Source organism: Anomaloglossus baeobatrachus, chromosome 2 (assembly GCF_048569485.1).
Source record: "Anomaloglossus baeobatrachus isolate aAnoBae1 chromosome 2, aAnoBae1.hap1, whole genome shotgun sequence".
Lineage (NCBI taxonomy): Eukaryota > Metazoa > Chordata > Amphibia > Anura > Aromobatidae > Anomaloglossus > Anomaloglossus baeobatrachus.
The window spans coordinates 235,944,467-236,009,051 of record NC_134354.1 but is presented as its reverse complement, the minus strand read 5'-3'; the positions used below and the strand labels follow the sequence as shown (position 1 = coordinate 236,009,051).

Below are 64,585 nucleotides of genomic sequence, written 5' to 3'. Positions count from 1 at the left end.
CCCTCCATTCTGGCTCTCTCCTTCCCTCTCTCTCTGCCCTCCATTCTCTCTCTCTCTGCCCTCCATTCTGGCTCTCTCCTTCCCTCTCTCTCTCTGCCCTCCATTCTGGCTCTCTCCTTCCCTTTCTCTCTCTCTGCCCTCCATTCTGGCTCTCTCCTTCCCTCTCTCTCTCTGCCCTCCATTCTGGCTCTCTCTCTCTGCCCTCCATTCTGGCTCTCTCCTCCCCCCCCTCTCTCTGCCCTCCATTCTGGCTCTCTCCTTCCCTCTCTCTCTCTCTGCCCTCCATTCTGGCTCTCTCCTTCCCTCTCTCTCTCTCTGCCCTCCATTCTGGCTCCCTCCTTCCCTCTCTCTCTCTCTCTGCCCCCCATTCTGGCTCTCTCCTTCTCTCTCTCTCTGCCCTCCATTCTGGCTCTCTTCTTCCCTCTCTCTCTCTCTCTGCCCTCCATTCTGGCTCTCTCCTTCCCTCTCTCTCTCTGCCCTCCATTCTGGCTCTCTCCTTCCCTCTCTCTCACTACTGGGTAAGTTCAGGGAATAGACTGGGAAACTGGCTAATGCCCTTCCGTAAGTAACGTTCTGACAGCCAGATGTTGAGAAAATGTTTGCATAGGTGAAAGACTGCTAGTTTGGATACGCTTGTCTCTCAGTAATGTGGCGTCAGTTGCCTTTCCGGAAACACGTAAAAAAAAGTGAGTGTGGTTACGCTCCCGTTCATCGCACCACCCGTTTTTACCCTTATTGGGTGGTTTACGGTGTTAAAACGTAAATTTTATTTTTTTTATGGCGCAAGATTTTGGCGGCGGTCAGACTTTTACGTCCTATCGGGGGGTACCTAGACCGTGGTGCGGGCACGAAAACAGTTCCGGGCGATCAAGTCTGTGTCCGTGATACACTTGCTACAATCAGACAAGTGACCGTGAAACTGGCTAATTTACTTGTCTAGAGCGTACCGTTAGCCAGATTAGGAAATACACTTCGGGAATTTGGACGTCAAAAGGTAAACCCGGCTAACGGCTTTATCTCAGGTATATTTGGATAGCCAGTTTTGGCGATACGCATCCGAATGGCGGAGATGAGACTGGAAAACTGGCTAACGCTCGGACAACTCCTCTTCCGTTAGCCAGAATAGGAGAGCTAGTGGGTAAGTTCAGGGAAAAGACTGGGAAACTGGCTAATGCCCTTCCGTAAGTAACGTTCTGACAGCCAGATGTTGAGAAAATGTTTGTATAGGTGAAAGACTGCTATTTTGGATACGCTTGTCTCTCAGTAATGTGACATCATTTGACTTTCTGGAAACACGTTAAAAAACGTGAGTGCGGTTACGCACCCGTTCATCGCAGCACCCGTTTTTACCCTTATCGGGTGGTTTATGGTGTCAAAACGTAAATTTTATTTTTTTTATGGCGCAAGATTTTGGCGGCGGTCAGACTTTTACGTCCTATCGGGGGGGACCTAGACCGTGGTGCGGGCACGAAAACAGTTCCGGGCGATCAAGTCTGTGTCCGTGATACACTTGCTACAATCAGACAAGTGACCGTGAAACTGGCTAATTTACTTGTCTAGAGCGTACCGTTAGCCAGATTAGGAAATACACTTCGGGAATTTGGACGTCAAAAGGTAAACCCGGCTAACGGCTTTATCTCAGGTATATTTTGATAGCCAGTTTTGGCGATACGCATCCGAATGGCGGAGATGAGACTGGAAAACTGGCTAACGCTCGGACAACTCCTCTTCCGTTAGCCAGAATAGGAGAGCTAGTGGGTAAGTTCAGGGAATAGACTGGGAAACTGGCTAATGCCCTTCCGTAAGTAACGTTCTGACAGCCAGATGTCGAGAAAATGTTTGCATAGGTGAAAGACTGCTAGTTTGGATACGCTTGTCTCTCAGTAATGTGGCGTCAGTTGCCTTTCTGGGAAACACGTAAAAAAAAGTGAGTGTGGTTACGCTCCCGTTCATCGCACCACCCGTTTTTACCCTTATTGGGTGGTTTACGGTGTTAAAACGTAAATTTTATTTTTTTTATGGCGCAAGATTTTGGCGGCGGTAAGACTTTTACGTCCTATCGGGGGGGGGGACCTAGACCGTGGTGGGGGCACGGAAACAGTTCCGGGCGATCAAGTCTGTGTCCGTGATACACTTGCTACAATCAGACAAGTGACCGTGAAACTGGCTAATTTACTTGTCTAGAGCGTACCGTTAGCCAGATTAGGAAATACACTTCGGGAATTTGGACGTCAAAAGGTAAACCCGGCTAACGGCTTTATCTCAGGTATATTTTGATAGCCAGTTTTGGCGATACGCATCCGAATGGCGGAGATGAGACTGGAAAACTGGCTAACGCTCGGACAACTCCTCTTCCGTTAGCCAGAATAGGAGAACTAGTGGGTAAGTTCAGGGAATAGACTGGGAAACTGGCTAATGCCCTTCCGTAAGTAACGTTCTGACAGCCAGATGTTGAGAAAATGTTTGCATAGGTGAAAGACTGCTAGTTTGGATACGCTTGTCTCTCAGTAATGTGGCGTCAGTTGCCTTTCTGGAAACACGTAAAAAACGTGAGTGCGGTTACGCTCCCGTTCATCGCACCACCCGTTTTTACCCTTATTGGGTGGTTTATGGTGTCAAAACGTAAATTTTATTTTTTTTATGGCGCAAGATTTTGGCGGCGGTCAGACTTTTACGTCCTATCGGGGGGGACCTAGACCGTGGTGCGGGCACGAAAACAGTTCCAGGCGATCAAGTCTGTGTCCGTGATACACTTGCTACAATCAGACAAGTGACCGTGAAACTGGCTAATTTACTTGTCTAGAGCGTACCGTTAGCCAGATTAGGAAATACACTTCGGGAATTTGGACGTCAAAAGGTAAACCCGGCTAACGGCTTTATCTCAGGTATATTTTGATAGCCAGTTTTGGCGATACGCATCCGAATGGCGGAGATGAGACTGGAAAACTGGCTAACGCTCGGACAACTACTCTTCCGTTAGCCAGAATAGGAGAGCTAGTGGGTAAGTTCAGGGAATAGACTGGGAAACTGGCTAATGCCCTTCCGTAAGTAACGTTCTGACAGCCAGATGTTGAGAAAATGTTTGCATAGGTGAAAAACTGCTAGTTTGGATACGCTTGTCTCTCAGTAATGTGGCGTCAGTTGCCTTTCTGGAAACACGTTAAAAAACGTGAGTGCGGTTACGCACCCGTTCATCGCAGCACCCGTTTTTACCCTTATCGGGTGGTTTATGGTGTCAAAACGTAAATTTTATTTTTTATATGGCGCAAGATTTTGGCGGCGGTCAGACTTTTACGTCCTATCGGGGGGGACCTAGACCGTGGTGGGGGCACGAAAACAGTTCCGGGCGATCAAGTCTGTGTCCGTGATACACTTGCTACAAACAGACAAGTGACCGTGAAACCGGCTAATGTACTTGTCTAGAGCGTACCGTTAGCCAGATTAGGAAATATACTTCGGGAATTTGGACGTCTAAAGGTAAACCCGGCTAACGGCTTTATCTCAGGTATATTTTGATAGCCAGTTGTGGCGATACGCATCCGAATGGCGGAGATGAGACTGGAAAACTGGCTAACGCTCGGACAACTCCTCTTCCGTTAGCCAGAATAGGAGAGCTAGTGGGTAAGTTCAGGGAATAGACTGGGAAACTGGCTAATGCCCTTCCGTAAGTAACGTTCTGACAGCCAGATGTTGAGAAAATGTTTGCATAGGTGAAAGACTGCTAGTTTGGATACGCTTGTCTCTCAGTAATGTGGCGTCAGTTGCCTTTCTGGAAACACGTAAAAAAAGTGAGTGCGGTTACGCTCCCGTTCATCGCAGCACCCGTTTTTACCCTTATTGGGTGGTTTATGGTGTCAAAACGTAAATTTTATTTTTTTTATGGCGCAAGATTTTGGCGGCGGTCAGACTTTTACGTCCTATCGGGGGGGACCTAGACCGTGGTGCGGGCACGAAAACAGTTCCGGGCGATCAAGTCTGTGTCCGTGATACACTTGCTACAATCAGACAAGTGACCGTGAAACTGGCTAATTTACTTGTCTAGAGCGTACCGTTAGCCAGATTAGGAAATACACTTCGGGAATTTAGACGTCAAAAGGTAAACCCGGCTAACGGCTTTATCTCAGGTATATTTTGATAGCCAGTTTTGGCGATACGCATCAGAATGGCGGAGATGAGACTGGAAAACTGGCTAACGCTCTGACAACTCCTCTTCCGTTAGCCAGAATAGGAGAGCTAGTGGGTAAGTTCAGGGAAAGGACTGGGAAACTGGCTAATGCCCTTCCGTAAGTAACGTTCTGACAGCCAGATGTTGAGAAAATGTTTGTATAGGTGAAAGACTGCTATTTTGGATACGCTTGTCTCTCAGTAATGTGACATCATTTGACTTTCTGGAAACACGTTAAAAAACGTGAGTGCGGTTACGCACCCGTTCATCGCAGCACCCGTTTTTACCCTTATTGGGTGGTTTATGGTGTCAAAACGTAATTTTTTTTTTTTTATGGCGCAAGATTTTGGCGGCGGTAAGACTTTTACGTCCTATCGGGGGGGGGGGACCTAGACCGTGGTGGGGGCACGGAAACAGTTCCGGGCGATCAAGTCTGTGTCCGTGATACACTTGCTACAATCAGACAAGTGACCGTGAAACCGGCTAATGTACTTGTCTAGAGCGTACCGTTAGCCAGATTAGGAAATACACTTCGGGAATTTAGACGTCAAAAGGTAAACCCGGCTAACGGCTTTATCTCAGGTATATTTTGATAGCCAGTTTTGGCGATACGCATCCGAATGGCGGAGATGAGACTGGAAAACTGGCTAACGCTCGGACAACTCCTCTTCCGTTAGCCAGAATAAGAGAACTAGTGGGTAAGTTCAGGGAATAGACTGGGAAACTGGCTAATGCCCTTCCGTAAGTAACGTTCTGACAGCCAGATGTTGAGAAAATGTTTGCATAGGTGAAAGACTGCTAGTTTGGATACGCTTGTCTCTCAGTAATGTGGCGTCAGTTGCCTTTCTGGAAACACGTAAAAAACGTGAGTGCGGTTACGCTCCCGTTCATCGCACCACCCGTTTTTACCCTTATTGGGTGGTTTATGGTGTCAAAACGTAAATTTTATTTTTTTTATGGCGCAAGATTTTGGCGGCGGTCAGACTTTTACGTCCTATCGGGGGGGACCTAGACCGTGGTGCGGGCACGAAAACAGTTCCAGGCGATCAAGTCTGTGTCCGTGATACACTTGCTACAATCAGACAAGTGACCGTGAAACTGGCTAATTTACTTGTCTAGAGCGTACCGTTAGCCAGATTAGGAAATACACTTCGGGAATTTGGACGTCAAAAGGTAAACCCGGCTAACGGCTTTATCTCAGGTATATTTTGATAGCCAGTTTTGGCGATACGCATCCGAATGGCGGAGATGAGACTGGAAAACTGGCTAACGCTCGGACAACTCCTCTTCCGTTAGCCAGAATAGGAGAGCTAGTGGGTAAGTTCAGGGAATAGACTGGGAAACTGGCTAATGCCCTTCCGTAAGTAACGTTCTGACAGCCAGATGTTGAGAAAATGTTTGCATAGGTGAAAGACTGCTAGTTTGGATACGCTTGTCTCTCAGTAATGTGGCGTCAGTTGCCTTTCTGGAAACACGTTAAAAAACGTGAGTGCGGTTACGCACCCGTTCATCGCAGCACCCGTTTTTACCCTTATCGGGTGGTTTATGGTGTCAAAACGTAAATTTTATTTTTTATATGGCGCAAGATTTTGGCGGCGGTCAGACTTTTACGTCCTATCGGGGGGGACCTAGACCGTGGTGGGGGCACGAAAACAGTTCCGGGCGATCAAGTCTGTGTCCGTGATACACTTGCTACAAACAGACAAGTGACCGTGAAACCGGCTAATGTACTTGTCTAGAGCGTACCGTTAGCCAGATTAGGAAATATACTTCGGGAATTTGGACGTCAAAAGGTAAACCTGGCTAACGGCTTTATCTCAGGTATATTTTGATAGCCAGTTGTGGAGATACGCATCGGAATGGCGGAGATGAGACTGGAAAACGGGCTAACGCTTCGGTAAGTCCTCTTCTGTTACCCAGTAGTTCTCCTAATCTGGCTAAGTTCAGGGAAAAGACTGGGAAACCGGCTCATGTCCTTCATTAAGTAACGTTCTGATAGCCAGATTTAGAAAACTACTGTGTGCTTTAAGAGAAGACACTGGAAACTTGCTAATGTAAAGATACACAGGATGTGTTGTACAGGGATGGAGGGATACACGGTCACAGGAGGTGATATACAGGGATAGAAGGAAACACAGTGATAGGAGGTGTTATACAGGGATAGAGGGATGCACGATGACAGGTATTATACAGGGAGAGAGATACATGGTAACAGGAGCTGCACAAGGATAAAAGGATACATGATGACAGGTGTACAGGCATGGAGGGATACATGGTGACAGGAGAAGCGATGGAGGGATGACAGGTGTTATACAGGAATAGAAGGATACATAGTGACAGGAGGAGCTGTACAATGATGGGAAGATACACGACAGGAAGTGCTGTACAGGGATGGAGGGATACACTTTAACAGATGTGACGCAGGGATACATGGTGACGAGGTGTTTTACAGGGATAGAGGGATAAATGGTAACAGGATAAGTGACGCAGGGATACATGGTGACAGGAGGTGTTATACAGGGAAAGAGATACACGGTATCAGGAGGAGCTGTACAAGGATGAACGGAAACACGATGATAGGTGGTGTTATATGGGGATAGAGTTATACACGGTGACAGGTGGTGTTTTACAGGGATAGAGGAATACACATGACAGGTGTTATACAGGAATAGAGTGATACAGTGACAAAATTAGCTGTACAATGATGGAAGGATACACGATGACAGGATTTGTTGGCCAAGGATGGAGGGAAACATGGTGAGAGGAGGGCTGCACAACAGATGGGGAAATCCCAGTAGCTAGAAGGACTTGGTTTGTAGGGGTGACCAACTTCATTGGTGGGCGTGGCGATCTTTTTTCCCATCCCCTGTACCCCCTGAGCATCTTATCCCCAAAATTTTGTGTATGTAGCTTATGGCATGAGTTCTATGCACACGAGAAAACAAAATGGCGGCGTCTAAGGTGATAGTCACAGCAATTGAGAGCAGAGGAGTGATCAAATTCTTCTTTCTGCAAGGAAAATCCGTGGAGGATATTCACGGTGATATGTCGCAGATTTTGGGGCATCAGTGCCCTTCATATTCCACAGTTAAGAACTAGATTGCCAAATATAAAAGGGGTCAATTCAGCAGCAACGGTGAGGAATGTCCTGGACGCCAGAGTGGTTGTTGTTCCGGAGATCATCGATGCTGTGCACAACCTCATACTGGAGAATCCACGAATTTCAGATAAAGCAATAACAGACATTATGAATATTTCATGCGTGCGTGCCATTATCCATGAACATTTGGACATGAGGAAGCCATCTGCAAAGTGGGTCCCCAAATGTTTGACAGAGTAGCATGCGAGTGAAAACTTCCTGGTCCATATGTCAGCGTTTCAGGACTGATAAGAACTTCCATGATCGACTGGTCACTATGGATGAGACCTGGATTTATTTGTATGACCCTGAAAACAAGGAGCAGTCAAAAGAGCAGAGGCACAGTGGTTCTCCTCATCCAAAGAAGTTGAGGGGGGCAAAATTCAGCCACTAAGGTGATGACATATAGAGAAAAAGAAGTAGGCAAGAAGCACTCAGCTCACCAAATAGCTACTAATACATTTTGTGTTATTTTTTGTATTAGTAGCTATTTGGTGAGCTGAGTGCTTCTTGCCTACTTCTTTTTCTCTATATGCAATTGACTTGGTAGGCCTTGCACCCTCACCTTCTGACTTATTCCCTTCATAATCATAGCTGTGCAGCACTGTCTCTTTTTGTACTAAGGTGATGGCGTCTGTGTTCTGGGATAAGGAGGGCGTGCTGCTAGTGGACTACCTTCAAAAAGGTTCCACCGTTAATATAAGGTATTACATTGAACTTTTCAACCAATTGAAAGCAGGACTGAAGGCCAAAAGGCGCGACAAGCTGTCCAAAGGAATCTTGTTCCTGTAAGACAACGCCTCTGCTCACACTGCACAAGCGACCACGGCAAAACTGGCTGAGCTGGGCTTCCAGTTGGTTGACCACCCACCTTATTCACCAAATCTAGCTCCCTCCAACTATCATCTGTTTCTAAAGCTGAAGAAACACATCAAGGTACTAAATTTAACACCATTTCTGATGCTATGGCTGCTACGAATGCCTGGTATGAGGCACAACTGGAATCTTTCTTTTTGCTAGGCTTACAGAACCAGGAATACCGATGTAAGAAGTGTGTTGTCATCAGTGGAGAGTATGTGGAATAAATGTAAAGTTTCATCATCCTATTTCATTTCTTTCTGGGTAAAGCCAAAGACTTATCAGCAGCCCCTCGTACTAAAACTAACAAGACAAAATTTTGAAACAGTTTGACTTTTTTTATTATAGAAAACAAACTTTATATTTCAATAAAATTTTAATGTTTAAAAAAACAAAACAAAAACATTTTAGCATCATCATTCCAGTGGACCGTAACATATGGTACTTGCACCTTGCATTCTGTGGGGAGAAAAAAAAATAAATTAAAAAATATTGCACAATGCTGTATACTATAAAGGCATCTTTACACAAGCCAACTAACTGAAGCTACAAAAGGTCCCACCCCCAATTCACTATTGTTAATGGTCACTGTGTAATTACACAGCCACAATTTGCGACCAACTGCATGGGATGATTTGTCAGGTGGGTGAAAGCCTGACAGATGATCCCATGTAAAATTATTCTTAATGTAGCTTTGTGCATTTACTTACTGTTCCATCATCTTCTCCCGGGCCTCCATGGCATCTTTAAGATATTAAAGCACATAAAAAAAAGTTTATATCCTCAGACCTATAGAAAGATGTGTGATCAGGGTTGCCACTAGAAATTTCAGGGCCCCATACTGGCAAAATTTCAGGGCCCCCTTGAGGCTCCACCCCAGCTCCGCCTTCACCCCTGCTCCGCCTGCACCCCACAAATCTTCCATAGTCTCACTGCCACTCTTGGAAAAAATTCACTTCTGCACTACAACCTCAATCACACATTAACCCTTTACACTGAACACCGTATCACACACGCTGCCATCAGATTTAGTTTTGGCCAAATGATTTTTGTAAGCCTAGCTCCACGACAAGGTAGACTCTTTTGGCAGGGCCCTACTCTATTCTAACTTTTTTTTTTCTTTTTAAAACTAACTTCTTTGGTATATATTTATTTTTGGTATATCTGTTTTTTTTTCTTTAAAAGGAAATGTGTCATACAGGTTTTTAACCTAATTGAAACCAAATTCTGATAATGCAGACTTGTGGATTTAGACCTGACAACCCCTTTAAAGGGAATCTGTCACCAGGTTTTTAACACCTAATCTAAGTGAAGCATAACGTAGGGGAAGAGATCCTGATTCCAGCGATTGTCACTTATTGAGCTGCTCAGTGTAGTTTTGATATCACAGGTTCATCAGCAAAAGATTACTACAGGACTACTTGGCATGCTACAGGTAGTCCAGCATATTCATGAGCTCTGTATAACTGCTAGATCTGCAGCAGTGAAAACATTGATTTTAAATCACAATGACAGCAAACAGCTCAGTAAGTGAAATCGCTGGAATCAGGATCTCTGTCTCTACATTATGCTGCTCTCAGATGGGGGAGAAAAAAAAAACCCGCTGACAGATTCACTTTAAGGCTCATTCAGCAGTCGGTGAAAACTGGTCTACACCTGGACAGTGCATGGTCTGGCCATGGGTCTCCTAACCTCAGCAGCTTCATAGCATATATACGAGGAGCCCACACAGGGCTGCCAGCCCCCAGCGGAGCCCACACAGGGCTGCCAGCCCCCAGCGGAGCCCACACAGGGCTGCCAGCCCCCAGCGGAGCCCACACAGGGCTGCCAGCCCCCAGCGGAGCCCACAGAGGGCTGCCAGCCCCCAGCGGAGCCCACAGAGGGCTGCCAGCCCCCAGCGGAGCCCACAGAGGGCTGCCAGCCCCCAGCGGAGCCCACAGAGGGCTGCCAGCCCCCAGCGGAGCCCACAGAGGGCTGCCAGCCCCCAGCGGAGCCCACAGAGGGCTGCCAGCCCCCAGCGGAGCCCACAGAGGGCTGCCAGCCCCCAGCGGAGCCCACAGAGGGCTGCCAGCCCCCAGCGGAGCCCACAGAGGGCTGCCAGCCCCCAGCGGAGCCCACAGAGGGCTGCCAGCCCCCAGCGGAGCCCACAGAGGGCTGCCAGCCCCCAGCGGAGCCCACAGAGGGTTGCCAGCCCCCACCAGAGCCCACAGAGGGCTGCCAGCCCCCAGCAGAGCCCACAGAGGGCTGCCAGCCCCCAGCAGAGCCCACAGAGGGCTGCCAGCCCCCAGCAGAGCCCACAGAGGGCTGCCAGCCCCCAGCAGAGCCCACAGAGGGCTGCCAGCCCCCAGCAGAGCCCACAGAGGGCTGCCAGCCCCCAGCAGAGCCCACAGAGGGCTGCCAGCCCCCAGCAGAGCCCACAGAGGGCTGCCAGCCCCCAGCAGAGCCCACAGAGGGCTGCCAGCCCCCAGCAGAGCCCACAGAGGGCTGCCAGCCCCCAGCAGAGCCCACAGAGGGCTGCCAGCCCCCAGCAGAGCCCACAGAGGGCTGCCAGCCCCCAGCAGAGCCCACAGAGGGCTGCCAGCCCCCAGCAGAGCCCACAGAGGGCTGCCAGCCCCCAGCAGAGCCCACAGAGGGCTGCCAGCCCCCAGCAGAGCCCACAGAGGGCTGCCAGCCCCCAGCAGAGCCCACAGAGGGCTGCCAGCCCCCAGCAGAGCCCACAGAGGGCTGCCAGCCCCCAGCAGAGCCCACAGAGGGCTGCCAGCCCCCAGCAGAGCCCACAGAGGGCTGCCAGCCCCCAGCAGAGCCCACAGAGGGCTGCCAGCACACTGTATTACAGGACATAGAGTGGACCTGTATTACAGTATGGTGCTGTGTATGAGCTGGATGCAGTTGGAAGACAGACACATACATATATACATAGACAACATACGTACGGGATCTTCAAGATTACTCATCTACACAGTGGTAGATGTGGAAGGGCCAGGGGGGAGCCCACAGAGGGCTGCCAGCCCCCAGTAGAGCCCACAGAGGGCTGCCAGCCCCCACCGGAGCCCACAGAGGGCTGCCAGCCCCCACCGGAGCCCACAGAGGGCTGCCAGCCCCCACCGGAGCCCACACAGGGCTGCCAGCCCCCAGCGGAGCCCACACAGGGCTGCCAGCCCCCAGCGGAGCCCACACAGGGCTGCCAGCCCCCAGCGGAGCCCACACAGGGCTGCCAGCCCCCAGCGGAGCCCACACAGGGCTGCCAGCCCCCAGCGGAGCCCACACAGGGCTGCCAGCCCCCAGCGGAGCCCACACAGGGCTGCCAGCCCCCAGCGGAGCCCACACAGGGCTGCCAGCCCCCAGCGGAGCCCACACAGGGCTGCCAGCCCCCAGCGGAGCCCACACAGGGCTGCCAGCCCCCAGCGGAGCCCACACAGGGCTGCCAGCCCCCAGCGGAGCCCACACAGGGCTGCCAGCCCCCAGCAGAGCCCCCGGAGGGCTGCCAGCCCCCAGCGGAGCCCCCGGAGGGCTGCCAGCCCCCAGCGGAGCCCCCGGAGGGCTGCCAGCCCCCAGCGGAGCCCCCGGAGGGCTGCCAGCCCCCAGCGGAGCCCCCGGAGGGCTGCCAGCCCCCAGCGGAGCCCCCGGAGGGCTGCCAGCCCCCAGCGGAGCCCCCGGAGGGCTGCCAGCCCCCAGCGGAGCCCCCGGAGGGCTGCCAGCCCCCAGCGGAGCCCCCGGAGGGCTGCCAGCCCCCAGCGGAGCCCCCGGAGGGCTGCCAGCCCCCAGCGGAGCCCCCGGAGGGCTGCCAGCCCCCAGCGGAGCCCCCGGAGGGCTGCCAGCCCCCAGCGGAGCCCCCGGAGGGCTGCCAGCCCCCAGCGGAGCCCCCGGAGGGCTGCCAGCCCCCAGCGGAGCCCCCGGAGGGCTGCCAGTCCCCACCGGAGCCCCCGGAGGGCTGCCAGCCCCCACCGGAGCCCACACAGGGCTGCCAGCCCCCACCGGAGCCCACACAGGGCTGCCAGCCCCCACCGGAGCCCACACAGGGCTGCCAGCCCCCACCGGAGCCCACACAGGGCTGCCAGCCCCCACCGGAGCCCACACAGGGCTGCCAGCCCCCACCGGAGCCCACACAGGGCTGCCAGCCCCCAGCAGAGCCCAAAGAGGGCTGCCAGCCCCCAGCAGAGCCCAAAGAGGGCTGCCAGCCCCCAGCAGAGCCCAAAGAGGGCTGCCAGCCCCCAGCAGAGCCCAAAGAGGGCTGCCAGCCCCCAGCAGAGCTTAAAGAGGGCTGCCAGCCCCCAGCAGAGCCCACAGAGGGCTGCCAGCCCCCAGCAGAGCCCACAGAGGGCTGCCAGCCCCCAGCAGAGCCCACAGAGGGCTGCCAGCCCCCAGCAGAGCCCACAGAGGGCTGCCAGCCCCCAGCAGAGCCCACAGAGGGCTGCCAGCCCCCAGCAGAGCCCACAGAGGGCTGCCAGCCCCCAGCAGAGCCCACAGAGGGCTGCCAGCCCCCAGCAGAGCCCACAGAGGGCTGCCAGCCCCCAGCAGAGCCCACAGAGGGCTGCCAGCCCCCAGCAGAGCCCACAGAGGGCTGCCAGCCCCCAGCAGAGCCCACACAGGGCTGCCAGCCCCCAGCAGAGCCCACACAGGGCTGCCAGCCCCCAGCAGAGCCCACACAGGGCTGCCAGCCCCCAGCAGAGCCCACACAGGGCTGCCAGCCCCCAGCAAAGCCCACACAGGGCTGCCAGCCCCCACCGGAGCCCCCAGAGGGCTGCCAGCCCCCACCGGAGCCCCCAGAGGGCTGCCAGCCCCCACCGGAGCCCCCAGAGGGCTGCCAGCCCCCACCGGAGCCCCCAGAGGGCTGCCAGCCCCCAGCAGAGCCCCCAGAGGGCTGCCAGCCCCCAGCAGAGCCCCCAGAGGGCTGCCAGCCCCCAGCAGAGCCCCCAGAGGGCTGCCAGCCCCCAGCAGAGCCCACAGAGGGCTGCCAGCCCCCAGCAGAGCCCACAGAGGGCTGCCAGCCCCCAGCAGAGCCCACGGAGGGCTGCCAGCCCCCAGCAGAGCCCACAGAGGGCTGCCAGCCCCCAGCAGAGCCCACAGAGGGCTGCCAGCCCCCAGCAGAGCCCACAGAGGGCTGCCAGCCCCCAGCAGAGCCCACAGAGGGCTGCCAGCCCCCAGCAGAGCCCACAGAGGGCTGCCAGCCCCCAGCAGAGCCCACAGAGGGCTGCCAGCCCCCAGCAGAGCCCACAGAGGGCTGCCAGCCCCCAGCAGAGCCCACAGAGGGCTGCCAGCCCCCAGCGGAGCCCACAGAGGGCTGCCAGCCCCCAGCGGAGCCCACAGAGGGCTGCCAGCCCCCAGCGGAGCCCACAGAGGGCTGCCAGCCCCCAGCGGAGCCCCCAGAGGGCTGCCAGCCCCCAGCGGAGCCCCCAGAGGGCTGCCAGCCCCCAGCGGAGCCCCCAGAGGGCTGCCAGCCCCCAGCGGAGCCCCCAGAGGGCTGCCAGCCCCCAGCGGAGCCCCCAGAGGGCTGCCAGCCCCCAGCGGAGCCCACAGAGGGCTGCCAGCCCCCAGCGGAGCCCACAGAGGGCTGCCAGCCCCCAGCGGAGCCCACAGAGGGCTGCCAGCCCCCAGCGGAGCCCACAGAGGGCTGCCAGCCCCCAGCGGAGCCCACAGAGGGCTGCCAGCCCCCAGCGGAGCCCACAGAGGGCTGCCAGCCCCCAGCGGAGCCCCCGGAGGGCTGCCAGCCCCCAGCGGAGCCCCCGGAGGGCTGCCAGCCCCCAGCGGAGCCCCCGGAGGGCTGCCAGCCCCCAGCGGAGCCCCCGGAGGGCTGCCAGCCCCCAGCGGAGCCCCCGGAGGGCTGCCAGCCCCCAGCGGAGCCCCCGGAGGGCTGCCAGCCCCCAGCGGAGCCCCCGGAGGGCTGCCAGCCCCCAGCGGAGCCCCCGGAGGGCTGCCAGCCCCCACCGGAGCCCCCGGAGGGCTGCCAGCCCCCACCGGAGCCCCCGGAGGGCTGCCAGTCCCCACCGGAGCCACCGGAAGGCTGCCAGTCCCCACCGGAGCCCACGGAGGGCTGCCAGTCCCCACCGGAGCCCACGGAGGGCTGCCAGCTCCCACCGGAGCCCACGGAGGGCTGCCAGCTCCCACCGGAGCCCACGGAGGGCTGCCAGCCCCCACCGGAGCCCACGGAGGGCTGCCAGCCCCCACCGGAGCCCACGGAGGGCTGCCAGCCCCCACCGGAGCCCACACAGGGCTGCCAGCCCCCACCGGAGCCCACACAGGGCTGCCAGCCCCCACCGGAGCCCACACAGGGCTGCCAGCCCCCACCGGAGCCCACACAGGGCTGCCAGCCCCCACCGGAGCCCACACAGGGCTGCCAGCCCCCACCGGAGCCCACACAGGGCTGCCAGCCCCCACCGGAGCCCACACAGGGCTGCCAGCCCCCACCGGAGCCCACAGAGGGCTGCCAGCACACTGTATTACAGGACATAGAGTGGACCTGTATTACAGTATGGTGCTGTGTATGAGCTGGATGCAGTTGGAAGACAGACACATACATATATACATAGACAACATACGTACGGGATCTTCAAGATTACTCATCTACACAGTGGTACCAGAAGATGGAATGCGTCCGTCGATGGTAATGTCAGCACTACCTGCATTGCTTGGATACCTAATTGAAAGAAACAAATAGGCAAAACATTCTGTTTTACAATTGGGGAAGATACAGGGGCATACACATACTGGAGGGGGCTGCACACACTGCCCCACACTCTGGCAGGGCCAGGGGGGAGCCCACAGAGGGCTGCCAGCCCCCGGCGGAGCCCACAGAGGGCTGCCAGCCCCCGGCGGAGCCCACAGAGGGCTGCCAGCCCCCGGCGGAGCCCACAGAGGGCTGCCAGCCCCCGGCGGAGCCCACAGAGGGCTGCCAGCCCCCGGCGGAGCCCCCAGAGGGCTGCCAGCCCCCGGCGGAGCCCACAGAGGGCTGCCAGCCCCCGGCGGAGCCCACAGAGGGCTGCCAGCCCCCAGCGGAGCCCCCGGAGGGCTGCCAGCCCCCAGCGGAGCCCCCGGAGGGCTGCCAGCCCCCAGCGGAGCCCCCGGAGGGCTGCCAGCCCCCAGCGGAGCCCCCGGAGGGCTGCCAGCCCCCAGCGGAGCCCCCGGAGGGCTGCCAGCCCCCACCGGAGCCCCCGGAGGGCTGCCAGCCCCCACCGGAGCCCCCGGAGGGCTGCCAGCCCCCACCGGAGCCCCCGGAGGGCTGCCAGTCCCCACCGGAGCCACCGGAAGGCTGCCAGTCCCCACCGGAGCCCACGGAGGGCTGCCAGTCCCCACCGGAGCCCACGGAGGGCTGCCAGCTCCCACCGGAGCCCACGGAGGGCTGCCAGCTCCCACCGGAGCCCACGGAGGGCTGCCAGCCCCCACCGGAGCCCACGGAGGGCTGCCAGCCCCCACCGGAGCCCACGGAGGGCTGCCAGCCCCCACCGGAGCCCACACAGGGCTGCCAGCCCCCACCGGAGCCCACACAGGGCTGCCAGCCCCCACCGGAGCCCACACAGGGCTGCCAGCCCCCACCGGAGCCCACACAGGGCTGCCAGCCCCCACCGGAGCCCACACAGGGCTGCCAGCCCCCACCGGAGCCCACACAGGGCTGCCAGCCCCCACCGGAGCCCACAGAGGGCTGCCAGCACACTGTATTACAGGACATAGAGTGGACCTGTATTACAGTATGGTGCTGTGTATGAGCTGGATGCAGTTGGAAGACAGACACATACATATATACATAGACAACATACGTACGGGATCTTCAAGATTACTCATCTACACAGTGGTACCAGAAGATGGAAGGCGTCCGTCGATGGTAATGTCAGCACTACCTGCATTGCTTGGATACCTAATTGAAAGAAACAAATAGGCAAAACATTCTGTTTTACAATTGGGGAAGATACAGGGGCATACACATACTGGAGGGGGCTGCACACACTGCCCCACACTCTGGCAGGGCCAGGGGGGAGCCCACAGAGGGCTGCCAGCCCCCGGCGGAGCCCACAGAGGGCTGCCAGCCCCCGGCGGAGCCCACAGAGGGCTGCCAGCCCCCGGCGGAGCCCACAGAGGGCTGCCAGCCCCCGGCGGAGCCCACAGAGGGCTGCCAGCCCCCGGCGGAGCCCCCAGAGGGCTGCCAGCCCCCGGCGGAGCCCACAGAGGGCTGCCAGCCCCCGGCGGAGCCCACAGAGGGCTGCCAGCCCCCGGCGGAGCCCCCGGAGGGCTGCCAGCCCCCAGCGGAGCCCCCAGAGGGCTGCCAGCCCCCAGCAGAGCCCCCAGAGGGCTGCCAGCCCCCAGCAGAGCCCCCAGAGGGCTGCCAGCCCCCAGCAGAGCCCCCAGAGGGCTGCCAGCCCCCAGCAGAGCCCCCAGAGGGCTGCCAGCCCCCAGCAGAGCCCCCGGAGGGCTGCCAGCCCCCAGCAGAGCCCCCGGAGGGCTGCCAGCCCCCAGCAGAGCCACCGGAGGGCTGCCAGTCCCCACCGGAGCCCACACAGGGCTGCCAGCCCCCAGCAGAGCCCACACAGGGCTGCCAGCCCCCAGCAGAGCCCACACAGGGCTGCCAGCCCCCAGCAAAGCCCACACAGGGCTGCCAGCCCCCAGCAAAGCCCACACAGGGCTGCCAGCCCCCAGCAAAGCCCACACAGGGCTGCCAGCCCCCAGCAAAGCCCACACAGGGCTGCCAGCCCCCAGCAAAGCCCACACAGGGCTGCCAGCCCCCAGCAAAGCCCACACAGGGCTGCCAGCCCCCAGCAAAGCCCACACAGGGCTGCCAGCCCCCAGCAAAGCCCACACAGGGCTGCCAGCCCCCAGCAAAGCCCACACAGGGCTGCCAGCCCCCAGCAAAGCCCACACAGGGCTGCCAGCCCCCAGCAAAGCCCACACAGGGCTGCCAGCCCCCAGCAAAGCCCACACAGGGCTGCCAGCCCCCAGCAAAGCCCACACAGGGCTGCCAGCCCCCAGCAAAGCCCACACAGGGCTGCCAGCCCCCAGCAAAGCCCACACAGGGCTGCCAGCCCCCAGCAAAGCCCACACAGGGCTGCCAGCCCCCAGCAAAGCCCACACAGGGCTGCCAGCCCCCAGCAAAGCCCACACAGGGCTGCCAGCCCCCAGCAAAGCCCACACAGGGCTGCCAGCCCCCAGCAAAGCCCACACAGGGCTGCCAGCCCCCAGCAAAGCCCACACAGGGCTGCCAGCCCCCAGCAAAGCCCACACAGGGCTGCCAGCCCCCAGCAAAGCCCACACAGGGCTGCCAGCCCCCAGCAAAGCCCACACAGGGCTGCCAGCCCCCAGCAAAGCCCACACAGGGCTGCCAGCCCCCAGCAAAGCCCACACAGGGCTGCCAGCCCCCAGCAAAGCCCACACAGGGCTGCCAGCCCCCAGCAAAGCCCACACAGGGCTGCCAGCCCCCAGCAAAGCCCACACAGGGCTGCCAGCCCCCAGCAAAGCCCACACAGGGCTGCCAGCCCCCAGCAAAGCCCACACAGGGCTGCCAGCCCCCAGCAAAGCCCACACAGGGCTGCCAGCCCCCAGCAAAGCCCACACAGGGCTGCCAGCCCCCAGCAAAGCCCACACAGGGCTGCCAGCCCCCAGCAAAGCCCACACAGGGCTGCCAGCCCCCAGCAAAGCCCACACAGGGCTGCCAGCCCCCAGCAAAGCCCACACAGGGCTGCCAGCCCCCAGCAAAGCCCACACAGGGCTGCCAGCCCCCAGCAAAGCCCACACAGGGCTGCCAGCCCCCAGCAAAGCCCACACAGGGCTGCCAGCCCCCAGCAAAGCCCACACAGGGCTGCCAGCCCCCAGCAAAGCCCACACAGGGCTGCCAGCCCCCAGCAAAGCCCACACAGGGCTGCCAGCCCCCAGCAAAGCCCACACAGGGCTGCCAGCCCCCAGCAAAGCCCACACAGGGCTGCCAGCCCCCAGCAAAGCCCACACAGGGCTGCCAGCCCCCAGCAAAGCCCACACAGGGCTGCCAGCCCCCAGCAAAGCCCACACAGGGCTGCCAGCCCCCAGCAAAGCCCACACAGGGCTGCCAGCCCCCAGCAAAGCCCACACAGGGCTGCCAGCCCCCAGCAAAGCCCACACAGGGCTGCCAGCCCCCAGCAAAGCCCACACAGGGCTGCCAGCCCCCAGCAAAGCCCACACAGGGCTGCCAGCCCCCAGCAAAGCCCACACAGGGCTGCCAGCCCCCAGCAAAGCCCACACAGGGCTGCCAGCCCCCAGCAAAGCCCACACAGGGCTGCCAGCCCCCAGCAAAGCCCACACAGGGCTGCCAGCCCCCAGCAAAGCCCACACAGGGCTGCCAGCCCCCAGCAAAGCCCACACAGGGCTGCCAGCCCCCAGCAAAGCCCACACAGGGCTGCCAGCCCCCAGCAAAGCCCACACAGGGCTGCCAGCCCCCAGCAAAGCCCACACAGGGCTGCCAGCCCCCAGCAAAGCCCACACAGGGCTGCCAGCCCCCAGCAAAGCCCACACAGGGCTGCCAGCCCCCAGCAAAGCCCACACAGGGCTGCCAGCCCCCAGCAAAGCCCACACAGGGCTGCCAGCCCCCACCGGAGCCCACACAGGGCTGCCAGCCCCCACCGGAGCCCACACAGGGCTGCCAGCCCCCACCGGAGCCCACACAGGGCTGCCAGCCCCCACCGGAGCCCACACAGGGCTGCCAGCCCCCACCGGAGCCCACACAGGGCTGCCAGCCCCCGGCAGAGCCCCCAGAGGGCTGCCAGCCCCCGGCAGAGCCCCCAGAGGGCTGCCAGCCCCCGGCAGAGCCCCCAGAGGGCTGCCAGCCCCCGGCAGAGCCCCCAGAGGGCTGCCAGCCCCCGGCAGAGCCCCCAGAGGGCTGCCAGCCCCCGGCAGAGCCCCCAGAGGGCTGCCAGCCCCCGGCAGAGCCCCCAGAGGGCTGCCAGCCCCCAGCAGAGCCCACAGAGGGCTGCCAGCCCCCAGCAGAGCCCACAGAGGGCTGCCAGCCCCCAGCAGAGCCCACAGAGGGCTGCCAGCCCCCAGCAGAGCCCACAGAGGGCTGCCAGCCCCCAGCAGAGCCCACAGAGGGCTGCCAGCCCCCAGCAGAGCCCACAGAGGGCTGCCAGCCCCCAGCAGAGCCCACAGAGGGCTGCCAGCCCCAAGCAGAGCCCACAGAGGGCTGCCAGCCCCAAGCAGAGCCCACAGAGGGCTGCCAGCCCCCAGCAGAGCCCACAGAGGGCTGCCAGCCCCAAGCAGAGCCCCCAGAGGGCTGCCAGCCCCAAGCAGAGCCCATAGAGGGCTGCCAGCCCCCAGCGGAGCCCATAGAGGGCTGCCAGCCCCCAGCGGAGCCCCCGGAGGGCTGCCAGCCCCCAGCGGAGCCCCCGGAGGGCTGCCAGCCCCCAGCGGAGCCCCCGGAGGGCTGCCAGCCCCCAGCGGAGCCCCCGGAGGGCTGCCAGCCCCCAGCGGAGCCCCCGGAGGGCTGCCAGCCCCCAGCGGAGCCCCCGGAGGGCTGCCAGCCCCCAGCGGAGCCCCCGGAGGGCTGCCAGCCCCCAGCGGAGCCCCCGGAGGGCTGCCAGCCCCCAGCGGAGCCCCCGGAGGGCTGCCAGCCCCCACCGGAGCCCCCGGAGGGCTGCCAGTCCCCACCGGAGCCCCCGGAGGGCTGCCAGTCCCCACCGGAGCCCACGGAGGGCTGCCAGTCCCCACCGGAGCCCACGGAGGGCTGCCAGTCCCCACCGGAGCCCACGGAGGGCTGCCAGTCCCCACCGGAGCCCACGGAGGGCTGCCAGTCCCCACCGGAGCCCACGGAGGGCTGCCAGTCCCCACCGGAGCCCACGGAGGGCTGCCAGTCCCCACCGGAGCCCACGGAGGGCTGCCAGCTCCCACCGGAGCCCACGGAGGGCTGCCAGCCCCCACCGGAGCCCACGGAGGGCTGCCAGCCCCCACGGAGGGCTGCCAGCCCCCACCGGAGCCCACACAGGGCTGCCAGCCCCCACCGGAGCCCACACAGGGCTGCCAGCCCCCACCGGAGCCCACACAGGGCTGCCAGCCCCCACCGGAGCCCACACAGGGCTGCCAGCCCCCACCGGAGCCCACACAGGGCTGCCAGCCCCCACCGGAGCCCACAGAGGGCTGCCAGCACACTGTATTACAGGACATAGAGTGGACCTGTATTACAGTATGGTGCTGTGTATGAGCTGGATGCAGTTGGAAGACAGACACATACATATATACATAGACAACATACGTACGGGATCTTCAAGATTACTCATCTACACAGTGGTACCAGAAGATGGAAGGCGTCCGTCGATGGTAATGTCAGCACTACCTGCATTGCTTAGATACCTAATTGAAAGAAACAAATAGGCAAAACATTCTGTTTTACAATTGGGGAAGATACAGGGGCATACACATACTGGAGGGGGCTGCACACACTGCCCCACACTCTGGCAGGGCCAGGGGGGAGCCCACAGAGGGCTGCCAGCCCCCGGCGGAGCCCACAGAGGGCTGCCAGCCCCCAGCAGAGCCCACAGAGGGCTGCCAGCCCCCAGCAGAGCCCACAGAGGGCTGCCAGCCCCCAGCAGAGCCCACAGAGGGCTGCCAGCCCCCAGCAGAGCCCACAGAGGGCTGCCAGCCCCCAGCAGAGCCCACAGAGGGCTGCCAGCCCCCAGCAGAGCCCACAGAGGGCTGCCAGCCCCCAGCAGAGCCCACAGAGGGCTGCCAGCCCCCAGTAGAGCCCACAGAGGGCTGCCAGCCCCCACCGGAGCCCCCAGAGGGCTGCCAGCCCCCACCGGAGCCCCCAGAGGGCTGCCAGCCCCCAGCAGAGCCCCCAGAGGGCTGCCAGCCCCCAGCAGAGCCCCCAGAGGGCTGCCAGCCCCCAGCAGAGCCCCCAGAGGGCTGCCAGCCCCCAGCAGAGCCCCCAGAGGGCTGCCAGTCCCCAGCAGAGCCCCCCGGAGGGCTGCCAGCCCCCAGCGGAGCCCCCAGAGGGCTGCCAGCCCCCAGCAGAGCCCCCAGAGGGCTGCCAGCCCCCAGCAGAGCCCACACAGGGCTACCAGCACACTGTATTACAGGACATAGAGTGGACCTGTATTACAGTATGGTGCTGTGTATGAGCTGGATGCAGTTGGAAGACAGACACAGCGGAGCCCACACAGGGCTGCCAGCCCCCAGCGGAGCCCACACAGGGCTGCCAGCCCCCAGCAGAGCCCCCCGGAGGGCTGCCAGCCCCCAGCGGAGCCCCCAGAGGGCTGCCAGCCCCCAGCAGAGCCCCCAGAGGGCTGCCAGCCCCCAGCAGAGCCCCCAGAGGGCTGCCAGCCCCCAGCAGAGCCCACACAGGGCTACCAGCACACTGTATTACAGGACATAGAGTGGACCTGTATTACAGTATGGTGCTGTGTATGAGCTGGATGCAGTTGGAAGACAGACACAGCGGAGCCCCCGGAGGGCTGCCAGCCCCCAGCGGAGCCCCCGGAGGGCTGCCAGCCCCCAGCGGAGCCCCCGGAGGGCTGCCAGCCCCCAGCGGAGCCCCCGGAGGGCTGCCAGCCCCCAGCGGAGCCCCCGGAGGGCTGCCAGCCCCCAGCGGAGCCCCCGGAGGGCTGCCAGCCCCCAGCGGAGCCCCCGGAGGGCTGCCAGCCCCCAGCGGAGCCCCCGGAGGGCTGCCAGCCCCCAGCGGAGCCCCCGGAGGGCTGCCAGCCCCCAGCGGAGCCACCGGAGGGCTGCCAGCCCCCAGCGGAGCCACCGGAGGGCTGCCAGCCCCCAGCGGAGCCACCGGAGGGCTGCCAGTCCCCACCGGAGCCACCGGAGGGCTGCCAGTCCCCACCGGAGGGCTGCCAGCCCCCACCGGAGCCCACACAGGGCTGCCAGCCCCCACCGGAGCGCACACAGGGCTGCCAGCCCCCAGCAGAGCCCAAAGAGGGTTGCCAGCCCCCAGCAGAGCCCACAGAGGGCTGCCAGCCCCCAGCAGAGCCCACAGAGGGCTGCCAGCCCCCAGCAGAGCCCACAGAGGGCTGCCAGCCCCCAGCAGAGCCCACACAGGGCTGCCAGCCCCCAGCAGAGCCCACACAGGGCTGCCAGCCCCCAGCAGAGCCCACACAGGGCTGCCAGCCCCCAGCAGAGCCCACACAGGGCTGCCAGCCCCCAGCAGAGCCCACACAGGGCTGCCAGCCCCCAGCAAAGCCCACACAGGGCTGCCAGCCCCCAGCAAAGCCCACACAGGGCTGCCAGCCCCCAGCAAAGCCCACACAGGGCTGCCAGCCCCCAGCAAAGCCCACACAGGGCTGCCAGCCCCCAGCAAAGCCCACACAGGGCTGCCAGCCCCCACCGGAGCCCACACAGGGCTGCCAGCCCCCGGCAGAGCCCACAGAGGGCTGCCAGCCCCCGGCAGAGCCCACAGAGGGCTGCCAGCCCCCGGCAGAGCCCACAGAGGGCTGCCAGCCCCCGGCAGAGCCCACAGAGGGCTGCCAGCCCCCGGCAGAGCCCACAGAGGGCTGCCAGCCCCCGGCAGAGCCCACAGAGGGCTGCCAGCCCCCAGCAGAGCCCACACAGGGCTGCCAGCCCCCAGCAAAGCCCACACAGGGCTGCCAGCCCCCAGCAAAGCCCACACAGGGCTGCCAGCCCCCAGCAAAGCCCACACAGGGCTGCCAGCCCCCAGCAAAGCCCACACAGGGCTGCCAGCCCCCAGCAAAGCCCACACAGGGCTGCCAGCCCCCACCGGAGCCCACACAGGGCTGCCAGCCCCCACCGGAGCCCACACAGGGCTGCCAGCCCCCGGCAGAGCCCACAGAGGGCTGCCAGCCCCCGGCAGAGCCCACAGAGGGCTGCCAGCCCCCGCCAGAGCCCACAGAGGGCTGCCAGCCCCCGCCAGAGCCCACAGAGGGCTGCCAGCCCCCGCCAGAGCCCACAGAGGGCTGCCAGCCCCCGCCAGAGCCCACAGAGGGCTGCCAGCCCCCGCCAGAGCCCACAGAGGGCTGCCAGCCCCCGCCAGAGCCCACAGAGGGCTGCCAGCCCCCGCCAGAGCCCACAGAGGGCTGCCAGCCCCCGGCAGAGCCCACAGAGGGCTGCCAGCCCCCGCCAGAGCCCACAGAGGGCTGCCAGCCCCCGGCAGAGCCCACAGAGGGCTGCCAGCCCCCGGCAGAGCCCACAGAGGGCTGCCAGCCCCCGGCAGAGCCCACAGAGGGCTGCCAGCCCCCGGCAGAGCCCACAGAGGGCTGCCAGCCCCCGGCAGAGCCCACAGAGGGCTGCCAGCCCCCGGCAGAGCCCACAGAGGGCTGCCAGCCCCCGGCAGAGCCCACAGAGGGCTGCCAGCCCCCGGCAGAGCCCACAGAGGGCTGCCAGCCCCCGGCAGAGCCCACAGAGGGCTGCCAGCCCCCGGCAGAGCCCACAGAGGGCTGCCAGCCCCCGGCAGAGCCCACAGAGGGCTGCCAGCCCCCGGCAGAGCCCACAGAGGGCTGCCAGCCCCCGGCAGAGCCCACAGAGGGCTGCCAGCCCCCGGCAGAGCCCACAGAGGGCTGCCAGCCCCCGGCAGAGCCCACAGAGGGCTGCCAGCCCCCGGCAGAGCCCACAGAGGGCTGCCAGCCCCCGGCAGAGCCCACAGAGGGCTGCCAGCCCCCGGCAGAGCCCACAGAGGGCTGCCAGCCCCCGGCAGAGCCCACAGAGGGCTGCCAGCCCCCGGCAGAGCCCACAGAGGGCTGCCAGCCCCCGGCAGAGCCCACAGAGGGCTGCCAGCCCCCGGCAGAGCCCACAGAGGGCTGCCAGCCCCCGGCAGAGCCCACAGAGGGCTGCCAGCCCCCGGCAGAGCCCACAGAGGGCTGCCAGCCCCCGGCAGAGCCCACAGAGGGCTGCCAGCCCCCGGCAGAGCCCACAGAGGGCTGCCAGCCCCCGGCAGAGCCCACAGAGGGCTGCCAGCCCCCGGCAGAGCCCACAGAGGGCTGCCAGCCCCCGGCAGAGCCCACAGAGGGCTGCCAGCCCCCGGCAGAGCCCACAGAGGGCTGCCAGCCCCCGGCAGAGCCCACAGAGGGCTGCCAGCCCCCGGCAGAGCCCACAGAGGGCTGCCAGCCCCCGGCAGAGCCCACAGAGGGCTGCCAGCCCCCGGCAGAGCCCACAGAGGGCTGCCAGCCCCCGGCAGAGCCCACAGAGGGCTGCCAGCCCCCGGCAGAGCCCACAGAGGGCTGCCAGCCCCCGGCAGAGCCCACAGAGGGCTGCCAGCCCCCGGCAGAGCCCACAGAGGGCTGCCAGCCCCCGGCAGAGCCCACAGAGGGCTGCCAGCCCCCGGCAGAGCCCACAGAGGGCTGCCAGCCCCCGGCAGAGCCCACAGAGGGCTGCCAGCCCCCGGCAGAGCCCACAGAGGGCTGCCAGCCCCCGGCAGAGCCCACAGAGGGCTGCCAGCCCCCGGCAGAGCCCACAGAGGGCTGCCAGCCCCCGGCAGAGCCCACAGAGGGCTGCCAGCCCCCGGCAGAGCCCACAGAGGGCTGCCAGCCCCCGGCAGAGCCCACAGAGGGCTGCCAGCCCCCGGCAGAGCCCACAGAGGGCTGCCAGCCCCCGGCAGAGCCCACAGAGGGCTGCCAGCCCCCGGCAGAGCCCACAGAGGGCTGCCAGCCCCCGGCAGAGCCCACAGAGGGCTGCCAGCCCCCGGCAGAGCCCACAGAGGGCTGCCAGCCCCCGGCAGAGCCCACAGAGGGCTGCCAGCCCCCGGCAGAGCCCACAGAGGGCTGCCAGCCCCCGGCAGAGCCCACAGAGGGCTGCCAGCCCCCGGCAGAGCCCACAGAGGGCTGCCAGCCCCCGGCAGAGCCCACAGAGGGCTGCCAGCCCCCGGCAGAGCCCACAGAGGGCTGCCAGCCCCCGGCAGAGCCCCCAGAGGGCTGCCAGCCCCCGGCAGAGCCCCCAGAGGGCTGCCAGCCCCCACCGGAGCCCACAGAGGGCTGCCAGCCCCCACCGGAGCCCACAGAGGGCTGCCAGCCCCCACCGGAGCCCACAGAGGGCTGCCAGCCCCCAGCAGAGCCCACAGAGGGCTGCCAGCCCCCAGCAGAGCCCACAGAGGGCTGCCAGCCCCCAGCAGAGCCCACAGAGGGCTGCCAGCCCCCAGCAGAGCCCACAGAGGGCTGCCAGCCCCCAGCAGAGCCCACAGAGGGCTGCCAGCCCCCAGCAGAGCCCACAGAGGGCTGCCAGCCCCCAGTAGAGCCCACAGAGGGCTGCCAGCCCCCACCGGAGCCCACAGAGGGCTGCCAGCCCCCACCGGAGCCCCCAGAGGGCTGCCAGCCCCCACCGGAGCCCCCAGAGGGCTGCCAGCCCCCACCGGAGCCCCCAGAGGGCTGCCAGCCCCCACCGGAGCCCCCAGAGGGCTGCCAGCCCCCACCGGAGCCCCCAGAGGGCTGCCAGCCCCCACCGGAGCCCCCAGAGGGCTGCCAGCCCCCACCGGAGCCCCCAGAGGGCTGCCAGCCCCCAGCAGAGCCCCCAGAGGGCTGCCAGCACACTGTATTACAGGACATAGAGTGGACCTGTATTACAGTATGGTGCTGTGTATGAGCTGGATGCAGTTGGAAGACAGACACAGCGGAGCCCACACAGGGCTGCCAGCCCCCAGCGGAGCCCACACAGGGCTGCCAGCCCCCAGCGGAGCCCACACAGGGCTGCCAGCCCCCAGCGGAGCCCACACAGGGCTGCCAGCCCCCAGCGGAGCCCACACAGGGCTGCCAGCCCCCAGCGGAGCCCACACAGGGCTGCCAGCCCCCAGCGGAGCCCACACAGGGCTGCCAGCCCCCAGCGGAGCCCACACAGGGCTGCCAGCCCCCAGCGGAGCCCACACAGGGCTGCCAGCCCCCAGCGGAGCCCACACAGGGCTGCCAGCCCCCAGCGGAGCCCACACAGGGCTGCCAGCCCCCAGCGGAGCCCACACAGGGCTGCCAGCCCCCAGCGGAGCCCACACAGGGCTGCCAGCCCCCAGCGGAGCCCACACAGGGCTGCCAGCCCCCAGCGGAGCCCACACAGGGCTGCCAGCCCCCAGCGGAGCCCACACAGGGCTGCCAGCCCCCAGCGGAGCCCACAGAGGGCTGCCAGCCCCCAGCGGAGCCCACAGAGGGCTGCCAGCCCCCAGCGGAGCCCACAGAGGGCTGCCAGCCCCCAGCGGAGCCCACAGAGGGCTGCCAGCCCCCAGCGGAGCCCACAGAGGGCTGCCAGCCCCCAGCGGAGCCCACAGAGGGCTGCCAGCCCCCAGCGGAGCCCACAGAGGGCTGCCAGCCCCCAGCGGAGCCCACAGAGGGCTGCCAGCCCCCAGCGGAGCCCCCGGAGGGCTGCCAGCCCCCAGCGGAGCCCCCGGAGGGCTGCCAGCCCCCAGCGGAGCCCCCGGAGGGCTGCCAGCCCCCAGCAGAGCCCCCGGAGGGCTGCCAGCCCCCAGCAGAGCCCACACAGGGCTGCCAGCACACTGTATTACAGGACATAGAGTGGACCTGTATTACAGTATGGTGCTGTGTATGAGCTGGATGCAGTTGGAAGACAGACACAGCGGAGCCCACACAGGGCTGCCAGCCCCCAGCGGAGCCCACAGAGGGCTGCCAGCCCCCAGTAGAGCCCACAGAGGGCTGCCAGTCCCCACCAGAGCCCACAGAGGGCTGCCAGCCCCCACCGGAGCCCACAGAAGGCTGCCAGCCCCCACCGGAGCCCACAGAAGGCTGCCAGCCTCCACCGGAGCCCACAGAGGGCTGCCAGCCCCCACCGGAGCCCACAGAGGGCTGCCAGCCCCCACCGGAGCCCCCAGAGGGCTGCCAGCCCCCACCGGAGCCCCCAGAGGGCTGCCAGCCCCCACCGGAGCCCCCAGAGGGCTGCCAGCCCCCACCGGAGCCCCCAGAGGGCTGCCAGCCCCCAGCAGAGCCCCCAGAGGGCTGCCAGCCCCCAGCAGAGCCCCCAGAGGGCTGCCAGCCCCCAGCAGAGCCCCCAGAGGGCTGCCAGCCCCCAGCAGAGCCCCCAGAGGGCTGCCAGCCCCCAGCAGAGCCCCCAGAGGGCTGCCAGCCCCCAGCAGAGCCCCCAGAGGGCTGCCAGCCCCCAGCAGAGCCCCCAGAGGGCTGCCAGCCCCCAGCAGAGCCCCCAGAGGGCTGCCAGCCCCCAGCAGAGCCCCCAGAGGGCTGCCAGCCCCCAGCAGAGCCCCCAGAGGGCTGCCAGCCCCCAGCAGAGCCCCCAGAGGGCTGCCAGCCCCCAGCAGAGCCCCCAGAGGGCTGCCAGCCCCCAGCAGAGCCCCCAGAGGGCTGCCAGCCCCCAGCAGAGCCCCCAGAGGGCTGCCAGCCCCCAGCAGAGCCCCCAGAGGGCTGCCAGCCCCCAGCAGAGCCCCCAGAGGGCTGCCAGCCCCCAGCAGAGCCCCCAGAGGGCTGCCAGCCCCCAGCAGAGCCCCCAGAGGGCTGCCAGCCCCCAGCAGAGCCCCCAGAGGGCTGCCAGCCCCCAGCAGAGCCCCCAGAGGGCTGCCAGCCCCCAGCAGAGCCCCCAGAGGGCTGCCAGCCCCCAGCAGAGCCCCCAGAGGGCTGCCAGCCCCCAGCAGAGCCCCCAGAGGGCTGCCAGCCCCCAGCAGAGCCCCCAGAGGGCTGCCAGCCCCCAGCAGAGCCCCCAGAGGGCTGCCAGCCCCCAGCAGAGCCCCCAGAGGGCTGCCAGCCCCCAGCAGAGCCCCCAGAGGGCTGCCAGCCCCCAGCTGAGCCCCCAGAGGGCTGCCAGCCCCCAGCTGAGCCCACACAGGGCTGCCAGCCCCCAGCAGAGCCCACAGAGGGCTGCCAGCACACTGTATTACAGGACATAGAGTGGACCTGTATTACAGTATGGTGCTGTGTATGAGCTGGATGCAGTTGGAAGACAGACACATACATATATACATAGACAACATACGTACGGGATCTTCAAGATTACTCATCTACACAGTGGTACCAGAAGATGGAAGGCGTCCGTCGATGGTAATGTCAGCACTACCTGCATTGCTTGGATACCTAATTGAAAGAAACAAATAGGCAAAACATTCTGTTTTACAATTGGGGAAGATACAGGGGCATACACATACTGGAGGGGGCTGCACACACTGCCCCACACTCTGGCAGGGCCAGGGGGGAGCCCACAGAGGGCTGCCAGCCCCCGGCAGAGCCCACAGAGGGCTGCCAGCCCCCGGCAGAGCCCACAGAGGGCTGCCAGCCCCCGGCAGAGCCCACACAGGGCTGCCAGCCCCCACCGGAGCCCACACAGGGCTGCCAGCCCCCACCGGAGCCCACACAGGGCTGCCAGCCCCCACCGGAGCCCACAGAGGGCTGCCAGCCCCCACCGGAGCCCACAGAGGGCTGCCAGCCCCCACCGGAGCCCACAGAGGGCTGCCAGCCCCCACCGGAGCCCACAGAGGGCTGCCAGCCCCCAGCAGAGCCCACAGAGGGCTGCCAGCCCCCAGCAGAGCCCACAGAGGGCTGCCAGCCCCCAGCGGAGCCCACACAGGGCTGCCAGCCCCCACCGGAGCCCCCAGAGGGCTGCCAGCCCCCACCGGAGCCCCCAGAGGGCTGCCAGCCCCCAGCAGAGCCCCCAGAGGGCTGCCAGCCCCCAGCAGAGCCCCCAGAGGGCTGCCAGCCCCCACCGGAGCCCACAGAGGGCTGCCAGCCCCCAGCAGAGCCCACAGAGGGCTGCCAGCCCCCGGCAGAGCCCACACAGGGCTGCCAGCCCCCACCGGAGCCCACACAGGGCTGCCAGCCCCCACCGGAGCCCACACAGGGCTGCCAGCCCCCACCGGAGCCCACAGAGGGCTGCCAGCCCCCACCGGAGCCCCCAGAGGGCTGCCAGCCCCCAGCAGAGCCCCCAGAGGGCTGCCAGCCCCCACCGGAGCCCACAGAGGGCTGCCAGCCCCCAGCAGAGCCCACAGAGGGCTGCCAGCCCCCGGCAGAGCCCACACAGGGCTGCCAGCCCCCACCGGAGCCCACACAGGGCTGCCAGCCCCCACCGGAGCCCACACAGGGCTGCCAGCCCCCACCGGAGCCCACACAGGGCTGCCAGCCCCCACCGGAGCCCACACAGGGCTGCCAGCCCCCACCGGAGCCCACAGAGGGCTGCCAGCCCCCACCGGAGCCCACAGAGGGCTGCCAGCCCCCACCGGAGCCCACAGAGGGCTGCCAGCCCCCACCGGAGCCCACAGAGGGCTGCCAGCCCCCAGCAGAGCCCACAGAGGGCTGCCAGCCCCCAGCAGAGCCCCCAGAGGGCTGCCAGCCCCCAGCAGAGCCCCCAGAGGGCTGCCAGCCCCCAGCAGAGCCCCCAGAGGGCTGCCAGCCCCCAGCAGAGCCCCCAGAGGGCTGCCAGCCCCCAGCAGAGCCCCCAGAGGGCTGCCAGCCCCCAGCAGAGCCCCCAGAGGGCTGCCAGCCCCCAGCAGAGCCCCCAGAGGGCTGCCAGCCCCCAGCAGAGCCCCCAGAGGGCTGCCAGCCCCCAGCAGAGCCCCCAGAGGGCTGCCAGCCCCCAGCAGAGCCCCCAGAGGGCTGCCAGCCCCCAGCAGAGCCCCCAGAGGGCTGCCAGCCCCCAGCAGAGCCCCCAGAGGGCTGCCAGCCCCCAGCAGAGCCCCCAGAGGGCTGCCAGCCCCCAGCAGAGCCCCCAGAGGGCTGCCAGCCCCCAGCAGAGCCCCCAGAGGGCTGCCAGCCCCCAGCAGAGCCCCCAGAGGGCTGCCAGCCCCCAGCAGAGCCCCCAGAGGGCTGCCAGCCCCCAGCAGAGCCCCCAGAGGGCTGCCAGCCCCCAGCAGAGCCCACACAGGGCTGCCAGCCCCCAGCAGAGCCCACACAGGGCTGCCAGCCCCCAGCAGAGCCCACACAGGGCTGCCAGCCCCCAGCAGAGCCCACACAGGGCTGCCAGCCCCCAGCAGAGCCCACACAGGGCTGCCAGCCCCCAGCAGAGCCCACACAGGGCTGCCAGCCCCCAGCAGAGCCCACACAGGGCTGCCAGCCCCCAGCAGAGCCCACACAGGGCTGCCAGCCCCCAGCAGAGCCCACACAGGGCTGCCAGCCCCCAGCAGAGCCCACACAGGGCTGCCAGCCCCCAGCAGAGCCCACACAGGGCTGCCAGCCCCCAGCAGAGCCCACACAGGGCTGCCAGCCCCCAGCAGAGCCCACACAGGGCTGCCAGCCCCCAGCAGAGCCCACACAGGGCTGCCAGCCCCCAGCAGAGCCCACACAGGGCTGCCAGCCCCCACCAGAGCCCACACAGGGCTGCCAGCCCCCACCGGAGCCCACACAGGGCTGCCAGCCCCCACCGGAGCCCACAGAGGGCTGCCAGCCCCCACCGGAGCCCACAGAGGGCTGCCAGCCCCCACCGGAGCCCACAGAGGGCTGCCAGCCCCCACCGGAGCCCACAGAGGGCTGCCAGCCCCCACCGGAGCCCACACAGGGCTGCCAGCCCCCACCGGAGCCCACACAGGGCTGCCAGCCCCCACCGGAGCCCACACAGGGCTGCCAGCCCCCACCGGAGCCCACACAGGGCTGCCAGCCCCCACCGGAGCCCACACAGGGCTGCCAGCCCCCACCGGAGCCCACACAGGGCTGCCAGCCCCCACCGGAGCCCACACAGGGCTGCCAGCCCCCACCGGAGCCCACACAGGGCTGCCAGCCCCCAGCGGAGCCCACAGAGGGCTGCCAGCCCCCAGAGGGCTGCCAGCCCCCACCGGAGCCCACACAGGGCTGCCAGCCCCCAGCGGAGCCCACAGAGGGCTGCCAGCCCCCAGCGGAGCCCACAGAGGGCTGCCAGCCCCCACCGGAGCCCACAGAGGGCTGCCAGCCCCCACCGGAGCCCACAGAGGGCTGCCAGCCCCCACCGGAGCCCACAGAGGGCTGCCAGCCCCCACCGGAGCCCACAGAGGGCTGCCAGCCCCCACCGGAGCCCACACAGGGCTGCCAGCCCCCACCGGAGCCCACACAGGGCTGCCAGCCCCCACCGGAGCCCACACAGGGCTGCCAGCCCCCAGCAGAGCCCACAGAGGGCTGCCAGCCCCCAGAGGGCTGCCAGCCCCCAGCGGAGCCCACAGAGGGCTGCCAGCCCCCAGCGGAGCCCACAGAGGGCTGCCAGCCCCCAGCGGAGCCCACAGAGGGCTGCCAGCCCCCAGCGGAGCCCACAGAGGGCTGCCAGCCCCCAGCGGAGCCCACAGAGGGCTGCCAGCCCCCAGCGGAGCCCACAGAGGGCTGCCAGCCCCCAGCGGAGCCCACAGAGGGCTGCCAGCCCCCAGCGGAGCCCACAGAGGGCTGCCAGCCCCCAGCGGAGCCCACAGAGGGCTGCCAGCCCCCGGCGGAGCCCACAGAGGGCTGCCAGCCCCCGGCGGAGCCCCCAGAGGGCTGCCAGCCCCCGGCGGAGCCCCCAGAGGGCTGCCAGCCCCCGGCGGAGCCCCCAGAGGGCTGCCAGCCCCCGGCGGAGCCCCCAGAGGGCTGCCAGCCCCCGGCGGAGCCCCCAGAGGGCTGCCAGCCCCCGGCGGAGCCCCCAGAGGGCTGCCAGCCCCCGGCGGAGCCCCCAGAGGGCTGCCAGCCCCCGGCGGAGCCCACAGAGGGCTGCCAGCCCCCGGCGGAGCCCACAGAGGGCTGCCAGCCCCCGGCGGAGCCCACAGAGGGCTGCCAGCCCCCGGCGGAGCCCACAGAGGGCTGCCAGCCCCCGGCGGAGCCCACAGAGGGCTGCCAGCCCCCGGCGGAGCCCACAGAGGGCTGCCAGCCCCCGGCGGAGCCCACAGAGGGCTGCCAGCCCCCGGCGGAGCCCCCAGAGGGCTGCCAGCCCCCTGCGGAGCCCACAGAGGGCTGCCAGCCCCCTGCGGAGCCCACAGAGGGCTGCCAGCCCCCAGCGGAGCCCACAGAGGGCTGCCAGCCCCCAGCGGAGCCCACAGAGGGCTGCCAGCCCCCAGCGGAGCCCACAGAGGGCTGCCAGCCCCCAGCGAAGCCCACAGAGGGCTGCCAGCCCCCAGCGGAGCCCACAGAGGGCTGCCAGCCCCCAGCGGAGCCCACAGAGGGCTGTCAGCACACTGTATTACAGGACATAGAGTGGACCTGTATTACAGTACGGTGCTGTGTATGAGCTGGATGCAGTTGGAAGACAGACACATACATATATACATAGACAACATACGTACGGGATCTTCAAGATTACTCGTCTACACAGTGGTACCAGAAGATGGAAGGCGTCCGTCGATCGTAATGTCAGCACTACCTGCATTGCTTGGATACCTAATTGAAAAAAAAATAAATAGTCAAAACATTCTGTTTTACAATTGGGGAAGATACAGGGGCATACACATACTGGAGGGGGTTACACACACTGCCCCACTCTCAGACAGGGCTGCGCAGAGGGGTCTGGCAGAGCGCAGAGGGGTCTGGCAGAGCGCAGAGGGGTCTGGCAGAGCGCAGAGGGGTCTGGCAGAGCGCAGAGGGGTCTGGCAGAGCGCAGAGGGGTCGGGCAGAGCGCAGAGGGGTCGGGCAGAGCGCAGAGGGGTCGGGCAGAGCGCAGAGGGGTCGGGCAGAGCGCAGAGGGGTCGGGCAGAGGGGTCGGGCAGAGCGCAGAGGGGTCGGGCAGAGCGCAGAGGGGTCGGGCAGAGCGCAGAGGGGTCGGGCAGAGCGCAGAGGGGTCGGGCAGAGCGCAGAGGGGTCGGGCAGAGCGCAGAGGGGTCGGGCAGAGCGCAGAGGGGTCGGGCAGAGCGCAGAGGGGTCGGGCAGAGCGCAGAGGGGTCGGGCAGAGCGCAGAGGGGTCGGGCAGAGCGCAGAGGGGTCGGGCAGAGCGCAGAGGGGTCGGGCAGAGCGCAGAGGGGTCGGGCAGAGCGCAGAGGGGTCGGGCAGAGCGCAGAGGGGTCGGGCAGAGCGCAGAGGGGTCGGGCAGAGCGCAGAGGGGTCGGGCAGAGCGCAGAGGGGTCGGGCAGAGCGCAGAGGGGTCGGGCAGAGCGCAGAGGGGTCGGGCAGAGCGCAGAGGGGTCGGGCAGAGCGCAGAGGGGTCGGGCAGAGCGCAGAGGGGTCGGGCAGAGCGCAGAGGGGTCGGGCAGAGCGCAGAGGGGTCGGGCAGAGCGCAGAGGGGTCGGGCAGAGCGCAGAGGGGTCGGGCAGAGCGCAGAGGGGTCGGGCAGAGCGCAGAGGGGTCGGGCAGAGCGCAGAGGGGTCGGGCAGAGCGCAGAGGGGTCGGGCAGAGCGCAGAGGGGTCGGGCAGAGCGCAGAGGGGTCGGGCAGAGCGCAGAGGGGTCGGGCAGAGCGCAGAGGGGTCGGGCAGAGCGCAGAGGGGTCTGGCGGCGCACGGGCAGAGCGCAGAGGGGTCTGGCGGCGCACGGGCAGAGCGCAGAGGGGTCTGGCGGCGCACGGGCAGAGCGCAGAGGGGTCTGGCGGCGCACGGGCAGAGCGCAGAGGGGTCTGGCGGCGCACGGGCAGAGCGCAGAGGGGTCTGGCGGCGCAGAGCGCAGAGGGGTCTGGCGGCGCACGGGCAGAGCGCAGAGGGGTCTGGCGGCGCAGAGCGCAGAGGGGTCTGGCGGCGCAGAGCGCAGAGGGGTCTGGCGGCGCAGAGCGCAGAGGGGTCTGGCGGCGCAGAGCGCAGAGGGGTCTGGCGGCGCAGAGCGCAGAGGGGTCTGGCGGCGCAGAGCGCAGAGGGGTCTGGCGGCGCAGAGCGCAGAGGGGTCTGGCGGCGCAGAGCGCAGAGGGGTCTGGCGGCGCAGAGCGCAGAGGGGTCTGGCGGCGCAGAGCGCAGAGGGGTCTGGCGGCGCAGAGCGCAGAGGGGTCTGGCGGCGCAGAGCGCAGAGGGGTCTGGCGGCGCAGAGCGCAGAGGGGTCTGGCGGCGCAGAGCGCAGAGGGGTCTGGCGGCGCAGAGCGCAGAGGGGTCTGGCGGCGCAGAGCGCAGAGGGGTCTGGCGGCGCAGAGCGCAGAGGGGTCTGGCGGCGCAGAGCGCAGAGGGGTCTGGCGGCGCAGAGCGCAGAGGGGTCTGGCGGCGCAGAGCGCAGAGGGGTCTGGCGGCGCAGAGCGCAGAGGGGTCTGGCGGCGCAGAGCGCAGAGGGGTCTGGCGGCGCAGAGCGCAGAGGGGTCTGGCGGCGCAGAGCGCAGAGGGGTCTGGCGGCGCAGAGCGCAGAGGGGTCTGGCGGCGCAGAGCGCAGAGGGGTCTGGCGGCGCAGAGCGCAGAGGGGTCTGGCGGCGCAGAGCGCAGAGGGGTCTGGCGGCGCAGAGCGCAGAGGGGTCTGGCGGCGCAGAGCGCAGAGGGGTCTGGCGGCGCAGAGCGCAGAGGGGTCTGGCGGCGCAGAGCGCAGAGGGGTCTGGCGGCGCAGAGGGGTCTGGCGGCGCAGAGGGGTCTGGCGGCGCAGAGCGCAGAGGGGTCTGGCGGCGCAGAGCGCAGAGGGGTCTGGCGGCGCAGAGCGCAGAGGGGTCTGGCGGCGCAGAGCGCAGAGGGGTCTGGCGGCGCACAGGCAGAGGGGTCTGGCGGCAGGCAGCCCGTGCCCGTACATATATACCGGTGGCAGGCAGGCAGGCAGCCCGTACATATATACCGGCGGCAGGCAGGCAGCCCGTACATATCTACCGGCGGCAGGCAGCCCGTATATATATTCCGGCCGCAGGCAGCCCGTGCCCGTACATATATACCGGCAGCAGGCAGCCCGTACATATATACCGGCGGCAGGCAGCCCGTATATATATTCCGGCCGCAGGCAGCCCGTGCCCGTACATATATACCGGCAGCAGGCAGCCCGTACATATATACCGGCGGCAGGCAGCCCGTACATATATACCGGCGGCAGGCAGGCAGCCCGTACATATCTACCGGCGGCAGGCAGCCCGTACATATATACCGGCAGCAGGCAGCCCGTGCCCGTACATATATACCGGCAGCAGGCAGCCCGTACATATATACCGGCGGCAAGCAGCCCGTCCCCGCGCACCGGCATCAGGCACCCCGTAAGCATACACACATAATACTCACCCCACCACCGCCGATTTTGAAAAGTGGCGCGCTCTGCGATGACTTCCGTTTTGTACTGCGCAGGGCAGCGCATGCGCAGTACAAACCTCTCCGAACACTTGTGGCTGAGCAGCGTCTAACGTGAGGGGAGGGAGCGTAGTCTGACGTCGTCAGTGACGACGTCAGACTCGGCCGGCCCCTCTGCCTCGTCGGGTGGTGCCCGGAGAAGATGAGGGGAGGAGTGGGACCTGGGGGTGGAGTGGAGCCGGGGTAAAAGACTTGAGGGGGCGGAGTGGGGCTGGGAAAAGGCGTGGAGGAGCGGACTCGAGCGTGTATACAGACGAGGAGGGGGCGGAGTGGAGATGCAGGGCACCCGGCTTCATAAAGAATACAGTGATTTCCCCGGATCTCCCCTCCCCCCTCCTCGCAGTGCCTGACATACTATGTACAGCAGACTGGCATTTAGACGGGAGGAGGGGGCGGAGTGGAGATGCGGGCACAGAGCTTAATAAAGAATTCAGTGATTTCCCCGGACCTCCCCTCCCCCACTCTTCACGTGCCTGACACTATATTACATACAGCAGTACCGGTTGTAATGACTTGATGACGGCCATAGGTCCTGCACACTGACGTCATCCACGTGACATCCGTGTGCACGGACCTGATCAATAACCGTACGTGCGGCTACGCTCCCGTGAGCGATACTGTTGCGCGGCGAAAAAACCGTACGTGCGGACGCGCTCCCGTTCACCGCAGCGCCTGATTTTAGAGCTGTTAGGAGATTTACGGCGTGAAAACTACATTTTTTTTTTTTTTTTGGCGCACTTTTTTGGCGCTGGACTGACTGGCTAATCGACGCTTCCCAGCATATTCCGTTAGCCCCTTCTAACGGAGCCAGTCGCTCCCGTGAGCGATACTGTTGCACGGCGAAAAAAAACGTACGTGCGGACGCGCTCCCGTTCACCGCAGCGCCTCCCGTGAGCGATACTGTCGCGCGGCGAAAAAACCGTACGTGCGGACGCGCTCCCGTTCACCGCAGCGCCTGATTTTAGAACTGCTAGGAGATTTACGGCGTGAAAACGAAATTTTTTTATTTTTTTTGGCGCACTTTTTTGGCGCTGGACTGACTGGCTAATCGACGCTTCCCAGCATATTCCGTTAGCCCCTTCTAACGGAGCCAGTCGCTCCCGTGAGCGATACTGTTGCGCGGCGAAAAAAACGTACGTGCGGACGCGCTCCCGTTCACCGCAGCGCCTGATTTTAGAACTGCTAGGAGATTTACGGCGTGAAAACGAAATTTTTTTATTTTTTTTGGCGCACTTTTTTGGCGCTGGACTGACTGGCTAATCGACGCTTCCCAGCATATTCCGTTAGCCCCTTCTAACGGAGCCAGTCGCTCCCGTGAGCGATACTGTTGCACGGCGAAAAAAAACGTACGTGCGGACGCGCTCCCGTTCACCGCAGCGCCTCCCGTGAGCGATACTGTCGCGCGGCGAAAAAACCGTACGTGCGGACGCGCTCCCGTTCACCGCAGCGCCTGATTTTAGAACTGCTAGGAGATTTACGGCGTGAAAACGAAATTTTTTTATTTTTTTTGGCGCACTTTTTTGGCGCTGGACTGACTGGCTAATCGACGCTTCCCAGCATATTCCGTTAGCCCCTTCTAACGGAGCCAGTCGCTCCCGTGAGCGATACTGTTGCGCGGCGAAAAAACCGTACGTGCGGACGCGCTCCCGTTCACCGCAGCGCCTGATTTTAGAACTGCTAGGAGATTTACGGCGTGAAAACGAAATTTTTTTATTTTTTTTGGCGCACTTTTTTGGCGCTGGACTGACTGGCTAATCGACGCTTCCCAGCATATTCCGTTAGCCCCTTCTAACGGAGCCAGTCGCTCCCGTGAGCGATACTGTTGCGCGGCGAAAAAAAACGTACGTGCGGACGCGCTCCCGTTCACCGCAGCGCCTCCCGTGAGCGATACTGTCGCGCGGCGAAAAAACCGTACGTGCGGACGCGCTCCCGTTCACCGCAGCGCCTGATTTTAGAACTGCTAGGAGATTTACGGCGTGAAAACGAAATTTTTTTATTTTTTTTGGCGCACTTTTTTGGCGCTGGACTGACTGGCTAATCGACGCTTCCCAGCATATTCCGTTAGCCCCTTCTAACGGAGCCAGTCGCTCCCGTGAGCGATACTGTTGCGCGGCGAAAAAACCGTACGTGCGGACGCGGTCCCGTTCACCGCAGCGCCTGATTTTAGCCCTGCGAGGAGATTTACGGCGTCAAAAGGCAATTTTTTTTTTTTTTTTGGCGCACTTTTTTGGCGCCGGAAAGACTGGCTAATCGGCGCCTGCCCGGCGTATTCCGTTAGCCAGTTCAGGGGCGACGTGGAACGGCACTGCCATCTGCTGGTCGTGCGCAGCATGACAGCTTCCCGAGTGGGTGGACGGCGTCGCCACCTGGCCACCGGTCGCGGAATGACAACTGCAGAACTGGCTAATGGCTCTCACGGATCACCTTTTTCGGAAAATCGCGCATCGTCGCAGAGACGCGAGCGAGGCGTCGTTTCGTCCGGCCGGTCGCGGCGGACGCGGCGGTGGGTGCCCCGAGCGAGGCGGCGCGACGCGGCGGGCGCGGCGGGCCGAAAACGCGCCGCGGCGAGGGCGAGCGGAAATGCGCGAAAGCGCGCCCCCGCTGCCCCCGCGGGGATCCCCCGGGGAGGCGCCGACCCGCATTTGGCGCCCGCGGCGCGACGTTTTCCAGAAATCAGGGTCAACCTGTTGAAGTTGAAGTGAAGTGGTAAAGGAGCAAGAGAGAGGAGTAAGGTGGAAGAGACAGGGACAGTTAAGGAAGCCTGAAGTTGGTCCGGGTGTGTGCCCCGGACTGAGAACAGCAAGGTTAGCAGACGGCGGTGACCGTCTGCAGGAGAGGCTGCTTGGAGGTTGCCGAAAGGACCGTGGACGGGTGGTGGCCCGGCGGTACCGGAGCGGTATACGAAGAGAAGCCAGCACTATTGGCAGGGGCCTTTCGGATCCCGGCAAGGCTAGGAGTCGCCGTGAATTTGCCAAATCCGTCAGTGAAGGGGACCTCTGGGTCTCCCAACAACCAAGTCCCGATTGAAGGCAACAGTCCAACCGTTAGAGAGAGACACCGCCACCACCAAGGCACCAGTTTCTCAGGGTCAGCGCCTGCGGGCAAAGAGGGGCTCCTCCGGCCCATATCCAAGCCGTGGAGCGGGTTACCAGTGGGAACCCATCGCTACCAACATCATCTTAGGTGCAGGAAAAGGGACCGTCACCGTCAACTACTGGGGAAAAGCAACAGCAGCCGTCCGTGGGAACCGTGAGTTTTACCGAGAACTGTGTCCCCGTCTCAGGCTGAGTGAGTACCACAGTGCCGTGAGGCACAGAGCTGCCCCCGCGTCCCTGCACACCACCAAGCCCTGCACCGGCCCCGCCATCCCTCATCACCCACCTCATCACTGGGCCCCGGGACAACTACCCCCTACCCATGGAGGGGAGAACCAACAACTTTGCTGCTCCCTGTCACCGCTCCCGGGATCCCCATACAGAGCAGCGGTGGTGTCCACACAATCACCACGACCGTGGGTGGCGTCACGGACAATAAACAATCCCAAAAACCAATCCCCTTTTCACTCACGGGCGAGGAGCGCCGCTCGAGTCCCCGGGATCCGGCCCATCGCTCGAGCCACCGAGCAGCAGCGGGCCGCAGCAGCAGCGGCAGCCGGACCCGAGCAGTGGGAGAGCGCGGCGTCCCCTTCTCCGCCCGCGACACATGCACTCTCTAGGGAGAACACAGCGAGGAGACTGCAGCACCCTGAACCCTGATCACGGGCACAGGCAGGTGCGGTTTCCTAAAGAGGAGACTTGCGGTCCCGCAGGTCAGGAGCCGCCACGTCCAAGATGCAGCAAGTCCTGATTGTGATCAAGTACCTGCTTGTTTCAGCCCATGATGATTGCAGCCCTATGCCCGGGGGATCGGTGCCGGCAGGACTTTACTACAATTGAATCATTTACGGTGCCGTGCAGATATACGTTATACCAATGGCTACCGCTGGCCAATCAGATGCAAGGAGGTGATGTCATACAGCGACGTCACTTCCTTGCATCTAATTGGCGGGCAGCAGCCATTGATATAGTGCAGACAACTCCTCTGCGCGTCACCGCAAATTAATCAATTGTGGTAAAGTCCTGCTGGTGCCGACCCCCTGGCATAGGAAAATGGGGAGAGAAAGAACACCGCATATACATCAGGGGCACGCCAGACACAATATGAATAATAATATACAAAAGCTTTATTCAACACACTAGATAAAAACACTTAGAAGGACATGAAGAACATCACACTCAGAGCTGAGCTAAACCCAAATATAACCATGGCCATGGTGGACAGTGGATAAAACTACAAGTGTCCTCTTGAACATATATGCTAATACATACATAATATGGAAACCTGTGTAAAACCACAACATATAGCTCTAAGTTGCATAAATGACCAAAAGGAATGTATATATTATAACAATAGCTAGTGCATACACAAATATACAGCTAGACGGTACAATAAAGATGCAACATCAAATGGGGGGCAGCACTTGCATAAAGGATGCAATAGTATATAAATGATGGCATAAGTATATTGGTACACCTGAGATAAAGCAGGGGAGGATTGTATGTATCTATAAATAGATAATGAGTGATAACCTGCCTAAAAGCGACTATATATCATGACATGCACCATAAAGATGCAAGGCAGGGTGCTGGGCCCCAGCAATACAACGTGGAGGTCGGGGGGGGCCTTGAAGAAGGGGGGTGTTACGGGGGGACCGGCAGATTAGGACCAGGGGGTATATATCCTAATCGCCAGTCGGGGCCCACCGTGCTCCAGATGACAAAGGAGCTGCTGGCACCTGAGGGTTAGGCAGAGACTATAGAGCTGGATGGCTCTGAGATAACCCAGGAACTCTGGGAACCGGTCACGTGTGTTGGGACACGTCAGACCGGACGACAACCCGATTAGCGTTTTGGTGCACCTAGCGCTATACCAACCACGTGTGCAGGAAACACGTCAGGCCGGGTGGTAGCCAGGTAGCGTTGACCAGAAGACCGCCACGAAAGCGCCCTGTCGGCCACGTGTGTAGGACACGTCAGGCCAAGCGGTCCTCCGATTAGCGTTGCTGGCCACTTCTCGACTGGCCACGTGTGTGTAGGACACGTCAGGCCAGATGGGTACACCAGTAGCGTTGACCGGGAAGCCGAGGAGGATAAGGAACACCCTGTTAACTCCACAGGGGTCCTGGGGTACGCTGTCCGTGCGCGTAGGGGGCACAACCGGACAGGTGGCGCAACCGGACAGGTGGCGCAGCAGGTGCGTTGTCCGTGTGCGTAGGGGGCACAATCGAACAGGTGGCACAGCAGGTGCGATGTCCGTGTGTGTAGGGAGCACAATCGGACAGGTGGCGCAGCAGGTGCGTTGTCCGTGTGCGTAGGGAGCACAATCGGAAAGGAAGCACAGCAGCCGCAGCCCAGTTAACGCCACTGGGCTGCTATAGCAAGACTGGAACGGCAGGAGGGAAGCACGGCGCCTGACCCTGATGTGCCGAGCCACGAATCTTGGCGTGACAGGCACCGTTCGCCTAACCCTACCTACCGCTTCCCAACATAGGCTTATGCCGCAATGAGGCTCTAACATGGAGGTGTGCTCTGACTGAGCAAAAGTGAAGACTGCGCACCTCCATGTTGTCTCCAGCCCCTTTTATAACCTGGGTCTGCCTCAAACCCAGGGTGGAACCACCAAGGTCCAATAGCAGAGTGCCATGTCATCAGTGACGTCACATGCGACCTATCCGGAACCGCCATGTCATTGATGACCTCATGGCAGCCACGCCCCAAACACTTCACCAGTCATCGTCTGACGACCAATACTGAGGTGCCAGATCATAGGGGCGGCCCTCTGCGAGCCAGTCCGGAGTTGCCACGTCATCAGGACACCTGACACCCTCTGCCCTATCAGGGCCTGCCACCTCACGGACATGCTCAGTGAGGTCCTTACCGGACCTAGCCTCTGATGCACTAAGTGCCTGAGCATGCTCAGTAGCCTGAGCCACAGGCTTAGAAAGCAGACTATCAGTTTGCAAGAATCAGCCCCAGAGCATGAGCAGGTATAAGTGGAAGGAACACAAGGTCCAAAAAAGCACCATGGACCAGGTGGGTAGACAAATACAGCTCAGAGTGGGTGGCCCCACGCGTATCGCTGCCGAAGCAGCTTCCCTGACTTTCCCTGATGAAGCTGCTTCGGCAGCGATACGCATGGGGCCACCCACTCTGAGCTGTATTTGTCTACCCACCTGGTCCATGGTGCTCATGCTCTGGGGCTGATTCTTGCAACGGCTACTTGGGTGAACAACTTCTGGTACATTTGTTTTTCTGGGGGTGTTATGGGCACTTGTTAATCTGCAATCTGGCTTTGTGCCCCCTCCATGTATAGGGGTTTTTTGTCTGGGCACTTGTCACGGCGTATATAAGGATATAATGATTATTGTGCACTAGGGACTTGCCAGTCTCTTTGTGTAATATTGTATATACACTCCTCTTTTCCCCATATATTGCCGTCACCAGCCTACCTAGGCATTATACCATCCTTTGTCCTATGACTTTTCAACTCAGGTCTATGGGTATTTTTCCTCGACCATTTTGCTAAGCGTGCCTTTCCCCCCCCACCCCCTTCTTCAAGGCCCCCCCCCTGACCTCCACATTGTATTGCTGGGGCCCAGCACACTGCCTGGCATCTTTATGGTGCATGTCATGATATATAGTCGCTTGTAGGCAGGTTATCACTCATTATCTATTTATAGATACATACAATCCTCCCCTGCTTTATCTCAGGTGTACCAATATACTTATGCCATCATTTATATACTATTGCATCCTTTATGCAAGCGCTGCCCCCCATTTGATGTTGCATCTTTATTGTACCGTCTAGCTGTATATTTGTGTATGCACTAGCTATTGTTATAATATATACATTCCTTTTGGTCATTTTTGCAACTTAGAGCTATATGTTGTGGTTTTACACAGGTTTCCATATTATGTATGTATTAGCATATATGTTCAAGAGGACACTTGTAGTTTTATCCACTGTCCACCATGGCCATGGTTATATTTGGGTTTAGCTCAGCTCTGAGTGTGATGTTCTTCATGTCCTTTTAAGTGTTTTTATCTAGTGTGTTGAATAAAGCTTTTGTATATTATTATTCATATTGTGTCTGGCGTGCCCCTGATGTATATGCGGTGTTCTTTCTCTCCCCATTTTCCTAGCTTTGCACATCGCATTAGGGTGGACACATTCTTACTATTGTGATTGGTGGTGCGCTCCAAAAAATACAATCATTGACCCCCTGGCATAGAGCTGCGATTGTCACGGGGTTTGCGGGCCGCAACAAGCAGCCTAGGGGGCTGCATGCGATCCGCGGGTGGCATGTTTGAGACCTCTGCATTAGAGGCTTCATCACAGCATGTTGCAGTTTTCCAGTAAAATCCTATGCACATTAGTTAGTAGGGCCTCTATAGTGTCGCTGGTGTCTGGCATACCTGGGAGCTTCCTATGCTGTTAACATAGTTGTTCTGTAACTATAATAGAGAAGAACATCAGACAGCAGTGTGAACAGCGTATTAAGTGATACTTAAGGTAAAGTTTTGGTATATAGTACTACTATATATTAACATTTTTTATGCCAACATTAATAGTGGTAATTGCTTTCATAAGTCATAGGGCAGCATATCCAGCTAACGGTTTAGCTTTTATTACAATGCTGTGTAGGTAAAATATGTTTTGTGATGAAATTACTGTAGGTAAGAAATTAAGGGGATTCCTGTAAACGTTTTCTTTTTTTGCATAATGTTAGCTAATCAGTCAATGATGTTAAAACTAACTTACTAGAATGATAATGTGGCGCCCTGAAAAAGCCAGGGGCCACAGAGCACAACACCCACACACCCCACACTCCCAGCAGGCACACCAAAGCCAGAACACAAAACCCTTGTTGCCTTCCTCCAGGGGCTGCTGTTCACACCAGGGGGTGGGCCAGGCGGTTGGTCCCGCCCACCGAGGAGTTCACAGTCCTGGAGGCGGGAAAACCAGTTGGTTAGAGTTTGGTAGTGAAAGTGAGCAGAAGGAAAGTGGTAGTAGATCAGCCTGAAGTTGGTCCGGGTGTGTGGCCCGGACAGATCAGCAAGGTTGGCAGACGGTGGTGACCGTCTGCAGGAGTGGGCGATTGGAGTCTACTGTAAGGACCGTGGCCGGGCGGTACCGGACCGGTACACAAAGAGGAGCCAGCACCATCTGGCAGGGGCTTTTCAGACCCCGGCAAGGCTAGGAGTCGCCGTGAATTTGCCAAATCCGTTAGTGAAGGGGACCTCCTGGGTTTCCAAACAGTCAAGTCCCGACAGAAGGCAACTGTCCAACCGAGTGAGAGAGACACCGCCACCGCCAAGGCAACCGTTTCTCAGGGCCAGCGCCTGTGGGCAAAAGGGGCTCCTCCGGCCCATATCCAAGCCGGGGAGCGGGTTACCGGTGGGAACCCATTGGAACCGTACAGATATCTTAGGTGCAGGGAAAGGCAGTCACCACCAACCGGCCGGGAGCAACAACACCGCAGCCGTCTGTGGGACCCGTCCATCCAGCCGTGTGTTTTACCGAGACTGTGTCTTCATCATTGGGCTGAGTGAGTACCACCGTGCCGTGCGGCACAGCGCTGCCCCCGTGACCCTGCACCTCCCCAGGTCCCGTAACCTGCCTGCCATCCATTCCTACCCCATCACCGGGCCCCGGGACAACCAACCCCCCTACCCACGGAGGGGAGAACAAACAACCAAGCTGCTCCCAGTCACCGCTCCCGGGATCCCCATCTAGAGCAGCGGTGGTGTCACCAAAATCACCACAACCGTGGCTGGCATCACGGACAATAGCCATAATCAAAACCCCCACAACCAATCACCCCCCTTTTCACTCACGGGCGAGGAGCGCCGCTCGAGTCCCCGGGATCCGGCCCACCGCTCGAGCCACCACCGAGCAGCAGCCGCAGCAGCAGCGGCAGCCGGACCCGAGCAGTGGGAGAGCGCAGCGTCCCCTCCTCCGCCCGCGACAACTTGGCGTCACGAACAGGATCCTACCACTCTGCCGTCTGGTAGAGGTGCGCCTTGTTACCGCCGGAGGTGTCCGGCCGAAAATTTGCAGAAGCCGCCATTTTGGGCACAAAGAGTTCCCGCTCAAGCGTCTCCTCGAGTAGTGGAGGCGCGAAGGCCTAAACCCCGCCCCGATAGAGGAGGAGCCGGAAAGAGGCTAAAGGGGACGCGGATGGAGGAATGGCGGCGTCCTAGAACTGGAGCGCGGGAGTACCCGCCACCGGGGCGTCTAAGCTCTGGAGGAACCGAGGAGGAGTAGCTTTTGAAGACTGCGGCCCGGGTGAGCTCCTCGCCAGGACCGCGGTGTGGCTGGAACGGGAACTGGGCCGGTTCTGCTTGAAGGTGAGGGCGCAGAGCCTGCAGCAGTTGCTGGACTGGAAGGCGGAGATGCGCAGAATGGTTGCCGTAGTAGGGGCCCGTGAGCAAGGGGCCGCCGCAACCGTGCAGCACCGCGACCAGGCCACTCAAACTCCAGAACCACCCCTGATTGAGTGGGAGCCGGGGACCGGCATCGCGGTTGGAGGCCCAGAAAGAATGCCGTTGATGGAGGAGGGGGTCCCGAGTACGTTGCCCCTGCCACCGTTCCTAACGGCCGTCAGTGGTTCTGGGCTGAATTGCCAATGGAAAGAGAACCCAATGTACCGCCCGGTCCCTGAATGGGCCGACCCCCTGCGGTGGTAGCCGCCTCAAGGTCAGCGGTTCCCGGTTACCTTGCTGTCGGTCCCCATTGGGACTCTGCTGACATTCCAGATGGCCCTCAAGGCTCAGGAGTCCGGTTGGAGGAGCAGTCGTACCCGCATCATCGGCAGCTGAAAATGGAGTCCTGTTGGACAGTGTCACCCCTGTGTGTGGGTGGCGTTGGGGGCTCGTGCTGTTCGATGGTGGACTGTGGGAAAGCTGCAGGAGGAAGTTGTACCAGAGCCAGGTGTTGTGGATGGCCCGTGGGACCCAGCTGACGGTCCCCGTCGGGACCCTACAGCAAGTCTCCGTTGGGATCCTACAGTTTTGTTTGTGGTAGCCCGTTAGCTACGAAGCACTGTTGTTTACCTGATTGTCAACTGTGATTTGAACCGGTCGTAGCCGGCAGCTGGTCCCCGTTGGGAACCCCCTTCACCACTTTATGTAAGAAACTACTTATGAACAGGCCCGAGAACTTGCAGGGCAACCACAAACTTAGTGGCATGTAAATAAAAATGTTTGTTACAGCTCCCACCGTTACCGCCTCCGGAGAGGCTGATTTGGAGGATGGGCCTGGAGGGAAGAGATGGCCCAGGCCCGCCACCACCGGAACTGGTGGCAATCCTCTGGGGGTTTCAGGGGTTCCCCATGGACGTGGGTCCCCTGAAAAGGACAGAACCCGCTCGGGCAACTTGTGCAGGACTGGGGTCAAGGGGTGCTGCCTGGTTGCTTAGGGGCAGCATCAGGGCCAGGTTGCTTGGGTGGGAGAGAGCGGAAGCCGTAACCGTTTACAACTGTTAGTAACGTTTAAGTAAGAGTACCTCCCGATGTGGGAAGATGTTATTATACTTGTATGTCTGTTACCGTTTTTTTTATATTTTTCAGTTGGTGAAAATAAAACCGGTGATGGACGGGCAGCCCGCGGACGGTCTGCATTTAACTAAGGGGGAATGTGGCGCCCTGGACAAGCCAGGGGCCACAGAGCACAACACCCACACACCCCACACTCCCAGCAGGCACACCAAAGCCAGAACACAAAACCCTTGTTGCCTTCCTCCAGGGGCTGCTATTCACACCAGGGGGTGGGCCAGGCGGTTGGTCCCGCCCACCGAGGAGTTCACAGTCCTGGAGGCGGGAAAACCAGTTGGTTAGAGTTTGGTAGTGAAAGTGAGCAGAAGGAAAGTGGTAGTAGATCAGCCTGAAGTTGGTCCGGGTGTGTGGCCCGGACAGATCAGCAAGGTTGGCAGACGGTGGTGACCGTCTGCAGGAGTGGCCGATTGGAGTCTACCGTAAGGACCGTGGCCGGGCGGTGGCCCGGCGGTACCAGACCGGTACACAAAGAGGAGCCAGCACCATCTGGCAGGGGCTTTTCAGACCCCGGCAAGGCTAGGAGTCGCCGTGAATTTGCCAAATCCGTTAGTGAAGGGGACCTCCTGGGTTTCCAAACAGTCAAGTCCCGACAGAAGGCAACTGTCCAACCGAGTGAGAGAGACACCGCCACCGCCAAGGCAACCGTTTCTCAGGGCCAGCGCCTGTGGGCAAAAGGGGCTCCTCCGGCCCATATCCAAGCCGGGGAGCGGGTTACCGGTGGGAACCCATTGGAACCGTACAGATATCTTAGGTGCAGGGAAAGGCAGTCACCACCAACCGGCCGGGAGCAACAACACCGCAGCCGTCTGTGGGACCCGTCCATCCAGCCGTGTGTTTTACCGAGACTGTGTCTTCATGATTGGGCTGAGTGAGTACCACCGTGCCGTGCGGCACAGCGCTGCCCCCGTGACCCTGCACCTCCCCAGGCCCCGTAACCTGCCTGCCATCCATTCCTACCCCATCACCGGGCCCCGGGACAACCAACCCCCCTACCCACGGAGAGGAGAACAAACAACCAAGCTGCTCCCAGTCACCGCTCCCGGGATCCCCATCTAGAGCAGCGGTGGTGTCACCAAAATCACCACAACCGTGGGTGGCGTCACGGACAATATCCTTAATCAAAACCCCCACAACCAATCACCCCCCTTTTCACTCACGGGCGAGGAGAGCCGCTCGAGTCCCCGGAATCCGGCCCACCGCTCGAGCCACCACCGAGCAGCAGCCGCAGCAGCAGCGGCAGCCGGACCCGAGCAGTGGGAGAGCGCAGCGTCCCCTCCTCCGCCCGCGACAACTTGGCGTCACGAACAGGATCCTACCACTCTGCCGTCTGGTAGAGGTGCGCCTTGTTACCGCCGGAGGTGTCCGGCCGAAAATTTGCAGAAGCCGCCATTTTGGGCACGAAGAGTTCCCGCTCAAGCGTCTCCTCGAGTAGTGGAGGCGCGAAGGCCTAAACCCCGCCCCGATAGAGGAGGAGCCGGAAAGGGGACGCGGATGGAGGAATGGCGGCGTCCTAGACCTGGAGCGCGGGAGTACCCGCCACCGGGGCGTCTAAGCTCTGGAGGAACCGAGGAGGAGTAGCTTTTGAAGACTGCGGCCCGGGTGAGCTCCTCGCCAGGACCGCGGCGTGGCTGGAACGGGAACTGGGCCGGTTCTGCTTGAAGGTGAGGGCGCAGAGCCTGCAGCAGTTGCTGGACTGGAAGGCGGAGATGCGCAGAATGGTTGCCGTAGTAGGGGCCCGTGAGCAAGCGGCCGCCGCAACCGTGCAGCACCGCGACCAGGCCACTCAAACTCCAGAACCACCCCTGATTGAGTGGGAGCCGGGGACCGGCATCGCGGTTGGAGGCCCAGAAAGAATGCCGTTGATGGAGGAGGGGGTCCCGAGTACGTTGCCCCTGCCACCGTTCCTAACGGCCGTCAGTGGTTCTGGGCTGAATTGCCAATGGAAAGAGAACCCAATGTACCGCCCGGTCCCTGAATGGGCCGACCCCCTGCGGTGGTAGCCGCCTCAAGGTCAGCGGTTCCCGGTTACCTTGCTGTCGGTCCCCATTGGGACTCTGCTGACATTCCAGATGGCCCTCAAGGCTCAGGAGTCCGGTTGGAGGAGCAGTCGTACCCGCATCATCGGCAGCTGAAAATGGAGTCCTGTTGGACAGTGTCACCCCTGTGTGTGGGTGGCGTTGGGGGCTCGTGCTGTTCGATGGTGGACTGTGGGAAAGCTGCAGGAGGAAGTTGTACCAGAGCCAGGTGTTGTGGATGGCCCGTGGGACCCAGCTGACGGTCCCCGTCGGGACCCTACAGCAAGTCTCCGTTGGGATCCTACAGTTTTGTTTGTGGTAGCCCGTTAGCTACGAAGCACTGTTGTTTACCTGATTGTCAACTGTGATTTGAACCGGTCGTAGCCGGCAGCTGGTCCCCGTTGGGACCCCCCTTCACCACTTTACGTAAGAAACTACTTATGAACAGGCCCGAGAACTTGCAGGGCAACCACAAACTTAGTGGCATGTAAATAAAAATGTTTGTTACAGCTCCCACCGTTACCGCCTCCGGAGAGGCTGATTTGGAGGATGGGCCTGGAGGGAAGAGATGGCCCAGGCCCGCCACCACCGGAACCGGTGGCAATCCTCTGGGGGTTTCAGGGGTTCCCCATGGACGTGGGTCCCCTGAAAAGGACAGAACCCGCTCGGGCAACTTGTGCAGGACTGGGGTCAAGGGGTGCTGCCTGGTTGCTTAGGGGCAGCATCAGGGCCAGGTTGCTTGGGTGGGAGAGAGCGGAAGCCGTAACCGTTTACAACTGTTAGTAACGTTTAAGTAAGAGTACCTCCCGATGTGGGAAGATGTTATTATACTTGTATGTCTGTTACCGTTTTTTTATATTTTTCAGTTGGTGAAAATAAAACCGGTGATGGACGGGCAGCCCGCGGACGGTCTGCATTTAACTAAGGGGGAATGTGGCGCCCTGGACAAGCCAGGGGCCACAGAGCACAACACCCACACACCCCACACTCCCAGCAGGCACACCAAAGCCAGAACACAAAACCCTTGTTGCCTTCCTCCAGGGGCTGCTATTCACACCAGGGGGTGGGCCAGGCGGTTGGTCCCGCCCACCAAGGAGTTCACAGTCCTAGAGGCGGGAAAACCAGTTGGTTAGAGTTTGGTAGTGAAAGTGAGCAGAAGGAAAGTGGTAGTAGATCAGCCTGAAGTTGGTCCGGGTGTGTGGCTCGGACAGATCAGCAAGGTTGGCAGACGGTGGTGACCGACTGCAGGAGTGGCCGATTGGAGTCTACCGTAAAGACCGTGGACGGGCGGTGGCCCGGCGGTACCGGACCGGTACACAAAGAGGAGCCAGCACCATCTGGCAGGGGCTTTTCGGACCCCGGCAAGGCTAGGAGTCGCCGTGAATTTGCCAAATCCGTTAGTGAAGGGGACCTCCTGGGTTTCCAAACAGTCAAGTCCCGACAGAAGGCAACCGTCCAACCGAGTGAGAGAGACACCGCGACCGCCAAGGCAACCGTTTCTCAGGGCCAGCGCAGCAAAAGGGGCTCCTCCGGCCCATATCCAAGCCGGGTAGCGGGTTTCCGGTGGGAACCCATTGGAACCGTACAGACATCTTAGGTGCAGGGAAAGGCAGTCACCACCAACCGGCCGGGAGCAACAACACCGCAGCCGTCTGTGGGACCCGTCCATCCAGCCGTGTGTTTTACCGAGACTGTGTCTTCATGATTGGGCTGAGTGAGTACCACCGTGCCGTGCGGCACAGCGCTGCCCCCGTGACCCTGCACCTCCCCAGGCCCCGTAACCTGCCTGCCATCCATTCCTACCCCATCACCGGGCCCCGGGACAACCAACCCCCCTACCCACGGAGGGGAGAACTAACAACCAAGCTGCTCCCAGTCACCGCTCCTGGGATCCCCGTCTAGAGCAGCGGTGGTGTCACCAAAATCACCACAACCGTGGGTGGCGTCACGGACAATATCCTTAATCAATACCCCCACAATCAATCACCCCCCTTTTCACTCACGGGCGAGGAGTGCCGCTCGAGTCCCCGGGATCCGGTCCACCGCTCGAGCCACCAGCGAGCAGCAGCAGCAGCTGCAGCAGCAGCAGCAGCCGGGCCTGAGCAGTGGGAGAGCGCAGCGTCCCCTCCTCCGCCCGCGACAATAACATGCCTAGAAGGCATCTACATAGTGAAGTAAATTATTTCATTACTGATATGATGAAAGGTGTAATAATCCTTGATGTGTTTTTAAATGATACACAATCCCAACAAAACTCCTACTAAATGCTAGTGCATGTTGCTATCCCATTACTGTAGGCTGCCTTTGCATCATGACAGTGCTGCAATCACAGACACTGAACCTTAAGTGACATCCTGCTCATCAGTGTGAACTCATATTGTGTAACCAGTGCTAACTAATCACTGAGTGGATGCAGGGAGAATATAACTTTATTTTATCTCTGCAGCCAATTATCCAGTTAGACTGCTAAATATGTTTAGAATAGTATCTGCCTGCAGATTAGCACTAGCTACATTTTTATGATGTTATCATTGCTATTTATTTCTCACTGTCAAAAATTGTATCAGTGTAGGGGCATAACGATCACGGTCGTAGATGTGATCATGACCGAGCCCATGCTGGGAACCACTGATACCAGCACCTTTTTTAGCTGGTTGTTCATCCCAGGACATACAGTACATTCAGCTGAAATGTATTGCAGAGCCTTGTGCTACAATACATGTCAAGGGTCATTGAGAGGCAGGCTGCTGAAGATATCAACTGCTGGCATCTGTGCTGGTTACAGAAAAGGATGCCACGTGTTTTCTGTGTGGGAAAAGATGAGATGAATGGGGGCTTTATGCATTAGAGAACATTGTCAGGACAAGGGACACATATACTAGGAAGGGGTCCAGGATGGGGGACATATATTTCAGGATGAGAGACATATACAGTAGTGTTCATAATAATAGCAGTCCAATATGATTAACCAGATTATTAACTGTTTTTATTATAAATTATATTACCATATGTCAAACAATTTCTCAATTGGTGGAGTAGATTCTTAGAAAACCACCAGACTTGGCATTCATGAGCTGCAGGTTTCTGAGTCTGTGTATTTGAATAATTAATAGAAGGTCGGGGTGTTCAAAATGATAGCAGTGTGGTGTTAAAGGGAAGGTGGAAAGAAAAAAACAATTTTTAATAACTGAAAAAATATAAATGATTAATGTTTTATTGTCTTGTTTAAAGATTATCATTTGTTTTTAATGGAGCAATATATGAAAAAATAATTTAAAAAGTTTGATATGTTCCACTCTTAAACACTAGGGGGAGGAGCTGCTGAAAACCTAGTGTATAACTAGCCTGGATTATAACTACAGTAAAAGTGGGTGGAATCTGCACTCATGTGTGTGATGTCACACCCCCCTCCCCTTCTAGGTGTGTCAAAAGGATAAGGGATGATGAAGTTTAGGATCACAGTGTGGAGCCATTTTGTTGGTGACTGCAAAATGATCCTAATATGTCCAAAGTATCACTAAGGACTGCTGGCATAGTGCTCCACTGTATAATGTGCCCCATAATATTAGTGTGCATAGCGCTCTGCACGCCCCACATAGCGCTCTGCACCCCACATAGCGCTCTGCATGCCCCATGTATGTAGGTGGTGAGTAGCGTCCACACCTACATAAGAAGTAGTAGTATATTGTAAATCTAATGTTTATAAGTAGGACCCACCATCCAGGAGATCTGCAGCAGTGGCAACCAACCCCTGCCTTGCTTGAGGCAATAGAGCGAGCAGATGACTCCAATCTTCCACCAGGTCCCCGTGTGGAGCTCTGAGCTGGGACCCCCAGCAGTGACTCAGGGAATTGTTGTTCTGGAGGAACCGTGCGGCAGCTCCCCGGTGCCTCTGGACTGGCGCAGTCAGCCTCCGCATTTCACGAAGCCCAAAGGCCCCATTCCACGATGCATCTCCTTGCCTACATTATGCTGCTCTCAGATGAGGTAGCAAAAATTTGGTGACAGATATCTTTAAGTTAGATAAGCTGCCCATCATTATATAACTGTACCACCTGAATAGTGCTGGAATAATTTGAAACTGGCCTGAAAAGTGATCCAAAATTTTATGTAGCTCAAATGATAAATAAGAGCAGGACTATTGCCCTGCAAACAAATGTGGATAGGGAAATTACAGTACTTAAAGGAATTCTGTCTTAGCAATCATGGTTAGATATTGTATGAAGTAAATTAATTAACTAAAAATTGTAAGAGTGCCCCCACAGAGACTGATTTCAAAGCTCCCCCACAGAGCAACAATTAAAAAAAAAAAGAAAAAAAAGGCATCTACAGAGCCTGTATTCACAGTTGACCCAATAGCCAGGATTGGAAGTGTTCTACCACAGAGGAACAATTGAAAAAAGGCCCCTATAGAGACTTTTTGCACAGTTGGTAGGAGACAAGGAGTCATCGGAAGAGAGAGTCAGGGAACCCAAGATCGAGAGAGTAAAGGCTGGTAGTGCTAATGAAGACACTCCATTCCACACAGTATAGAGTCAGCCCAGTTGTCTAGCACAAAAACTTCGGACACTTCTGGTGCAAGAGGCTTGAGTAGGGTGGCCAGCGAGGTACCTGAACTGACTCCATGTGGAGGAGTACAGGATGTGGAGCTGTGGGGATATGTGAGAGATGGAACCCAGAGAAAGAAACAAAACAACCTTGAAATATATTGTAATGTGAAATGGAACCATTGAAGTGTATGTGCCCACTGTGATATGTTTCCAGAGAACAATACCGTAAATAACGCATAACAAATTTTTATATAGAGGTAAAACTATTTCATAGACCCAAAAGAAATCCTCTAAAAACAAAATATTTTATTCTTACTATTTAAAATCAGTCAAGTCAAGAACGAATCATATAGTCAAAGACAAAAAAAGTGTTTTTTGCACTGTGAACACAAAAAGATACCTTATGCTGATATGTTTCTGCAAGGGCATGGGGGTGCTCACAGTTTAAATACTCATTTGATGTCAGAATTGGGAGGATATATTACTATCCCTATTCTTTTTCCTGCCTGACAAAGGAGCTTTTTCACTCTACGTTTTGTGGTACCCCCGCTCCATGTCGGCTCTTCCTCCTTAGTCCCTGCTTCCCACAAATATGGCATCCTTCATCACAACCATAAAGTGGTTATGTGTCGATAAAAGTCTCAGAAAAATATAATAGATTAAATGTTTCTACTATATCATCTTTGCAGCTGTCAATAACTATGGTAATGTGGAGAGTAATATCCCATCTCATAACAGTGTCATATATCGATAGATCTCACTGTCCAAAATGAGTTGTCAGTTTGCAAACTGTAATAATTTTGTAGTCAATGCATACATTAATGAAGAGGTACTTAGCTGAACATCAGTCCTCATGTCAATCCCGAATCCCGACGTGTTTTCCCCTCATAGGTTTATGGGGTTCCTCAGGGGATATGTTTCAGTGCTAAAATTTAGTCCGTTAGATGCTTGGCCTTGTGTAGATATTTCCGCAGTGCGTAGAGATCACCAACATAGTCACAACACCTTAAGGCTATGTGCGCACGTTGCGTTTTTTTCTGCAGAAAAGCTGCGTTTTAAACTGCAGCGTAACTGCATGCGTTCAGCTTACCCAGCAAAGTCTATGAGAAAGCCGAAAAATCAATGCACACGCTGCGTTTGTAAACGCAGCGTTTTGGATGCCCAAAATCACTGCGGGAAAAAAAAGCAGCATGTCACTTCTTTTGTGCGTTGTAGCTGCGTACTCCACCCATTGAAATCAATGATATGGGTCAGAACGCAACCAAAATGCACTTGGACTGCATTTTTGTTGCGTTCTGCATGCTTTTTTGACAAGCAAATCGCAGATCTTTTCAGTCTATGTGATGTCGGTCAATTTCTGTCTGTGGATGTCGGTGAATCTCCCTCTGTCTGTCAGTCCGTCGGTCTCTTTCTCTATGTTACGTCACCGCCGGAGTCTGCTCCAGCGACTTCTTCTCCGATCGCCAGGCGACGCCGTGTTCCTGCCGTGGATGGTGCTGGTGATGGGAGAGAAGTCGATGCCAGCGGCACCAGTGGGCGCAGGCTCCGATCATCCACTGGGCTTGGTTAGCTTGGGATCTGCAGTACCGCTGGCTGACTATGGGTGGCATGTGTCTTCCAGCTGAAGTTGCCAGCGTTCAGCTACAGCCAATGGGAAAACACCACACCCTTCTTATTTCCCCTCCTGTCACATGATCACTGCCAGATATAGTTCTGATTTTCCTGGCTCCTGTTACGTCCTATTCTGTTGGTGATTCCTGTGTTGACTTCTGCGTGTTTTTGACTACCCTTCTGCCTACTGTTTTTGTACCTTGCTGCCCGACCTGGATCTGACCTCTGCTACCTTTGCTGACTACGTCACTGCCTGCCGATTCTGTCCCTGTTCCGCAATTCCTGGTTTGACCCTGCCTGACTACTACTCTCATCGGACTGCAGCCTTCCACGTGTAGTGATCTCCAGGGTCCTGTGTAATTCCAAATCCCTGTATAGGGGTTAAAGGGTTTCAGGGTTCTGGGGGTCCTACTTGGTGAGTGGCTTCCCTCTAGCCTCCCCTTTACAGCCAATCTAAGTCTGTGGATCCAGACAGGCGTTACACTCTGTCAGTTGGTCGCTCTGTCTGTCTCTCTCTCTCTCTGTCAGTCGGTCTCTCTGTTTGTCTGTCTCTCTCTCTGTCCGTAGGTCAGTCTCCCCCCCTCTCTCATACTCACTGATCCCTGATCACCAGCGCTGCGCTGCATGGCATTCACACTGCTCCAGCGGGTTTTCCTCTTTTGAAAATGCCGGCCGCTTATTATTCAATCTCGTATTCCCTGCTTTCCCTGCCCACCAGCGCCTATGATTGGTTGCAGTCAGACACGCCCCCACACTGAGTGACAGCTGTCTCACTGCAACCAATCACAGCCACAGGTGGGCGGATCTATATCGTGAAGTAAAATAAATAAATAGTTAAACAAAAACGACGTGCGATCCCTCCCAATTTTGATACCAGCCAAGATAAAGCCACACGACTGAAGGCTGGTATTCTCAAGATGGGGAGTGCCACATTATGGGGAGCCCCCCAGCCTAACAATATCAGCCAGGAGCCACCCGGAATTGCCGCATCCATTACATGCGACAGTCCCGGGACTTTACCCGGCTCATCCTGAATTGCCCTGGTGCAGTGGCAATCGGGGTAATAAAGGGTTAATAGCAGCAGCCCATAGCTGCCACTAAGTCCTAGGTTAATCATGACAGGCGTCTCCCCGAGATACCTTCCATAATTAACCTGTAAGTGAAAGTAAACAAACACATACACCCGAAAAAATCCTTTATTTGGAATAAAAGACAAAAAAACACCCTCTTTCACCACTTTATTAAAATCCTCAAATTCCCCCTCCAGGTCCGGCGTAATCCAGAGGTCCCGCGACACATCCAGCTCTGCTACATGAAGCTGACAGGAGCGGCCGTAGAACACCGCCGCTCCTGTGAGCTCCACGCAGCAACTGAAGTGAATCACACTGTCAGCGGGGACGTCACTGAGGTAATGCCGGTGTGTGCAGTGATGATGAGGGCTGTAGTGTCGGGATGTGTGCGGGGATGTCGGGATGTGTGCGGGGATGTCGGGATGTGTGCGGGGATGTCGGGTTGTGTGCGGGGATGTCGGCGGTAATGTCGGATTGTGTGTCGGGATGTCGGCGGTAATATCAGGATGTGTGCGGGGATGTCGGGATGTGTGCAGGGATGTAGGCGGTAATGTCAGGATGAGTGCGGGGATGTTGGGATGTGTGCAGGGATGTCGAGTTGTGTGCGGGGATGTCGGCGGTAATGTCGGGGTGTGTGTGGGGATGTCGGCGGTAATGTCGGGATGTGTGCGGGGATGTCGGCGGTAATGTCGGGATGTGTGCGGGGATGTCGGCGATAATGTCGGGATGTGTGCGGGGATGTCGGCGGTAATGTCGGGGTCTGTGCGGGGATGTCGGCGGTAATGTCAGGATGTGTGCGAGGATGTCGGCGGTAATATCGGGATGTGTGCGGGGATGTCGGCAGTAATGTCGGGATGTGTGCGGTGATGTCGGGATGTGTGCGGTGAAGATGATAATCAGGACACAGCACAGACAGAGCCGTGGTATGACAATGAAGTCGGGTGCAGTTCACCCGAGTTCATTCTCATCGCTCGACTCTGTCTGTGTCTGCTGTCAGCCGGGATGTAGCAGAGCTGAATTGTCGGGGGAACGCACTGACAAAAATGCATCCAAAACGCATGCAAAACGCATGGAAAAAGCATCCAAAATGCATGCGTTGTGGATGCATTTTATTTTATAAATGCAGTGTTTATATTTCTCCAATCTGCCAGAGGGTGCATTCTTTTCCGCACTGCAGAGAACGCAATGTGCGCACATAGCCTTAAGATAGAATACATTTCATTGAATAAATGATCACAATGGAACTCAACACTCTCGGATATATTGGATATATTGGTGTTCCAGCTGCTATCTTAAAGGCCTTGTGACCTTTTTTCTTCCACAATGCAATAAGTCCTGTACAGCACTTTAAGGATTAACAAACTTCCTAACTATGGTTCGGAATAAATTGAAGGCACGGTGGCTCAGTGGTTAGCACTGCAGTCTTGCAGTCTTGCAGTCTTGCAGCGCTGGGGTCCTGGGTTCGAATCCCACCAAGGACACCATCTGCAAGGAGTTTGTATGTTCTCCCCATGTTTGCGTGGGTTTCCTCCAGGTTCTCTGGTTTCCTCCCACACTCCAAAGACATAGGGGTACTGAGTGTATAAATGCAGCAACAGGCGCTGCTGATCTCGGGTGTCTGCACCTCCCTGATATATTCTATATACTGAGTGTATAACTGCAGGAAATGCCGCTGATCTCGGGTGTCTATACCTCCCTGATATATTCTATATATAGAATATATAGAATATATCAGTATATAGAATATATCAGGGAGGTACAGACCACCACCAAGATGAGCGGCGCCAGTTCCTGCAGTTATACTGAGTGTATAGCTGCAGGAACTGGCGCTGCTGACCTCAGGTGTCTGTACCTCCCTGTTATATCCAAGATCAGCGACGCCAATTCCTGCAGCTATAAACTCAATATACAGTGTGTCCACCCATATCCTGTCCACCGCCATTAACTTGAGAATGGCGGCAGCTATAGGCATAGAAGTGGTGTCTAGGTATAGTAAAGTGGCCATGCTCTACGCAATGCAACGACCTATAATGCCACTTGTAGGAAAACAACAGAGTGAGCATTTTTATCTCGAAAACGGAACGAGATAGAGAAAAAAAGTGAATTACAAAGTTGCAGGGCATCATCAATTCAATACGAATCGACACCTTTCATACAGAAATGCTATGAAATGAAACCCATGACCTCCCCCCCAAAACATTGAATGCTGGTCACGCATATGGCACTCACTTAACTTTGATGCTCAAAGTGGCCACCATCAGCTGCAATGCACATCTGGACTCTGGACAGTATACTGTATCTTGCTGCACGTTGTGCAATATGGTAGGTGACACATTTGCACAAGCATCTGTGATGCGTCGTCATAGGTCCTGCAATGTTGGTGGAGGGGTCGCATACACCTGCTGTTTGATGTGACCTCACAGAAAGAAGTCCAACGGGTTCTGGTCAGGTGAGCATGGAGGCCACTCCATTCAGCCACCATACCCAATGATTTGTAGGAAGGTCTCCATGAGGTATCGCTTCACGTCCGCAGCCTTGTGAGTTTTACACATTCTAATCATAGCATTTCTGTATGCAAGTTGTCGATTAATACTGAATTGATGATGCCCTTTTTAATTCAATTTTTTTCTCTATCTCGTTCAGTTTTTGAGATAAAAATGCTAACTCCGTTGTTTTCCCCCAGGTGGCACTATAGGTGGTTTCATTGCATAGCGCATGGCTACTTTACTATACCTAGACACCACTTCTATGCCTATAGCTGCCGCCATTCTCAAGTTAATGACGGTGGATAGGATATGGGTGGACACACTGTATTATACTGAGTGTATAACGAACTGGCACCGCTGATCTCGGAGGTTTGTACCTCCCTGATATGTTCTATACAGTGGGGAAAAAAAGTATTTAGTCAGCCACCAATTGTGAAAGTTCTCCCACTTAATAAGATAAGGCCTGTAATTAACATCATAGGTAGACCACAACTATGAGAGACAAAATGAGAAAGCAAATCCAGAAAATCACCTTGTCTGATTTGGCAAGATTTTTTTTGCAAATTATGGTGGAAAATAAGTATTTGTTCAATAACAAATGTTCATCTCAATATTATGTTATATATCCTTTGTTGGCAATGACAGAGGTCAAATGTTTTCTGTAAGTTTTCATCAGGTTGGCACACACTGTTGGTGGTATGTTGGCCCATTCCTTCATGCAGATCTCCTCTAGAGCAGCGATGTTTTGCACCTGTCGCTGGGCAACACGGACTTTCAACTCCCTACAAGGGTTTTCAATGAGGTTGAGATCTGGCTAGGCCGCCCTGGTGGTGTGCTTGGGAACATTATCATGCTGAAAGACCCAGCCACATTTCACCTTCAATGCCCTTGCTGATGGAAGGAGGTTTACACTCAAAATCTCATGATACAGGGCCCCATTCATTCTTTCACATACACAGATCAGTCGTCCTGGTCCCTTGGCAGAGAAACAGCCTGAAAGCACGATGTTGTCACCCCCATGCTTCACAATAGGTATGGTGTTCTTTGGAAGCAAATCAGTATTCTGTCTCCTCCAAACATGACAAGTTGTGTTTCTACCAAACAGTTCTACTTTGGTTTCCTAAGACTATATGACTTCTCCCAATACTCTTCTGGATAATCTAAATGCTCTCTAGCAAACTTCAGACTGGCCCAGACATGTACTGGATTAAGCAGGGGAACACATCTGGCACTGCAGGATCTGAGTCCCTGCCCGTGTAGTGTGATACTCATGGTAGCCTTTGTTACGGTGGTCCCAGCTCCATTCAGGTCATTCACTAGGTCCCCTCATGTGTGTTACGCTCACCGAGGAGCGGCGAGTGGCCGGAGTTGGATCCACTGGACCGTGCACCGCACTCCCCTGAGAAGACGACCAGCAGTGAACCCCTATACAGGGACTGTGCGGTGCCTCCTCAAAGGGCCTAGACTAGATGCACGGCAGCCAGGAACCGGTAGTAAGAGTCTCTGTACGGCCAGGTGTAGCATGGGTGTGACGTCTGCAGCAGGCAGAACACAGTTGTGGCACCGGAGATGTTCATAGCAGGTGGCACGGAGACGTTCACTGTAGGTATGGCACGGTGACGTCCACTACAGGTATGGCCGGTGACGTCCACAGTAGGTATGGCACGGTGACGTCCACTGTAGGTATGGCCGGTGATGTCCACAGCCGGAAAGGTACAGATGGCACTACGGCGAGACAGAAGATTAGCAACAGGTAGATGATGCAAAGATACAAACGGTAGTACACAGAGGCCTGGACACTAGTAATGCACTAGTAGGAGCGTTGCTCGGGCGCCTGCTGCCAGGGGAGGTGAACCTAAACACCCATATGGTAACAGGTGACCTCTGAGGTCACTTCCAGATAATGGAGCGCTACTGCTTTAAGAAAGGGGCGTGGCCTCGCACGCAGCCTAGAATCACTTACTGCAGATCTGTGTGTGGACGGGAGATAGGAAGAGGCTGCAGCAGCTCCTGGAGCAGGGCGCCCGACCCGAGAGTGAGCAGGACGCACAGCAGGACCCGAACCAGGAGCAGAGCCTGCAGAGCCATGGGACCGGTAAGAGGAAGGACGTCGCTGCCAGGGGCCGGGACCGGGAGTGAACGTGGGGGCCATGCTGGGGCTGGGCAGATGTGAGGGAGAGAGCCCCCCTCGGGATCTGGTGGGACCAGGCGCTACAATGTGGTTCTGGGATTTTTGCTCACCGTTCTTGTGATTGTTTTGACCCCATAGAGTGAGATCTTGCATGGAGCTCCAGATTGAGGGAAATTATCAGTGGTCTTGTATGTCTTCCATTTTCTTATTATTGCTCCTACAATTGATTTCATCCCATCAAGCTGCTGGCATATTGCAGATTCAGTCTTCCCAGCCTGGTGCAGGGCTACAATTTTGTTTCTGGTGTCCTTTGACAACTCTTTGGTCTTCACCATAGTGGAGTTTGGAGTGTGACTGTTTGAGGTTGTGGACAGCTGTCTTTTATACTGATAACAAGTTCAAACAGGTGCCATTACTACAGATAATGAGAGGAGGAAAGAGAAGACTCTTAAATAAGAAGTTACAGGTCTTTGAGAGGCAGAAATCTTGCATGTGACAAAATACTTATTTTTTACCATAATTTGCAAAAAAATATCTTGCCAAATCAGACAAGGGGATTTTCTGGATTTGTTTTCTCATTTTGTATCGCATAGTTGGGGTCTACCTATGATGTCAATTACAGGCCTTTCTCATCTTTTTCATTGGGAGAACTTGCACAATTGGTGGCTAACTAAATACTTTTTTCCCCACTGTATACTGTATGTTCTATATTTTTGCCGTGGGTTTTGTGCCAGGAGGTGAAGCACCAAATTTGCACCTCCTAGAAGAAAAAATATTTTTTTTTTCATTTTTGGGCCAAGAGATGCAAATTATGTGATGACATTTTGACACTATATTTATACACCAAATCTACTCCTACTGGCAAAAAAACGCATCAAAACCACATGAGGTATGGTGTGGTAGGGATAGATGTTTTGCCAGGAGGTGTAAAATGGGTGCAGGGATTTCAGCACCAAATCTGCATCTCTTGGCAAAAAAAACGCAGTTTTCTGCCAGGAGATGCAGGTGAGTTCACCGAGTTTAATCAGGTAATCAGAAGTCCTCTGGGGTCAGATTACCTGCGGTCACAGGTGGGAATGTCCAGCTGTGACCACAAATAACCGGAGTGACGTCACCGCTGATCACTGTGGCTAATTCATTCTCTATATCTCACAGCGCACAGTCATGCCCTATGGCGTTCGCGATGAGGTTCAGATGTAGCAGAGCTGAATCGCCATGGGACCTCGTGGAGATTACGTCGGACGTCAGGGGTGTTTTTGGGTTATAGATTAATGATGGGGTGTCATAGATGCTGCCATCACTAATTCAGGATTTAGTAGCTGCTGTGGGCTGCCATTAACTCCTTATTGCCCCAATTACCACCGCACCAGAGCAATTGGGAAGAGCGGGACTAAGCCCCAGGATTGTTGCATCTAATAGATGCAACAATTCTGGGCGTCTGGAGGATGATAGTTTTAGGCTGGACCTCTCCAGCCTCAGTATACCAGCCCCAGCTGTCGGCCTTTATCTTGGCTGGGTATCAAATTTGGGGGGAACTGCACATCATTTTTTAAAATTATTTATTTGAATAATTATAAAAAATAAAAAAGCCGCGTGCAGTTCTTCTAAGGCCAGAGTCACACTTGCGAGGGACTCTCACAAGTCTCGCATTGCATCACCCAGTATGGCCGCACACTTCCCTGACAGGAGTGGGTCGGCTGTATGTATTTCTATGCAGCTGCAGGCTCGTGTCCAGAGAGCGTCAGGCCATGTCAGGTGATGCGATTCGAGACTCGTGTGAGTCCCTTGCAAGTGTGATTCCAGCCTTATTTTGATACACAGACAAGAAAAAACACGACAGCTGGCGGCTTTAGCCTGTAACCGTTGGCTTTATCTGTGCTGGTATCAGAATACAGAGGGCCCTACGCCAATTGTTTTATTTATTCATTTATTTTTATACCACGATACTGACTCAAAGACATTTGCACTGCTTTGCCCACCCACCGGCCATCCTGGCGCCTGTGATTAGTTGCAGTCAGCTGACATGCTGCCACTCATGGTGGGGGCGCGTTTTACTGCAACCAACTACACCCACGAGTGGGCAGGGAAAGCAGTGAATATTCAATGAGGGTTAATTGTATACTCTGCAAGGGAATGCGTGACCTAGAAATTCTTGCCGCGATGACGGATCTTTGGTGAGTACACCGTAATGCGCTCCTACCCCCCTATCCCATCTACCAACATTTTTAATCTCCGGATTCTGGTCCCCATAAACTTATATGGGTACCGAATTCTGGACTGGATCCTGATTTTTTTTAAATTTAGCAGGGACTCTCCAGTCCCGATTATCTGCGGGTCTGCCCAGCTCTAATCAGGCGTTCTAGATCACAACTGCTATAAAGATTAGACATGGGCGAATAGTAAAATATTCAGGTACGAATTATTTGTGCAAAATAATTTGTACTATTTGTGTATTTGTCACGAATAACGAACCAAATGCAAGTAAATGAGAAATGCAAATATTTTTCCAGAGGACCTTGCAAGAAGGTCTGGGAGGGTTGTAATGCTGCAATGGATGGAAAAGTGCTGACGTTGAAAGAGAACAGCAGATGAAGATGCCTGGATGCATTTCTAACTCACAGTTGGTTTCTGGAAATAAAGTTATCAAAGTATTATGGGGATTAAAGCAGATGAATTATACTTATCGAGTTTCCCGTCGCTGTCACATTGTTTCTGAGTCCAATCATTAACCTTTATGAATATGCACTGCTTTCTCCAGCCACCCTCTGTAACAGTGTCTGTGACTGATTGCAGTCCTGCTTACCATGCCTACCCTCTCTGCTGGTGTCTAATATTGGTTGCCCTCACATTTGCTGTCTAGGTTAGGAAGTGCAGTGTAAAAATCAATAAATAATTTGAAAAAAATGGAGTAGTGTCCCCTGTATTTTCATACCCAGCAGCTCCCAGCTTTATGCTTTATCTTTGCTGTGTATCAAAATACAATTGACCCCATGCATTTAAACAAAAATATTTAAAGAAATAATTTTAAAAAAGTTGTGGTGTTCCCCTCATTTTTGATACCCAGCTAAGATAAAGCAGATAGCTGGGGGCTGGTATTCGCAGGCTGGGGAGGCCCATGGTTATTGGATCCTCTACACCTAAAAATACCAGCCCGCAGCCACATCAGATTTGGCACGTCCATTAGATATGCCAATCCTGGCGCTAATGCGGCTCATCCCGATTGCCTTGGAGTGAAAAAAAAATCACAGCTGTCTTCAAGCCCTGGATTAGTCATTGTAAAGTGTGTATGAGACCCCCCCATTACTAATCGTGTCAGTAAAAAGAAGTAAACAAACAAAACACAGAAAAATTCTTTATATAAAAAACAAAAAAACCCTTCTTTCTCACCACCAAAACACCCCTGCAGGTCCGACTTAATAAACAACAAAGTCCCACGGTGATCATGACTCTGCTACATCCTGAGATCTACTACACAGAGAAATATAATTTTAACCCCAAATAAAATAGAAACTTTCACCTTAATAAATTAAATCACACACAAAAAAATAATGAAAGATAATGGAAGATGTGGTAAAATATTCAAATGTTTATTGTATATATTAAAATAATTAATTTAAATAGTAGAGAATGCACAAACAGCAGGTACATAACAAGAGTACATATGGATGGGGCATGGTGGTCAATATGAAGACATTATATATATATATATATATATATATATATATATATATATATATATATATATATATATATATATATACATATACACACACACATTAGGGTGTAAAACGTTTTTACAAAAAAAATAATCAATCACATAAGTGTAATATACATAATAGCCGAACGCAATAATGTGTAAAGTAGAATTCTAAAACCGTATCACATAACCTATATACAAAAGACGTACCAATTGAAGGCCCACAGACCCCGACGCACGTTCTATACAGATCTTCACAGTAGTTGGTGGGTTTTTAAAATATTGTTTTATTACTGTGACGCCCCCTTTTCTGCAATTTTTGTCACTGGTTTTTTTTTAATTAAAAAATATTCTATTGTTTTTAACTTGATTGTATTTTATTTGTTTGGTTTGAAATGTTTCAGTTTCTGTAAGGTCTTTGCATATGTGTTTAAATTGCTAGTTGCATTTATGGTTGGGTGTTCTTAACTTAAGGAAAGTATAACTTCCTTTCTTGTAAAAAAATAAATAGATCTGTTGGGCTCATGGATGTCTAATGGATTCAATATTTTTGATGTTCAAATACAATGTTGTCTCAACATTAGGAGGCATTTCTCAGTATATTCTATCAATCCAATATAGAAGAATGTCAAGTTCACCGATTGCTTTTAATACAGCTTTTCTATGAGGCAACTGCAATAAGAAAAGAAAATAAGTAGATCTTCTAAAATATAAAAGTGTAGGATTTACTGCAATGCTACATCACTGTAAGTATAATGATAACTCTTATGTAGGATGATTAAGCATCCAGAACCATTATTTAGTATAATCAAGGATGTTATTTTATGTGTTTTTCCATGTATGTATGTAATTAGATGTATTAAAGCACATAACTTATAACAATGAGCTGGAAAAGAAATTTTAAACATTGGCAAATTCTACAAATCTTTCAGCTTATTTATGTTTCCTAAAGCCGTTGCTTTAAGATAGATATTGGTGGGATATCACTAGTTTGTGTTTTGTTTGATTAAAATGGCATTACCATTAGTTAAATGGCTGCTATCTCTTTGCCTCTTAACAAGCAATTAAGAGGGTCAAATTGAGCACTTGGAAATAGTACACTGAACACAAATTAAAACCATTATTTAAAGGGTTAAGGCCCAGTCACACTAAACAACTTACCAGCGATCCCAACAACGATACAACCTGATAGGGATCGCTGGTAAGCTGCTAGGAGGTCGCTGGGGAGATTTCACACTAAGCGACGCTCCAGCGATCCCACCAGCAACCTGACCTGGCAGGGATCGCTGGAGCGTCGTGGAAGCA

At 58.5% G+C, this 64,585-nt stretch overlaps 1 long non-coding RNA gene across 2 annotated transcripts; it reads right to left on the bottom strand.

Annotated features, from left to right (window-relative positions):
• Positions 1 to 8,479: 8,479 nt before the first annotated feature.
• LOC142289763 (uncharacterized) lies at positions 8,480 to 35,110 on the bottom strand. Of its 2 annotated transcripts, XR_012750151.1 has the most exons (8): positions 35,000 to 35,110; positions 32,194 to 32,287; positions 27,973 to 28,066; positions 20,363 to 20,456; positions 15,918 to 16,011; positions 14,703 to 14,796; positions 8,873 to 8,951; positions 8,480 to 8,621 (listed from the first exon to the last, which is right to left on the bottom strand). It is a non-coding gene; the product is annotated as an uncharacterized LOC142289763 (long non-coding RNA). The 2 variants fall into 2 exon arrangements; XR_012750152.1 differs by lacking the exon at positions 14,703 to 14,796 and having other exon boundaries at positions 35,000 to 35,108.
• Between the last annotated feature and the right edge of the window lie 29,475 nt (positions 35,111 to 64,585).